This window comes from Myotis nattereri (genome assembly GCF_964212035.1).
Source record: "Myotis nattereri genome assembly, chromosome: 5".
NCBI classification, from domain to species: Eukaryota; Metazoa; Chordata; class Mammalia; order Chiroptera; family Vespertilionidae; genus Myotis; species Myotis nattereri.
The window spans coordinates 6,241,063-6,308,336 of NC_138080.1; the positions used below are offsets into that span (position 1 = coordinate 6,241,063).

Sequence of the window (67,274 nt, forward strand, 5' to 3'; positions counted from 1 at the left end):
CTGTTTTACAACTCAGGGATAATTCGCACTCGTTAATAGAAAGTACCCCCCCCCCCCGCCCCCGTCAAACAAGCCTCTTTTGAACTCCTCATAATTTTTGCTCTAAGCATGTTTTACAGGCTGGGGAAAAATACAGACAGGACACCTCCCTAGGACAGCTGCCAGACTGTCTCAGCCCCAAATCCCCCTCCCTTCCTTGTCACCTAGCAACAGCAGCCATTACTCTTTAAAAGAGTAGGCCTCTGTTTACTACCTGCCTCTGTATTGATTAGCAATACACTGGCCCTTTCTCTTCAGGGAAAGTAAAATAAACTTTCTCTCTGCATCTATCTCTTCTCTCAGCTGTGAATTTTTCCACAGCCTGCGTCACTGGCCAAAACCCTAACAATTAACTCACAGTCACTTCCTTTTCCTGCCTGGGGGCACGAAGCCTCCTTTCCCTGCAGACTTCGGGCGTGTCTTTTTCTGCTCCCTTTCCCCCCGGCCCCTCCCAGGTTTCCCCGTCCCATCACCTGGCTCATCTGGAAGCTCCATCCGGCAGCTCCCTCACATTTTTCAGGTCGAGCAGCTCAAGACCACAGATCTTCCCCTCCTGTGACTTGGGTGTTATTCTAGAAGGAGCCCCTGCATAGATAGCACGGGTGGGGCACTCCCATCCTGGAATGTGTCCCTGACCTCAAGAACATGGGTGCTCACTCCATCCTAGAAGCCCTTCAGACTGCCCAAAGCATGGACATCAGCCTGAGTAAACCTTTCTTCTCACTTGTGGACATATTTCCTAGCACACTGGGAACCACTGCCCAGCCCAGGGCTGCCCCCATGAGAGTGTTAAATAATCGTAACATTATTATGTCAAGAATATATTATTATAATCTACATTATTATATTATTACTATGTCAGCTAGCAGTTCCTGGGTGCTGCCTATCTACACTAATAAAAGAGAAAGATGCAAATTAACCATCACTCCATCACACCACCACATCCAAAAGCCACGCCCATCAGCCAATCAGGAGCGAGTATGCAAATTAACTCAACTAAGATGGCGGTGGCCACGGAGCTGTATCGAGCAGGAGGCTTGGGTTGCCCCCGGCGACGGAGAAAGCCAAGATTCCCGCCTACCCTGGCCGGCTCTGGGCTACGCTCAAGGCTACAAAATTTCAATTATAGAAGACAAATAAATCCCAGGGGAAAAAAAGAAAGAAAGAAAGGAGAGGCTGGGAGCTTGGGTCGCTGGGGGGCGTGGCCAGCTTGAAAACAGCCCTCAGCCCCTCACCCAGGCTAGCCAGGCACCCCAGCGGGACACTCCCATCCTGAAGGGGGTGTGGCCAGCCTGAAAACGGCCCTCAGCCCCTCACCCAGGCTGGCCAGGCACCCCAGTGGGACCCCCACCCTGATCTGGGACACCCTTCAGGGCAAACCAGCCAGCCGCCAGGCCTCTATCCTATATAATAAAAGGGTAATATGCAAATTGACCCTAACAGCAGAACAACTGGGAATGACTGGTCACTATGACACACACTGACCACCAGGGGGCAGACGCTCAATGCAGGAGCTTCCCCCTGGTGGTCAGGGTGCTCCCACAGGGAGAGCTCTGCTCAGCCACAAGCCAGGCTGACAGCTTCCAGTACAGCGGTGGTGGTGGGAGCCTCTCCCGCCTCCTCAGCAATGCTAAGGATGCCCGACTGCAGCTTAGGCCTGCTCCCTGCTGGCAAGTGGACATCCCCCGAGGGCTCCCAGGCTGCCAGAGGGATGTCTGATTGCCACCTTAGGCCCAATCCCCCGGGGAGTAGGTCTAAGCCAGCAGGTGGTCATCCCCCGAGGGGTCCCAGACTGCGAGAGGGCACAGGCCAGGCTGAGGGACACCCCCCCCCCTCCGAGTGCACAAATTTTTGTGCACCAGGCCTCTAGTATGCTTATAATGTGACCATTGGAGACCCTGAGATCTGCCTCACCTCAAGCCTCCCTGGTGAGCTCATGTGTCCAGTTGCCTCCTGGGGGTCTTGAATAGTAAGAACATAAATCATACAACTAGTGGGTTTCCATACAAACCCCCTAGTTGCTGAGAGGCAGTTCTTTTGAGAAGGACCTCAGTTCATTCCAGCAGAAGGAACGTAAGGTTGGAAATCATCTTCAAGAGATCATGGGTCCAGTGGCGAGAACTGATGGCTGCTAACATCCCCACGTAGAGAGCTGGTGGAGACCAAAGGTACCTCTTCATCGGTTGGGATGGGTGAATCCTAAGGAAGAAGCTATAGATCACAAGGAAGCAACCAGTCAAGTCCAGGAAGGGGACTGTTCCCCAGGATGGGCGGAGAACCGCAAAGAAGACGTGCCCCTGAGGAAGTAAAGCAGAGGCCTCTCAAAGGTGGTGACATTGGAACTAAGATGGGGAGGAGGGAGGGATTCGAAAATTTGGTGGAACAGCCTTGCAGGCAAGGAGACCAACAGGTGCAAAGGCCCTGTGGCAGGGACCCTCGTGCTGCTGGAGCAGCTGTGACTGACTGATCAAGTGGGAAATGGAGTTGGGGAGGGGACTTCACTGGACGCAGACAGAGGGAGGTTGGCATTTATTCTCATAGGAACGTTTTGAGGACTCTGGGTCATGGGTGTGGAGGGCCTGGCATGACACCTGGGACGCTGTCAGCCTGATACCGCTGGCGGCCGTGGCCCATAGAGGCTCAGGAATACTCGTATAATCAAAATACCCTGAGGTCGGAGACATACCTGGGTGTAAATAAAGGGCAAAGGTCAAGGCGGCTATGCAACAGAGTTTTGTTGCGGCTTAATTACTGAGCACACCTTGACCTTCTCACCGGGTGTTTCTAATGGGAGTCACCTAAGCTCCCGGCGCAGCCGCAAAGGGGCAAAGAAACCGGGAAGTTGAGGCGCAGCGCCCCCTGGTGTTCACAGCGCTTACCTACACCAGCGGCCGTGGAGGAAAACGGCCCCTTTCCAGGGAGGCGAGTTTAAATGTTTTTAAAAACGTCTCCCCGCAACCCCCGTCTCGCGCCAGTTAAATCGCTTCCGTGCCGAAGCCTCGCCAGGAGCCGTGCATCCACGGGAGCCGTCTCAGGGGTGGGTACGACCCACGTTCCCACGCACACGCACACGCACGCACACACACACACACACACACCCGCCACGCGACAACTTTGCACACCACCCTCCTGCCCTGGTTGGAGTCATAAACCCTAGAATTGCTGGGGCCGACTCAGGGCCTCCGCAGGCCCCACCTACGCACTGCGCGGGCGATTCTTCTAGAAAAGTGGCCTTAGGCCCCGAGTTCTGAAAAGCATCGTTGGCTCCAACATCAGCGCCAAGTCCTCAGCAGCGGGGAAGAACGGCCCTGGGTGCCCCGCCCGGTCCCAGCCCAGTGCGGGCTCCAGCCCAGGGCTGCCCCCGGGGTGGCCGAGTGAAATGAGCCGCGCTCCGGGGCGGGGAGGGGCAGCCACGCCCAGCTCACCCGCCACCCGCCAGGCCCTGGCCTCTGGACGCGTCCCTCCGGCTTCATGCCAGTCCCTCCGGCTTCATGCCAGTCCCTCCGGCTTCATGCCACTCTCCTGCGTTTGCCTCCGCGGTGCCCTCTCCTCCCCTCCCTGACTCCTCTTCGTTCTCCGCTCAAACCCACCTCCTCCAGGAAGCCTTCCCTGGCTGCCCGGCTGGCCTCCCACAGACCCCTCCGCCCGGCCTCTGCCTGGCTATGCATCTGCACCCCAGACGAGTGTCATCTGTCCTGTTAGTGCTGCTGCTCACATCTCACTTCAGCTGAGTGTTCTGGGCTGAACTGTGTCCCCCTAAAATCCGTATGTTGAAGCCCCAACCTTCAGTACCTCGGAATGTGACTATTTAAAGGGCCTTCAAAGAGACAAGTTAAAATGAAGTCATGAGGGTGGGACCTAGTCCGATATGGCTGGTGCCCTTTTAAGAGATGAGGGCGCACTTAGAAGGGGGACCTAGGGGGGGGGGCGCAGGGAGAAGACAGCTGTCCAGGAGTCCAGGAGAGAGGCCTCAGGAGAAGCCAACTCTGCCAACACCTTCATTTGTGCTTCCAGCCTGCTCAGCCGGGAGAAGGCAGCTTTGTGGTGGGAGTCGCCGGGACTGTGGGGCATGGTTATGGCCGTCCTGGGAGAGGCACACTCCGGCAAAGGCTCTGGGAAGTCTGTAGTTAGGAGCCCTTGGGCACACCCTGGGGTTAGGAGGAGGGTGAGCAGGGAGAGTTCTCACTTGCTGGGGTGGGAGTCAGGCATGACTTGCTGATCCTGGGAGCTGGAGGAGACCCAGCCTGTGGGGCTGCAGCCTCTCAGGACAGTTCCCAGGGGCGTGGGGGGGGCACTGTGTTTGCTCCCTTGGAGCCGTCAAGGTCACTCTGGTGACACTGGAGGAACAGCAACCATCACCCATCAGCTTTCTGCCACCATCTCTTATTTCCTCTGCAGAGCATGGCATCACCAGCCCCGTTTTGGGGAGGGGAACCCCGCAAATCGGCCAGGACCTAACAACTAGTCGGTCTGGGAGACACTATTCAAACCAGAGCCCAAGTCCTTCACCTCCACTCGGCCCCAGGCGCCCTCTGGCAGGACCGCAGGGTGTGGCGGGGCTAGAGGCACAGGCTGCGGAGGCCACCCGCCCGTTACCGCGCCCTCGGAAAGAAAGCAGATGGGTGCTGGCCCCAGACAGAAGAGAGGACTTTATTTTTCTGGAAAGGGAGGGGTGCAGGTCAGGGTGGGCCTGGACGGTCAAGGCAAGGAAATGTCCTCTAACTTCTGGTCCAGCATCTTGAGGTCGTCCAGGAAGCGGGTTGGAGTGAGGATGTGTGAGGAGCCTGGGCAGGAGGGGAGGGTTGGGGTCGATGCCTGGGTCCCTGACACCCCCAGCCAGGGAGGCTGTCACTGGGGGACCAGGCCTTGGCTCTGAGCACCCCGTGTACACACAGGGACCAGCCCCAGCCGACCCCTCCCGGGGAACCCAGGCCCCTTCCCTCGTCCGGGCTCTCAGGCGCTAGCTCTGCAGAGGTGGGCGCTAAGCACCCAGCTGTCAGGCCCACCTCCTAAAGGACCTGGGAGTCCAGCCCCAGCGCGAGGGACCCCAGTCCTGGCTACTCACCAATCAGCACCTCCCACTTGCCATCCGTGGCCCTGGTCACTTCGTAGGCGGCCCTCATTTCCGACATGGCCACGCCGCCCAGAATGTAGATGATGAGCCGGGGCCCCGCCCGGGCCTCCACACCAGCCTTGTTCTTGTGCCAGTGGCCGAAGCGGGCACTGTGTGGGTGGGGCGGGGAGGGCAGAGGTCAGTCTGGGCAGGAGACACCTCCACGCCCCTCAACTAACGGGCCTGGGCACCAGCAGGGGGCAACCCCAACACCTTCACCTGACTGCAGCCTGAGAGCTTGGCATGGGGGCGGGGTCAGACACGAAGGGCCACAGCTTCCGGTCCAGCCGGTCCTCCACAGCATCCTGGGGCCAGAAAGGGAGGCTTGGGAGAGAAGCTTCAGGCGATGGGGCCCAGGCCCTGGAATCCCTCACTAGGTGTTTCAGGAGCCAAGATCCGGGCAGACAGGAGCCACCATCTGCCTCTCCATCCCCTTGGGGACCTAGGAGTCTGGACCCTCTGTCCTTGTTGGACTCCAGTGCCCCTCAGAGACCCGGGCACCAGGCGCTCATGGTCCTTGGAGGAGTCAAGGTCACTGGCCCCGAGCATGTGGGAGTGCCAGGACTCCGCAGGGACAGCAGGCTGGGAGCCAGGAAGCGGGCCCTGACCTGGCCCTTTTTCTTTTTGCTGCTTTTAGTGCCGAGGATGGGCAGGGGGGAGGCACGGGGGGGGAGGGCAGGGGGCTTTCCCAGAGACAGGGGAAGAGACTGGGGGGTGGAGAGGGTCACAGGAGGCACCGGTGGGTGGACAGAAACTGAGCCCTCCCACAAGGGGCCCTTCTGCTGCCCCAATTCCTTGGGTGTGGGTTTGGGGTACCCCCTGGCAGAGCAGGCTAGATGCTGGGGATGCCTGTAACAAGGGATATTTCATGATGCCCCAAGGCTCTGAGCATGAGGGGGCTGAGCTGATGCCTGGATGGGGGCAGGAGAGGTGAGGCCTCAGCCCCTACCCTCCCAGGGCCCACCCCCACCCCCACCCGTGGTACCTCCATCACATCCTTGACGACTGGAGTCCAGCGGGACAGCTGATAGGTGGGCTCCAAGCGCTCCCTCCGCTCCAGCCGGCTGGAGACCCCAGGGCCCTGCAGGCGGTGGGGGATTGAGGGGGAGGCTGGGGGCTCCTGCTGCTTGGGCGGTTGCAGAAAGATGGGGATATGGACAGAACTAGAGAGAATGAGGGGGGGGGGGGAGAAATACAGAGACAGTGAGACAAAGAGGGAGCACAGAGAAAGAGGACAAAGAGAAATGAGGACAGAGATGGGAGGACACAGAGAAACGGGGGAACGGAGAGGCGGGAGGTGGAGCTGGGGGACCGGGAGACGGGAACTGAGGCGCACTGGGGTGTGGAGGATGTGTAGGGCCAGACAGGAGAGGCTGAGCAGAAGGCTGAGCAGAGGAAGCTGCTGGGTGTGCTGGGTGCACAGGAGTCCCGAGACGCCCAGGAGCCCAGGCCACTGTGTGTGCTCACCGCAGGGCTAGCGACGAGCTGCCGCCGTGGGGACTGCACCACATTCCCCAGGACCTGGGCTCTGCCCACACCTCACCACCCTGAATGGTGCCCGCGCTGGGGACAGACCAATCACTGCACAGCATTCTCTGCCCCCCACCCCCACCCCAAACCACACCATACCCTGTGGACCCCACCCCCCAGGGCTCCGCCCCCACTAAGCCTACATCTGCCTCCCACCCAGACTCTGCCGACACCCCCCCGCCCCCCCCCCCCCCCCCCCCGCATACCCCGGGGTTGGTGACAGTGGCCCCCAACTGCTCCAGATTCCGGATGAGGCTGCTGTGGGCCTGCACGTTGGCGTGCTGGATCAGCTTGGCCAGGTTCTCCTCACTGACACCTGGTGGAGGGGTGGGTGGGCTCTCATGGGTGGGATTCTCATGGGGTGGGCGCTGGGAGGGCAGGGGGACAGAAGGTGGCCATGCGACCTCCTGGGTTAGGGTGTGTGAGGTCCCAGGGCCTGCAGGGCCTGCCATCAGATTCTGGGTGGGGATGGAGCCTCGCAGGGCAAACGGGGGGGGGGGGGGGGCGGGCGGGGGGCGGGGGGGGGTGTCCTCTGGAATTAGTTGAGGGACCAAGTTGGAAGGAGTCACAGGTTCTTAGGGTCCTGCGTGCTAATGGCGCTCGCATGTCAATGGGGGTTCCCAGGTCACTGGAGGGGGTGTCCTGAGGAATCACAGAAGCCCAGACCCCACCCCCACCCACCGTTCCGCAGGAGAATGTAGAGCAACAGGACGCGGATCTTGTCGTAGGCGGGCACTGCTGCGTCCAGCAGCACGGGCACGATCAGCTTCATGGCGTCCTTGATCTTCTCCCCCTCCGCGTCCGAGCCCAGGGCCAGGTCCTGCGGGAGCGGAGGTCAGCGGCCATGCCCGCCGCCTGGGGGAGGGGCGTGGCAGGAACATGCCGGGGACCCCCTAGCCCTTTGGGGCCTGCTTCCTCCTCGTGCCTGGTCTCTGCAGGCTCAGCCCCGGCCACCAGCAAGCCCTCCCTCCACATGGGCCCCCCTGTCCCGCCGGCCCTCAGCTGCCCACCTGCTCCACACCGCACAGCTTCTCCACGGGGCCCTTGAAGCGCTTCATGCAGTCGTCAGCCAAGTGCAGGTGCGTGGAATACTGCGGGGTGGGGAGTGGGAGTCAGGGGGACAGGCTGAGGGGAGACGGGGGCAGGTGGGGGAGTCAGGGGGACAGACTGAGGGGAGACGGGGGCAGGTGGGGGAGTCAGGGGGACAGGCTGAGGGGAGACGGGGGCAGGTGGGGGAGTCAGGGGGACAGACTGAGGGGAGATGGGGGCAGGTGGGGGAGTCAGGGTGACAGGCTGAGGGGAGACGGGGGCAGGTGGGGGAGTCAGGGTGACAGACTGAGGGGAGACGGGGGCAGGTGGGGGAGTCAGGGGGACAGACTGAGGGGAGACGGGGGCAGCGTGGGGGAGTCAGGGGGACAGACTGAGGGGAGACGGGGGCAGGTGGGGGAGTCAGGGGGACAGACTGAGGGGAGACGGGGGCAGGTGGGGGAGTCAGGGGGACAGACTGAGGGGAGACGGGGGCAGGTGGGGGAGTCAGGGGGACAGACTGAGGGGAGATGGGGGCAGGTGGGGGAGTCAGGGGGACAGACTGAGGGGAGATGGGGGCAGGTGGGGGAGTCAGGGGGACAGACTGAGGGGAGATGGGGGCAGGTGGGGGAGTCAGGGGGACAGACTGAGGGGAGATGGGGGCAGGTGGGGGAGTCAGGGGGACAGACTGAGGGGAGACGGGGGCAGCGTGGGGGAGTCAGGGGGACAGACTGAGGGGAGACGGGGGCAGCGTGGGGGAGTCAGGGGGACAGACTGAGGGGAGACGGGGGCAGCGTGGGGGAGTCAGGGGGACAGACTGAGGGGAGACGGGGGCAGGTGGGGGAATCAGGGGTGACGGACACTGAGCCAAGGGGAGATGGGTGGCAGAGTGGGGGGCAGGTTCCTGCCTGTGCTCACCTTGTTCAGCTCCTTCTGGTATTGTGGCATCTTTTTCAGGATGTGGGACAGGTCTTTGATGTTGGCCTAGGGACGGAGTGGGGTGAGGTTCCCACTCCAGGCTTGGGATCCAGGCTGAGCCCCCCCCCCCCCCCAAGCTGCCCTTCCTCGTGCAGGCCGGCCCTACCTTGTCGGTGGTCATTCTCTTGCTCTCACAGAATGTCTTCAGGAGCTCCGTGACCTTCCTGGCAGTGAGGGTGGGTAGGGGTGAGGTTTGGGGCTGGTGCCAAGAATGTAGCTTGAGGGCAGTGTGGGGGTCACAGAGCTGGGGGGGAGGTCTGGGAGCCAGGGGACACATGTCCCTGCACCATGCCGGGTGCCAGCCCACACTGGGGACACTGGAGAGTTGGCTGAGGGGCGTGGCTTGTAGAGGGGAGCACTCACCAAGGGTGGAAGGCCTGTGCCAGGCCGCAGTGGGGGAGCAGTGGTGATGCTGGTGGGAGGGATACAGGCGGGGACCACGGTGCAGAAGGGCCCACCCCCAGCTGCCCTCCCCCACGCACGTACTTGGACACGTCCGCAATGTGCATGTGCCGCAGCTCTACCCACAGGTCATCGTCCTCATCCAGCAGCACCGCCTTCTCACAGGCCTCGCTCAGCCCGGTGGTCTCGTACCTGCAGGAGGGAGACACGAAGGTCAGGAGCACGAGCTGAGGACCAGGGACCCAGGGGCCCAGGGGCCCGGGTCAGTTGTGATGGGGGAAAGGGGTTTCCGGGAACCGCCCACCTGTACGTGTCCTGCTCAATGTCCAGCAAGTCATAGGCCATGGCCTGGAACGTGAGCTCATGCAGCAGTGGGGACACGGGGTCGGCCGCCCGGTCCATGATCAGCAGCTGCGAGCGGGTTTTCTCGGGGCCCTGGGGTGGGCAGGGATGAGGACATTAACCCTGACCCTGGCTGGGGCCTCGCCCCACCTCCCCAGCACATCCCCTTACCTCGCCCAGACTGGGAGTGTCTGCCTTGAAGGCATTCAGCTTGGCCAGGACTGCGTGGGCCAGCTGGGCCGTGTCCTCTGGTCCCCTGGGGGTGGGATGGGCAGATATGGGGCCAGAGGGAGTGGTGTTGGGGAGGGCTAGCACAGACTGGGGGTCAAGGATGGGGCCAGGGATAGGAGTCAGGTAACAGGGTGAGGACTGGGGCTAGGGTCCAAAAAGAGGGGAAAGGTGGGATGCAGGATGGGGCCGGGGTCAGAGGGCAGCATCAGGGTGGGGTACCCACTTGTGGTAGCGGATGGCTGGGTACTCCTGCAGGGTGGCGCAAAGCGTGGCAATCTGCTGGGCCAGCGCCTCAAGCTGCCGTGCCCGCTGCCCTGCCCGGAAGGGGCAGTAGAGGTTGTAGGTGCTGTGGGGGGCGTCCAGGGAGAAGACCTGCAAGGACACCAGTGCCAGCGCTGCCTGAGGCGGGCGCCCGCCTGGAGGAGGGGCCGGAGAAATGCCCCAGCACCCACCCCCCTAGGCGGGACAACTCAGGGGCTGCTCCATGCCCCTTGCAGCTGCCCAGTGGGACGCAGCTCCAGGTGCCCCAGTCATTCTGTGTTGGCCCCTGCCTCTGACTCGCTGTCCCCTTTACTTGTCTCTGAGCCTGTTTCTGAGGGAACCTGGGCTGCCGGGTAGCAGACCCCCACAACCTGCCCAGGGCCAGGCTGGGCTGTACCTGGGCCTCATAGGGGAGGAAGGCAAGGTGGATCTCCTTCAGCGTCTTCACTACCTTTGCCAGACGGGAGCGGCCCAGCTCAGTGAACAGAGGCTCAGGGCAGGCTAGGGTGGGCAAGAGGGGACATTAGACCAGGGCCGGCCCCACCCCAGCCTCACCCCCTTCTCCGGCGCTCTCCGCAGGTGATCCTCACTCACTGTCTGTGAAGAAGATGTGTGCCGCTTTGTAGGTGAAGGTCGGGGTCCCCCGGAAGTCTGCGATCAGGGCCTGCACCGACTGAGGGATGCAGATCAATCTCCAGGCCTGGCCCTGCACCCCCAGAGCCCCCTGTCCGCTACCCCAGCCCCTCAGCCTTGCCTGCGCTCCCACACACATGCAGACGGGGCGTGCACCACGCACTCACACACTCGCTCACATAGGCACCTTCTCCGTGGGGCTCAACAAGTAAATGGCCTCCAGGCTGGGGATGGGTTCCCGCCGCTTGCTGATGTCCTCCACAACTAGTCGGAACAGAGGAAGGGACCCATGAAGGCAGCACTGGGACCGGCGCACAGCCCGTGTCAGGGTCACACAGCCACACCCAGGGGCTATGCATTCTGGGGCCCCGCACGGAGTTCACCCTGAGGGTTCTACACAGGTACACACACAGGGGTTGCCCAGTTGGGGAGTCCTATGTGGGGGTTGCCCATCATGAGCTCCCACACTCAGGTCCCCTCTGGAGAGCATGGGGTGGGGTGTCACTCACTGGTGATGCCCTCAGCCAGGATGTCTGACATCTTGCAGCAGGATGACAAAATGCGCATGCTTGGGTGGTCCATGATGAGCACCTGTCCAGATGGATGGAGAGATGGACGATGGGCAGACAGGTGGGCAAGAGAGGCTGAAGCTGCCCCAGAGGTGGGGCTGGGGTGGTGAGCAGGACTGTCAGCTTCAAGAGCTGGATGGGAGGACCCAGGACCCCAACCCCACTCATCAGACCCACCCAGACCCCTCAGGGAGTTTGGGGGTGCCTCACATTCAGGGCACCCCACATTTGTTTGCACGAACCATTCTGGCTCACTCCTACCTTCCATTCGCCATCCTTTTTGACGCTCCGAATGACTCCACTCAAAATTTCTGTGGAGGAGGGTGGGCTTAGGATGCTGGGTCCTCTGCCCCCGACACACACCCTTAAGCCTTCTGGGTTCCAGGCTGGACTTCCATCTTCACTCCTGTTTACCCCTCCCCCATTCTGTGACGTAGCTCCTGGTGTCACCCCCCAACTTGTAAACAGGGAAGCGGAGGTTAAAAGAGGGCAAGTGACGAGACTAGGAACCCTGAATGGCCAAGTGGCTCAGAGCCTGTTATACAAGCAGCCGGATAAATACACTTTAGATGAGCAATAACTGCAAAGTCAGGGCTTGCGTACGGTCTTCCTGCCTCCAGAAATGGACTTGGCCTCACCATGGGCTACGTCAACCTCGCCTGGTGGGGAGGTTTTGACCAGAGTCCCCACTCCACCTCCATCAGTTTCCACTGGACGAGAATGCAGGAGCCCCTGGTCCCGGCTTTGAAATGTGCCTGGCTACGGTCATCCCATCACCCAACCTCCAGCCTCAGTTTCCTCATCTGTAAAATGGGATCAGTGGCCTTCCGGGCTCCCTTTAACCACTATGCAGGAGGTTCCTTCTTCATTTGGGGTGCTGGGGTTGACCGCACTCCGCCTGCCCAGCGGAAGGGGGACACGGGAAGGAATGGCCCGCCCTGCCCGAGTGTCACCACTGTTATCTGGGCAGCCAGGGCGGAAGGAGCAGCTGAGGCCGGAACTACCCGAGGTTCAGGACGGCGATCTTCACCCCTCCCCCAAGTCCAGCCTCGCACGGCCTGGACGCCTGGGTCCTCACGTCGCATGGGGCGCGGAGGAAGGCCCCCACCCCTGGACTAGAACCGGGGCCTGGACACACCCCCGGAGCACGCCCCCCAGCTGGGATCGCCGGTCAGAGCACCCAGCCCGGCCCCAACCTGCAGCATCGGGCCCCAGCACCCAGCCCCCAGCACGCTGCCCGCTCGGAGACCCGGGAGCCTGGACGCCCAGCTGTGCCCGGAGCCGGCCCTCGGGCTCCCGGGGCGCAGTCCCCCAGGTGCGCTCGACTCCGGCTCGGGGGAGCCGGGGGGCAGTGCAGCCAAGTGCCGCCCGCCCCCTCGAGGAGCAGGTGCGACGCCCGGCCCGGCACCCACCTGGCCGCCCCCGGGGCCCCAGAGTCCGTGCGCCCCCGGCCCCCGCCCCCCAGGGGACGCCAGAGCCCGGCCCGGGGCGACACTCACTTTCCCCCACCACCGCCTTCAGCCCCGAGGGCGCCATCTTCCCCAAGGGGCGCCGCCGCTTCCGGGTCTGTCAAAGGTGGGGGCGTGGCCTCGCGCACCACCCACGTGGGCCCCGCCCCGCCTGGCCCCGCCCCGCCCCGCCCGGCCGGGGAGGAAGGTGGAAGATGTGCCCCAACAGCGGCAGCGCTGCCGGCCCCCTCCGCGCTCGCGACGTGCTCCGCTCCCTCCCTCCCGTCAGCACAAACGTCCGCAGGTGAGGGCGGAACCAACCGGGGCGCCGTCCCCGAGGTGCTCCGCACAGCCTGGTGCGCTGGTTGCACACACCCGTCATGGGTGACGGTCACATTCCAGGCTGATAGACACGTGGGCGGGTGGCACGCTCACACACACCTCAGTTCACACTAGACTCGGAATTTCAGGCCGGCCCTGCTGTGTGAAAGGCTGGCCCTGGGCCAGCCCCGCATGGGTGGGGGCTCGGCTTTAAAGTGTGATGCCCGTGCGTGAAGGCAGAGCCCTGAACCGCTCCTCCATTTAGTGTTTATTGCCATTTGCATGGGGTAGGCACGGGGCAGACAACAAAAGGTCTGCCATGTGGGACTTGGCGTGGAGTTCCGGAGGGAGGGGAGAGAAAATAATCAATTCTGCCCCGAAGGAAACAGAGATATAGTAGCAATGCCGTGTGGGGGACGGGTTCTTTACCGGTCGTGGAACTGTTGCGCGTGGAAATGAGGTCCTTTCACTGAGTCGCAAACAGAGGAACCCTCTGAGGGGGTGGCCTTTAGACTTAACCGGGATGACACCAAGCAGCAGCCATGCAGGGATCCAGGCAGCGAAGAGCAGGAGATGGTGGGGAAGGCCGGCCAGGAGGTGAGCTGGAGGGGCTGCACAGGCCAGCTTTCCCGAGGGCAGAGTAGGCCTAAGCCAGCCCATCTGCCTGGGACTGAGAGGTTCCTGGGGTGCAGGACCCTGATAACCTGGAGCAGTTCCAGGCAAACCAGGGCTGGCCGCTCCAGACAGAGACTTGGGTTCTTTTTCCACCTTCTTTCTTTTCCTTCCTTTCCTTCCTTTTTTTCTATCTTTCCTTCCTCCCTTTCCCTGCCCTTCCCTCCTTTCCTCCCTCCCGCCCACGCTCTCCTTTCCTTTTCTTTAACAGTTCTGTTGAGCCCTAACCGGTTTGGCTCAGTGGATAGAGCGTCGGCCTGCGGACTCAAGGGTCCCAGGTTCCATTCCGGTCAAGGGCATGTACCTCAGTTGCAGGCACATCCTCAGTGGGGAGTGTGCAGGAGGCAGCTGATCCATGTTTCTCTCTCATGGATGTTTCTAACTCTCTATCCCTCTCCCTTCCTCTCTGTGGAAAATCAATAACATATATTTTAAAAAACAGTTCTGTTGAGTTATATCACATATTAGTACTGTTAAACGGCTTTCAGCATATTCAGCGTTGCGCAGCCATCATCAGTCCGTTCTAGAATACAGTATTTCCATGGCCCCCAAGGTGTTTGGGTTTTCTCCTGAGGACAGTGAGGCCTAAGGGAGAGTTCTGAGCAGGGGCAGGAGGGACCCCTGCAGCTTCTAAGGGGGGAGGACAATCTGCAGGGACCAAGGGGGGCGCTGGGAGACCACGAGGAAGCTGGGATCCCCTCTAGCGTCATAGCCTGTCCCCTAGGACAGGGGCCTGCCACCCACACTGCACTCTGTGAGGGTGACCAGGCTTTTCAGCTGTTACAGGCTGAATGGGCTCCTGTCCCCTTCATCCCTATAAAAGGTATGCTGAGCCCGGCCAATGTGGCTCAGAGGTTGAGTATCCACCTTTGAGCCAAGAGGTCGCCGGTTCAATTCCTGGTCAGGGCACATACCCGGATTGCAGGCTCAGTCCCTTGTGTGGGGCGTGCAGGAGGCAGCCAGTCAATGGTTCTCTCTCATCATTGATGTCTCTCTCTCTCCCTCTCCCTTCTTCTCTGAAATCAATAAAAAGAAAACAAGAAACCCTAACCCCCAGGACCTCAGAATATGACCCTATTTGGAAATAGGGTCATCGCAGGTGAGTTAAAATGAGGTTATGCTGCAGTCGGTGGGTCCCTAATGCAATGACTGGGGGCCAGGTGAAGACAAGGACACATGGAGCATCGTGTGATGAGAGGCTGCGAGTGTGGCACTGCGGCTACCATCCAGGGACCCCTGAGGCCTGCGGCAGCCATTAGGAGCAGGGCGAGGCGAGGAAGGGCCCCCCCACAAGCTTCAGGAGCGCGCCCTCCTACGTGGTTCCGACGCTGGCCTCCAGAACTGTGTGCCGTAATGTCTGTGTTCTAAGCCGCGGCGGAGCAGCACATCACGCTGGCATCCAGGATTGAGGCGTGGAGTGTGACCCTGAATAAGGGCAGGGCTGCCTGCGGAGGGGGACCAAGCTTGGCCCTCAGGCTGGGGTGGTGACAATGTGGCCATTTATTCCAGGAAGAAACTTTCACTAGTTTCTAGAAAGGCATCTTGAGGAGGGAGTGGGTGTGGACGGGAGCCTCCCATGGGCATCCCCTCCCAGGCCACTGAGAGGAAGCCAAAGCTGTGGGGTGGGAGGAGGTGGGCAGCAGGGGCAGGGCTTTGTCTCCCTCCCCAGGCAGGGCTGGAGGCACAAATCAGAGACAGGAGACCCCAAACCTCGCCTTGGGGGCCTATGGGAGGCAACCAGACCCAGGGACAGTGAGTAGGGGCAGCGGTCGCCAGGAGACAGAGCTAGGCTGGCAGCGAGTGCCTCAGGGGCCTTGAGGCCCGACTTACCCTACTGCCTGCAGATGGCAACTGCCTTCCGGCCGGTGAGACCGCCGTACTGCTTCCCGCTACTGGGCTGCAGACCCCCCGAGCAGCCCTGTTCTTTCCCAATGGGGCCCAGCCAGCCCCCACGACCCAATGTGGGGGCTCTGCTCTGGCCTGCTGTGTCCCACCTGAGAGTTCTGGAGGCACAGGGAGTCCTGCCAGGTTCCAACCCAGGGCACCCCGCATCCTACCCCACAGCAGCCCCAGCAGTGTGCAGCGAAAACCATTATCTGGATCATCTTTATGGGGCTTAAGCTTGGGTGGGAGCAGATGGGTGTGAGCTGGGGATTTGGGCTGGGTATCCACTGCCCCGTCTGCCTTTAAAAAAGCCTTTCCTGGCCTGGGGCTGGGCCAGAGGCCAGCAGAGAACGGACGGGGTCCAGGAAGCGGGAGCAAAGATGGACGGGGAAGAGGTGGATGGGGGTTCAGTGCCCTGTGCCAAGGTAAGCAGGTCCCCCCGCCCCCTCTCAATTCCTCAAGAGCAGTGAATGACAATAACTAGTTTGTAGGGCATCTAATTAGCGATTGAGTCTCTTGGGATCCCTGACCCAGTTTGCTGCCCAAGGACGTACTGGTGGGCATGAGGGTCCACGTGCCTACCACAGCCCCAGGGCAGGGCAGTGCTCAGCGGTGGCCCGGTGAGCTGGGGGGAGGGGGGTGCTGGGATTTTTGGGCCGCCCCCGGGATGTTTTCCTGGCTGGTGTCCATAGTTGGGCCCCAATCTAGAATGGAGAAGCTTCTCCCTTGAGGCAGCACCACGTGCAGAGGCACCGATGGCCAGACCCTGCGGGCTGGGATTGTGAAGGAGACTCTGGTCTCATTCACAGCAGCTCTGCAGAGCAGCGCATCAGCGGGGACCATGGTGAGAGTCACGGAGGGGAGGGCAGATGCCGGGGCCAAGGTGGGAGCTAGTGAGGGGTCCCCCAACTGAGGGGCCAGCTGGACCAGATGTGTCTGTCTCCCAGGCGGGCTCTCCAGACCAAGAAGGCTTCTTCAACCTGCTGACCCATGTGCAGGGCGACCGAATGGAGGAGCAGCGCTGCTCGCTGCAGGCAGAGCCAGGCACCACCTCCAAGAGCCGTGAGTGGGCAGTGGGTGGAGGGAGGGTGTGCTGCCTGGAGGAGTAAACGGGGTAGGGCGGTACAGGACAAGTTACCATCTAGGCAAGAGTCTGTCTGAGAGGGAGTGGGCAGCTGGGGACACAGATGCTTGTGGGTCTAGGGGCAAGGCTTGGCAGGGAAGAACCGGAGTGGGAGGGAGGGTGGGCTGAGGGTCCCGCTGGCCGTGTTCCCTGGCATCTGTGTATGTGTCCACCGTCACCTGCTTGTGCTCTCTGCAGAGAGTGGCCCCACGCCGGAGATGGACAGTCTCATAGACATGCTGGCCAGCACCCAGGGTCGCCGCATGGATGACCAGCGTGTGACAGTCAGCGCCCTGCCTGGTTTCCAGCCTGTGGGCCCCAAGGTAGGTGATATTCTGCTGGGGCTGAGGGAGACCAGCCATGCTGAGCACCCCAATCCTGCCTCTCACCCCCAGTTCAGAGTGAATGGGATCTCACCCCCACCGGTCTATCATATGCTCCTTGGAGATGAGTGCCTGGTAGGAGTGCCTGCCTGTGTCCTTGCCTGTCCCAAGGCCCTGGCCAATCCAATACCTGACTTTAGACAGGAGAACGAAGGCTCAGACAAGGCCCAGAGGGCCACAAGGTCACGCCGAGGGCACATTAAGCCAGAGCCATGGCTGAGGGTGTCAGGGAGGGTAGACAGAGCAAACCCCTCTCCTGGGAAGACAGCCTCAGGGAGGAGGGCACACGAGCTCATACACTCACGGGTGTCTGTCACGTGTAATCATGCACAGCTTGGGTTCTGATCAAGACCCCAGTGGGATCCCCAAGGTCCCCCACCTCACACCCAAACTGCACCCTAACTGTTGAGCAACGAAGGTACGTAGAAGCTCCAGGATGGTGGGGGCAGACGCCGGCGATGCAACAAGGTTCCCACCTGCACCTCCTTCCAATGCTTGCGTCGCCTGGGGCCAGTGCGGCCCTTGGCCTCTCCCTCTGGTTGACCCCTCTTCCTCCACAGGACGGAGCGCAGAAACGAGCTGGGACCCTGAGCCCCCAACCCCTCCTCACCCCTCTGGACCCCTCTGCTCTCAGCTTCCGTCGGAACAGCAGCCCCCAGCCCCAGACACAAGCCCCGTGAGGGCCTGAGCCATCTTGCGCCCCACTCGTGCCCCCCAAAAGCAGACAATAAAACACTTGCAGGAGAAAGAACTGAGTGTGTGTTGTTTCACGGGTGGCACGCGGGCACTTGGGGGTTTCAGGCGCTCTGCTGGGCAGCACGAAGGAGCTTCTCCTCCCGCTGCTTCCGTATCCTCGCTTTGAATTCTTCTAGTTCTTGGCGCTAATGGTGAGCAAGAGGTGGGACATATGACAGGTCAGCTCATGGGAGGCAGACATTGGTGCCCCCTGCCCTCCCGCACCGCCACCCCGCCCCTGCGCCCCGCCGTGGCTTTAGGCTTCAGTGTCCGCGCGGGAAGCCCTGGGCCAGTCACACGCAGGTCCAAGCGGGTCCGCTTCGCGGCGTGGGGAGAGGACGGCAAGGGAACCACGTGGTCCTCTGCTCCACTCGCTGCTCCCGACCCATCCCGGTCGCGGGGAGCCAGGCCCCCTGTCCCGCTGGGGGGAAGAGGGTGTCGCGTACCTGGTCCTCCTTCTCAGGCGGCCACAGCTCCCTCTGCGGGGGTAAAGCCACAGGTGAGCCAGGAGCCTCCCGAGCCCACACCTAGGGCAGGTGAGCTCCCGGCCGGCAGACACCGGCGCCCCTGCGCTCCCACCCCGGAAGCCCACGAGCACTCCCGGCGCCCACCTTCCGCTGTATGACGGAGCCCTCGAACCACTCGGCCTGGTTGGCAATCCAGAACATGGCCACCGGGAAGGTGAGGTAGAGCGTCATCTGCGAGGGGGCGGCGAGGCGCAGGCCGCTCAGAGCCTGCGGACCACCCTCTAGCACCGCCCAGCCGCCCTCCTCGGGGGCCCCGAGAACCCCAGGATTGCGGGGTCTGGCCGCCATCACCCAAGGCGCCTTACTTCTGAAAGCTCCCTCCCGGAGGCCACGCTCCCCCCGGCCCAGGAGCACAGAGCTCCCCGCTCGCGGCCCCGCCCCCAAGGCGGGTCCCGGGAGCTCCCCGAACCCCTCGTTCCTCGGCGTCTACTCCCTAGGGTAGGAGTCTCCCTACCGGACACACCCCCCCATCCTGAGCCCAAGAGCTCCCCGAGTCTGCAGCCTTCTTCCTTCCAGAGCCCCGGCTCTGACCACCCCGCTCGGCAGGCCCTCCTCACAGCAGCCCTCCCAGAGCCGCCCTCACCGGAGCCCCTCCTCTGGGCTTCCGACCCTAAAGGGCCTTCTCAGATCTCGGGGTCCCTCCCCAGAGCGCCCTGTCCTGGGATCCTCCTTCTCAGAGCTGCCTCCTCAGGTCGAGGAAGACGCCCCGCCCGCCCCGCCCTCCCGCTCCGGTGCCCACCCGCCCCGGCGCCCACGGACCCGAAACACCTCCAACTTCACTCCCATGTCGCTCCCCTGAGGCCACAAAGTCGCTCCGGTCCAAAGCCAACCCTCCAGAGACACAGCGTCGCTCGACCGCAGAAGCTGATTGGCCGAGGAGCTCTTGCGTTTAATGACCTCATCTCCGGCTCTCACTCTACTTCCGGTCGCTGAGGAAGACTGAGGGGAAAGTCGCGACCCGACTGCACGCTCCGAACGCGGTCAGCCAATAGAAAACGGATCTGGCTCGGGGAGGGCGGGTCTTCGGATAGAGACGTCATTACAACGCGACTGTTGGCTGTAGGTGGAGCGCTGGCAAAATGGTGGTCATGGCGCGACTTTCGCGGCAGGAGCGGCCGGACCTTGTCTTTGTGAGTCCGCAGGCACTGGAGACGGAGCCTGGATGCCTCAGGCGGTCGGGGCCTGACCCCCCGGGGATCTGGGCCAAAGCTATGTCGGCCCAAGGGCGGGAGGAAGCTCACGGGCTAGAGGTGCCGTCCGGACCGGGCTGGCCGGGAGTAGACGTCTGGTGCCGGAGCCCGGCGCCTGAGTGAAGCACTGCTGTGGAGGTGAAGGGCCTGGCGCGCAAAGGGGAGCGCGCGGAGCGGGAGAGGAGAGAAACTCGAATGGCTGACTCTTGAGAGGCCTGGTGTTGGAAGGAAAGGCACCAAACCCGGTGGCCGGGCCAGGACTCTGGTGTCCGGGTAACGGTCCTGAGCGACACCGTTTCTGGGAGAAAGGCGTGGTGTCTGGCTTCGGAGCACCCTGCCGTCGGAAGTAAAGACCTGCCGGTGCGGACATGTCAGGCGATGGCCGGCGGGACCCAGAGAGCCCGAAAGTGACAGCTCAGAGAACAGTTACCTGTCAGATGCCAGATGGTCTGGATGGTGGGCTCCGGGGAGTGTGGCGTGTGGCCGCCGGCAGGTCCGGTCATGGCAGGGGGTCAGGGCAATGAGGCTTCAGGGGGTAGGACAGGGGCGGCGGGGCCCGGTGTGTGTCCAGGTGTTGATACTCAGGGAGCAGGTGACAGCCAGGCAATGGCTCCGGAAAGGTCAAAAGGTCAAGCCCCCAGAACAGTTACAAGAAGAATAGAGTGTTTCCTCATGGCTCAGCCTACCTGATTTTAGTAATTTAGCAGCTTGATTATAGTGACTCCAACTTTATTTACTTTTCTTCTTGTTTGGGGATATTTCTTTTCTTTCTTTTTTATCAATCCCCCTACCTCTCTGCTTTGGCAACTATCAGCTTGTTCCTTTTTTTTTTTTTTATCAGCTTGTTCTTTATATGTATGGTTTATATTCTGTTTTGTTTATTCTTTTTTTTTTAAATTCCACACATAATACAGTATTTATCTTTCTCTGACTCCTTTCACTTTTCGCATATGGTGGGAGAAAGTGGTCCAGTCTCACCTGGCCAGGGTGGCCCATGCGCTGAGAGGTCCCCGGGGGTCGATTCTTGGTCAGGGCACATGTCCGGGTTGCAGGCTTGATCCCCAGGAGGCGGTGTGCAGGAGGCGGCCAATGGATGGGTTTTTGTCTCTCGTTGATGTTTCTATTTTCCCCTCTCCCTTCCTCTCTCTCTAAAATCAACAAAAACATATTTAAGAAAAGAAAGTGGTCCGGTTTCAATTTATTGCATTTATCTGTCCAGTTTTCCAAGCACCAGTTATTGAAGGGATTTGTCTCAAGGTTGTTGATTTCCTCTTTGATCCATTCATTGTTTAGTTGCATGCTATTTAGTCTTTACATATTTATGTGCTTTCCAATGTTGTTCCTGTAGTTGATTTCTAGTTTCATGAAGTTGTAGTCTGAAAAGACACTTGATATGATTTCAGTCTTTTTTCAGTTATTGAGGCTTGTATTGTCACCTAAGGTGTAATTTATTTCACTGTTTCTTCACTTTCTTCCTCAGTGTCTAGGGCTAAAAGCTTTGTGTCTGGTGCATATCTGTCTTCTGAGTAAAGGTCTAGCTTCCAAGTTCTGGGGCACAGCCGAACTAAACTCTGGCTGGTGTTAGCCTGAAGAAGTGCCAAAGATCTGGTGTCTAGGAAAAGGCATGTTGTGAGGAGATGAAGCTTACTGTCCAGGGCAGAGGGCTGGTGTTGGACAGGACAGCCTAAGGCAGCCGTGGGCAAACTACGGCCCGCGGGCCGGATCCGGCTCGTTTGAAATGAATAAAACTAAAAAAAAAAAAAAAAGACCGTACCTTTTATGTAATGATGTTTACTTTGAATTTATATTAGTTCACACAAACACTCCATCCATGCTTTTGTTCCGGCCCTCCGGTCCAGTTTAAGAACCCATTGTGGCCCTCGAGTCAAAAAGTTTGCCCACCCCTGGCCTAAGGAGTCTGGTATCCCGGCCAGGGAGCGGGTAACTTGATTTGGAAGACCAAAAACGTGAAGTCTGGGTGACAGTCTATATCTGGCCTGGAATCCTATGACTGAGAGTCTGATGGTCTGGGTTATATTGTGGGCAGTAGAATTCTGAAGGCTAAGTCTGGACCGGAGTCCTCTTTGGGCATCTGGTGACCTGGCTCTGAGGGTGGGCACCAAGATCTGGGTAAGGGTCTGCAGTTGGAGTAGGTGGTGCCATGCCGAGGCTCTGAGGGCAGTTCTCCCTTCTCCCATTGGCAGGATGAAGAAGACCTCCCCTATGAGGAGGAAATTATGCGGAACCAGTTTTCTGTCAAATGCTGGCTCCGCTACATTGAGTTCAAGCAGGGGGCCCCGCAGCCCAGGCTCAATCAGTTGTACGAGCGCGCGCTGAAGCTGCTGCCCTGCAGGTGAGACGGCTTCGGCGGCCCCACCCGCCCCGGCCCCGCCCAGCCCCCCTGTCCAGTTACAGCAGAGCTGGCCAGTAGGTCCCAAGTGGTTGCTATGGTTCGTCCCTGAGTATATGTCCTCTGATGGGTCAGCACACCCTCCTGTATATCCCAGCCCATCCCCCATTGCTGATACTTGTCACTCTCCCAGGTTCCTGCTCCCAGCAGTGGCCTTATGGGGCAGGGTGAAGGATTCTGGTGCTCCATGAAGCTGACCAACCAATGTCTGCCTCCTCCAGCTACAAACTCTGGTACCGCTACCTGAAGGCACGCAGGGCCCAGGTGAAGCATCGCTGTGTGACTGATCCTGCCTATGAAGATGTCAACAACTGCCACGAGAGGGCCTTCGTTTTCATGCACAAGGTTGGAGGTGGGGGGACTGGGCCAGGGGATGAGTCGGGAGGTGGATGAAGCAGGAGGGTTGGAGTCCTGTTGCCTTTGTGCACTTGAGGTTGAGCTAGACTTAGTCCCGGAGGGATCGCCTTCTGGGTCCTGCTGCATTTTGGCTTGGCCATGGGACATCTGGTGTTTTTGTAGCCATGCTATAGTGCCAGCAACTCAGACCCTGCCTCTCCTCATGCTTCTAGATGCCACGTCTGTGGCTAGATTATTGTCAGTTCTTGGTGGACCAGGGCCGGATCACTCACACACGCCGCACTTTCGACCGTGCCCTCCGGGCGCTGCCTATCACACAGCACTCTCGTATTTGGCCTCTGTACTTGCGCTTTCTGCGCTCACACCCGCTCCCTGAGACAGCCGTGCGGGGCTACCGGCGCTTCCTCAAGGTAAGCCCATGGAGGGTGAGGTGGGGTCGCCTCAGGCAGATGGGCCAGTTCCCCAGGTCAAAGTTTCCCACTGGCTCACTGGGACACTAGTCCCATGCAGATGTCACTTAACAGATGTAAATGAGAAAAAGGCTCCTTGAGACAGGCAGGTTTTTGTTTGTAGTTTATTTGTTTATTCTTTAAATAGTTTAGTGTAGTGTGACTAAGACAGTCCCTGCCTGTAGGGAGCTGTTAGTCTCACTGGGTAGACAGATTCACATGAGCTGACCATATTGAAAACCAGAGTAAAACTGCAGCTGTGGGGGACACAGCTACGGAAATGTATAACAGGCAGTGTGGAGGTCAAGGTGCAAACCGTGGGGCTGAGGCTAGACCACTAGAGCCTAGTGTGGACAGGTGTGGCCAGGACAGTGGTAGTAGGCTCACAGGTGGCTCAGAGCCATTGAGTGGGAAGGTAGGCACAGCAGTGTGGCTCTGTGGCCCCACTGACTGCTGACATGGTGTGTGGGTGCTCAGCTGAGCCCTGAGAGCGCAGAGGAATACATCGAGTACCTCAAGTCAAGTGACCGGCTGGACGAGGCTGCACAGCGCCTGGCCACCGTGGTGAATGATGAGCGCTTCGTCTCCAAGGCTGGCAAGTCCAACTACCAGGTGGGCCTATGGGGAGACGGGGGCCAGGTTGGAGGGATTACCCGCTCAGGGACTAAGGCTGAAATTCCTTCCTGGACCCTGCAGCTGTGGCACGAGCTCTGTGACCTCATCTCCCAGAACCCGGACAAGGTGCAGTCGCTCAACGTGGACGCCATCATCCGAGGGGGCCTTACCCGCTTCACAGACCAGCTGGGCAAGCTCTGGTGTTCACTGGCCGACTACTACATCCGCAGTGGCCATTTTGAGAAGGTGCGTGGGTACACTGGGTGCAGGGCAGAGTCTCCCACCAAAGCACAGTACTCAGGCCACATGTGGACACGTGCTTGAGCAAGAAACACCTGCAGGTGTGGGTGTGCCAGTGTGCACACGTGTGCACCTCATGCATCTATTTATCTTGCCGAAGGCCTGCTGGCAAGTGCATCGCTTTTGAGTCAGCTGTGTGGCCCTGGATCCCCTAAGCCTCAATTTGAAAAATTGATTGAGTAGCAGTCATATCCTCACCTGTGGGGAATCAGGTGCCAAGCAGGTGCCTGACTTGCTGACCACTCCCCACTCCCGAGATGTTGGTGTTGTTAACTTAAAGATAAAAGGCAAAAGTGAGAGGCAGCAAGCATTTGTTTGAGATCCAAAATAATAGCTATTCGGGAAGCACTGATTGAGGCAAAAATCCAAACAGTATTTTTTTTTCTTTTCTTTTTCTTTTTTTTTAAATATATTTTATTGATTTTTTACAGAGAGGAAGGGAGAGGGATAGAGAGTCAGAAACATTGATGAGAGAGACACATCAACCAGCTGCCTCCTGCACACCCCCCACTGGGGATGTGCCTGCAACCAAGTTACATGCCCTTGACCGGAATCGAACCTGGGACCTTTCAGTCCGCAGGCCGACGCTCTATCCACTGAGCCAAACCGGTTACGGCCCAAACAGTATTTTTACTAGGAGTGAAGGCAAGGTATTTTTGAGAAAAGGAAGCGGAACAACTATTTCAGTAGACAAGAGGAATATCTGTAGGGGCAAATAAGCTAACAATGGTGCTAATTCTAAAGAATGTTTTTAATTTTCAGTCTGGTAGTCATCATATCTTCTCTCTTATCTTTGCAAACAGTTGTTTGTTTAGGAAGTAAGTTGCTTTAGGCCCAGTCCATAGGTTATTTTGCCCTGTTTTGACCTTCCAAAGGTTTGAGGAATAAGACATGCATGGCAGTTCCAACTCCATTTTAAATGGGCTCAGTTTATGCTTTTTACATTTTCTTCCTTTAGGTTGAGATCTTTCTTTGAAAGCATCACTGATCAATTGCTGGAAAACAGTACCGATCACTTATTAAAAGCACCGTCGGTCCCTCATTGCTGAGAAGGCTAGTTTTTAGTATGACATGCCATTGTCAATCCCTCATCACTAGGAAGGCTCTTGTTGGTATGTTGGTATGCCATATGCCACGTAGGTGGGAAATCGTTTTTTGTTTTTTTTAGGAGCCTTAGGGCAGGCACATTTGAGGAACAGAGGAAAGCTTTATCGTCATATTCCTCCACAGGCAAACTCTTTTGTAGTTTCTTGAAACTTCTCATATGAAGTCTCACAAACCTTAGTGCTCATTTCAAAATGCTGAGCAACTAGTATCTGAGTGGTATTTTTAAAACATTGAGCTATACAAAATAAACGTTTATAACAGCAAAAATTTCTATAATAAATAAAAGGCTAAGTTCAAATTGAAGAATAGATCTGAACCAGGAGGAATGCTTGAGGGAAGTTAGCCAAGGTATTAGAGAACCAGGAGGTGTCAGTGGTTAATCATTTGACTTGTGCCCAGATTTTATCTAGTTCCATCTGTTTTACCGAAGGTGTTTTATCCAAGTGTAACAGAAGTATTAACACAGCAAACCTCACCTTGCTCAGCTAGAATAGTATAGTCAAGCACAATTTTATCATCTAGTATAATTTGTGCAAAGGAACTTAAAAAGTTTTCCTGGTTGGCTGTTGCTTTGGCGCTAGCTCCAGCAACTTTCTCTAAGGTTTGTGATAAGTTTCTAATCATGTACTTGTTAATTGCAGTACCTGCCCAGGAAAAAGTACTCTTCCAAATTGGGTACCTTCATTGGAATTGACATTCCCGGGCATTGAAATCCTTACCATGTGTGCCACCAGGTGCACATTTTGGCCTGTGAAGTAGGTTGAGTTATCTTCCCAGGTAGAAATTAAGGGAAACAACAGCTATTTATACTCAGTGCTTGGCCTTGCATATTGCTTACGACGTATTAAGGGAACTAGAAAGGAACTAAAGGGAAAAAGGAAAAATGAAGCTGTGGCTTATTCTCAGTTCTGCTTACCAAAGGTATAATTTACTCAATTGTTGTAGGTCACAGGTAGCGTCGGAGAAAAGTAATTTTATATCTGGAAAACAAAGATTTAAAAAGCCCAGTAATATTTCATATAAAAAACATAAAATGTTCATCCTCACTAGTTCATTCAGCCTCATGCTATTAATTCCTGTTGATCTTTTTTTAAAATATATTTTTAAATTAATTTCAGAGAGAAAGGGAGAGGGAGAGAGAGAGAAAAACATCAGTGATGGGAGAGAATCATCAATCGGCTGCCTCGTGCACACTCCCTGCTGGAGTGTGGCACAATCCAGGCACATGCCCTTGACCAGAATCTAACCTGGGACCCTTCAGTCCACAGGCTGACGCTCTGTCCATTGAACCAAACCAAACCGGGCAGAGCAATTCGTATTGATCTTTTTGTCAGCAGTTTTATGAATTCAGTTTTTCTTAGTGTTCTGCAAATTCGCAACCAGTTTAATGGTGTGATCTGGAAGTTTATCCGAAACCTGTATTTTATTTTATTTATTTATATATTTTTTTGTTTAAAATGTTACGTATGTCTCCTTTTTCTCCATTGACACCCCGCCCCACTCCCCCGCCTGCCACTCTCACCCCTGAGGGCAAAACCCCACCACCCCAGTATCCGTGTCCATTGGTTATGCTAATATGCATGCATACAAGTCCTTTGGTTGATTTCTAGCCGCCCCCCCTCCCCACCCCTCATCTTCTCTCTGAGGTTGGACAGTCTGTTCAGTGCTACCTTGTCTCTGGATCTATTTTTGTTCATCAGTTTATGTTGATCATTATATTCCACGTATGAGTGAGATCATGTGATATTTATCTTTCTCTGACTGGCTTATTTCGCTTAGCATAATGCTCTCCAGTTCCATCCATGCTGTTGTAAATGGTAAAAGTTCCTTCTTTTTTATGGCACTCTATTCGTTAGCCAAACCAGCTAGGGCCCAAGTTGTTTTTACTAATAAATTTGTAATAAGCCTAGAAATAAAAGTATTATATTTAATGTTGATAACTCTAAAAACATGTCTGTTTCAACAAACCACACTCAGATCAGCTTTAATAATTAAATTCTTGCCAAAACCGGTTTGGCTCAGTGGATAGAGCATCGGCCTGCAGACTGAAGGGTCCCGGGTTTGATTCTGGTCAAGGGCACATGCCGGGGTTGTGGGCTTAATCCCCAGGAGGGGGCATGCAGGAGGCAGCCCATCAGTGATTCTCTCTCATCTATGTTTCTATCTCTCTCCCCCTCTCCCTTCCTCTCCGAAATCAATGAAAATATATATATTTTTTAAAATAATTTTTAAAAAGAAGACTGAAAAAGAGTTTATTGCCTATGTTTTCTTCTAGGAGTTTTATAGTTTCATATCTTACATTTAAGGGTGTAATCTGTGTTGCGTTTATTTTTGTATATGGTGTGAGAAAGTGGTCCAGTTTTACCGGTTTGCATGTATCTGTCCAGTTTTCCCAGCACCAGTTGTTGAAGGGCTTTGTCTCAAGGTTGTTGATTTCCTCTTTTTAAAAAAATGTTTTTACTGAGTTTTAGAGAGAAAAGAAGGGAGAGAGAGAGAACATCAATGTGAGAGAGAAACATTGAGCTGTTGCCTCCCACATGCACCCCTACCCAGGATTCTACAATATGAGCATGTGCCCTGACTGGAATTAAACCCATGACCTTTCGATGCACAGAATGAGGCTCAGAGAGCTGAGTCATACCAGCCAGGGCTTGCTTTCCTCTTTGATCCATTTGTTGTTTAGTAGCATGTTGTTTTTTCTCCACATATTTGTGTGCTTTCCAATGTTCTTCCTGTAGTTGATTTCTAGTGTCTTGAAATTATGGTCTGAAAAGACATTTGGTATGATTACAATATTTTTTAAGGTATTGAGACTGGGTTTGTGGCTTAATGTATGATGTATTTCACTTTACCCATTGTATATCCTTGCCTCCTTTCCCATAAATTAATGATCATATAAGTGATGATTTACTTCTGGGCTCTCTATTTTATTCCATTGATCTACTAGTATATATCTGCCTTTATACCATTACCATACTGTTTTGATTATTGTAGCTTTGTTTCAAATCAGGGAGTATATACCTCCCACTTTGTTCTTTCTCAAGGTTTCTTTGGCTATTTCGTGTCTTTTGTAGTTCCATATAAATTTTAGGATTAGTTCTAGTTTTTAGAAGAATATCATTGATATTTTAACAGCTATTGCTTTTGAATCTGTATATTGCTTTAGGTAGTAAGGACATTTTAACAATATTAATCCTTCCAGTCTATCCTTCTATTTATTTGTGTCTTCTTCAGTTTCTTTCTTCAGTGTCCTATAGTTTTCAGAGTACACCTCTTTGTTAAATTTATTCCTAGGTGTTTTATTATTTTTGATGCAACTGTAACTGGGATTGTTTTCTTAATTCTTTTTGGTGAAGTCTTTTTTTTTTAATATATTTTATTGATTTTTTACAGAGAGGAAGGGAGAGAGATAGAGAGTTAGAAACATCGATGGGAGAGAAACATCGATCAGCTGCCTCCTGCACATCTCCTACTGGGGATGTGCCCGCAACCCAGGTACATGCCCTTGACCGGAATCGAACCTGGGACCTTTCAGTCCGCAGGCCGACGCTCTATCCACTGAGCCAAACCGGTTTCGGCTGGTGGAGTCTTTTTTATGTATAGTATCATCAATGGCAAATAGTGAGAGCTTTACTTTTTTTCCTATCTGATGCCTTTTCTTTCCTTTTTTTTTTGGTCTGATTGCTGTGTCTAGGACTTTCAATACCATGTTTAATAGACGGGTGATAGTGGGCATCTTTGTCTTGTTCCTGACCTTAGAGGAAAAGCTTCCAGCTTTTCACCATTGAATATAATATTAGCTGTGTGGGTTTGTCACGTATGCCCTTTGTTATGTTGAGGTATGTTCCTTTTATACCCACTTATAGAGAGTTTTTATCATAAAGGAATGTTGAATTTTATCAAATGCTTTTTCTGTGCCTATTGAGATGATTATGTGATATTTATCCTTTATTTTGTTAATATGATGTATCACATTGATTGATTTACAGATTTTAAACCATCTTTTCATCCCTGGGATAAATGCTTCTTGGTCTTGGTGTATAATGCTTTTAATGTATTTTTCAATCTGGTTTGCTAATACTTTGTTGAGAATTTTTGCATCTGTGTTCATCAAGGTTATTTGCCTATAATTTTCTTTTGTTGTAATATTTCTGTCTGGTTTAGGTATCAGAGCAATGCTGGCTGTGTAGAATGAGTTTGCAAGTGTTCCTCCCTCTTTAATTTTGTGAAATAGTTTAAGAAGGATAGGTATTAATTCTTGTTTAATGTTTGATAGAATTCACCTGTAAAGCCATCTGATTCTGCACTTCATTTGTTGGGAGTTTTTTATTATTGCTTCAATTTCATTGCTAGTAATCGGTCTGTTTAGATTTTCTATCTCTTCCTGGATCAGTCTTGGAAGATTATATGCTTCTAAAATTTATCCATTTCTTCTAGATTGTTGAATTTGTTTACATTGTAATACTCTGTAACGGTTCTTTGTATTTATGTTGTAACTTCTCTTTCATTTATGATTTTATTTGGGCTCTTTTTTTGAAGAGTTTAGCTAAGGGATTTTCAATTTTGTTTATCTTTTTAAAGAATCAGCTCTTAGTTTAATTTATCTTTCCTATTGTTTGTTTAAAATCTCTATTTTGTTTATTTCTGCTCTGATCTTAATTATTTCTTTACTCCTGCTTTGAGTGTGTGTGTGTATACTCACTCATATGTATGTATATATATTTTATTGATTTCAGAGAGGAAGGGAGAGGGAGAGAGATAGAAATATCGATGATGAGAGAATCATTGATTGGCTGTCTCCTGCATGCCCCCCACTGGGGCTCTCACCCAAAACCCGGGCATGTGCCCTTGACTGGAATTGAACCTGGGACCCTTCAGTCCACAGGCCGACACTCCATCCACTGAGCCAAACCAGCTAGGGCAAGTTTTGTTCTTCTTTTTCTAGTCATTTTAGGTGTAAAGTTAGAGATTGTTTATTTGGGATTTTTCTTGTTTCTTGATGTAGGCTTGTACAGCTATGAACTTCCCTGTTATAACTGCTTTTGCCTCATCCCATAAACTTTGAAAAGTTATGTTTTTATTTTGATTTATCTCAAGGTTATTGATTTCCTCTTTGATCCATTTGTTGTTTAGTAGCATGCTGTTTTTTTCCACACATTTGTGTGCTTGGTAGTTGATTCCTAGTTTCACAAAGTTGTGGTTGAAACAGAGGCTTGATGTGATTTCAGACACATCATAATTAAAATGCCAAAAATTAAAGACAAAGAGAGAATCTTAAAGGCAGCAAGAAAAAAGAAAACTGTTACCTACAAAGGAGTTCTCATAAGGCTGACACCTGATTTTTCATCAGAAACTCTACAGGCCAGAAGGGAATGGCATGAAGTACTCAAGGTAATGGAAAGCAAAGATCTGAGACCAAGATTATTATATTCAGCAAGACTATCATTCAAAATAGATGGTCAAATAAAGAGCTTCCCAGACAAAAAAAGGCCAAAGGAGTTCATCACCACCAAGCTGGCATTACAAGAAATGCTAAAGGGATTGCTGGAAAGAAGAAACAGAGAGAGAAACCTAGCCATACAGAATTAAAATGGCTGTAAGTACCTCTCAATAATAACTCTCAATGTAAATGGATTAAATGCTCCAAAAAAGTTTCCCAGACAGGCATCCCGGTCAGCCGAGCAGCGCTCCCACTGTGGTAGTGCACTGACCACCAGGGGGCAGCTTCTGCATTGAGCATCTGCCTCCTGGTGGTCAGTGTGCATGATAGCGACTGGTCGACCCGTCATTCCGCCGTTCGGTTGCTGGGCTTTTATTATATAGGATGACAAAAAAGAAATGAGAAACGATCATTTGCATTTAAACAATAGTAGCCTTCACTACTTACATGTGCTCATTGTATAATACATACACAATGAACATAATTACATTTGTGCACAAACTAGTAATGGATTTGAAAACCTGCTTATTGCTGTACACATCTATTCCAATGAAGTATAAGCCTAGTACTTCAAAATATCTATGTTTTAAATTGCTTTTCAAGAAAACATAATGACATTTGTGTTTAAGCTGACAAGAACGAGGCAGTAACTGCTGACATTGCAATCTGACTGAGAAATAATTATAGCAGGAAATGGAACATACTTCACTTTGAGAAATTCTTTAACCTTCAATTCTGAATGGTAACTTTGCCAGGTAAATTATTCTAGGTTGTAGGTTTCTTTCAGCCTGTGCAACTGGCCTGTTACTCCTTTCTGACTTGTAAAATTGCTCCTGAAAAATCAGCCAAAAGCCTTTTGGCATTTCCTTCTTACATAATTTATTGTTTCCTTCTTGCTTTCTTCAAGATTCTCTATCTTTAACTTCCCATTTTAATAACAAGATGTCTTGGTGTTGGTCTCTTTGGATTCATCTTGTTTGGATCTCTTTCTCTGCTTCCTGGACTTGGATGTCTATTTCCTTCCCAGGTTAGGAAAGTTTTCAGCCATTATTCAAATAAAGGTTCTGTTCCTTTCTCTCTTTCTTCTGGAAACCTTCTAATGCGTACGTTTGGGTGCTTGATGTTGTTCCAAAGGGTCCTTAAACTATCCTCATTTTTAAAAATTCTTTTTGCTCTTCTGATAGGTTTATTTCCACTTGCCTGTCTTCCAGGTCACTGATCTAGTCTGTATTGGCTAATCTGCTTTTGATTTCTTCTAGTGTATTTTTCGTGTAAGTTATAGTATTCTTCAGCTCTACCTGGTTCTTTTTTTTAAATTTTTCCCTTTATTGATTAAGATGTTACAAATGTGTCCTTATCCCCCCAATACCTGGTTCTTTATTATACTTCCTAACTCTTCGTTGAATTTCTCTCTAAGTTCCTTTATTTCACTCTCAAGTTTGGTGAGCGTCCTCATAACTGTTTATTTGAATTCTTTTTTTTTTTAAGTTTTTATTTTGTTTTTGTTTTTTTAAAATACAGATTTCAGAGAGGAAGGGAGAGGGAGAGAGAAATAGAGACATCAGTGATGAGAGAATCATTGACTGGCTTCCTCCTGCACGCCCCCTGCTGGGGATCGAGACCGCAACCCAGGCATGTGCCCCTGACTGGGATCGAACCCGGGTCACTTTGGTCGGCAGGCCAATGAACCAAACTGGCTAGGGCTCTTTGAATTCTTTATTGGGCAAATTACTTATCTCCATTTTATTAGGATTTTTTTTTCTCTTATTTGAAAGATATTCTATTCTGGCATCTTCTCATTGCTTGATTTTCTATGTTCATTTATATTAATTAGACATAATAGCCATCTCTCCCAGTCTTGAAAATATGACCGTGTGTAGAAGCAACCTCTGTGGCAGGCTGTCTGTGCCGGGTGCCTCCTGCAAGCCAGTTGGAGGTGAGCAGGTGCCTGGAGCGTCCAGAGTGCTGGCGCAGCTTCACGCAGCGAGGCTGGGTGTGGTGATGCCCTGTTGATTCTGCTTACTCCTTTGTTCAGAGCCAAAATGGGCTCTGGGCGGTGTGGCAGGGAATGTGCTGCAGCCGTCTTAGAAGTAGGCCAGAGCGCCTGACGAGCTCCTGCCCTCCCTGCTGAGGTGGAGTGGGACATGACAGTGGTACTCACCTGCACCTCTGATTCTAGAGTTCCTGCCGAAGCCAGAGAACTGGTTTCCAGCCTCCCTATTTGGTCTCTTTCATTTGTTGTTGAGAAGCTGTTTAATCAGCCCTCACTTGTCTCTCGGGAGTAATTGCTCTGTATGTAGGTGTGTATTGCAGTGTGCTGGTGGAAGAACGTGAATTGCCCGTCTTCCTACACAATGCCATTTTGGACCCTGTTTTGTCCTTTAGAAGCTTCTGTATATCAGCTAAAGAGTGTATCCTCTTGTTCCCAAGAGGTTTGGAATCTTTTATTTTAAGAGGAGAGAAGGTTGAGATAGAGTTGAAAAACAAGGTTTTCCTGAATGGCTGTTAGAATTTCAAATTATTTTGGCTAATTTGGCCTATTTTATTTAAAAGGCACAAGACGAAGGACCAAAATGTTTCTCTATATATTTAGCTAGAACTTCAAGGAAGGTACTTTTTGAGGACTTGGGAAGGTGAAGATCCAATGGGAGAGGCAAAGTCTCCTGAAAGTAGCCATGGCAGAACGTAAAGACAAGTGATGTTAACTGAAAGCCCGGTTGTTTGTTGAAGTAGATGCCGGTCTGGGGAGGTCTGCAAACTCATCATTTTGGGGGGGCTGGCCTGGACAAGGATTTATAGGATTCATGTGTCTTTCCCTATGTAACCTTTCTTATGACAACATAATAAACAAAAGGAATGGAAACAAATGAGTGAGCAACAAAATGAGTGCTTACCCATCAAGGGAAGGATCCTGCAGGCTGCTCACCTTCCAGGCACTTCCCACAAGCATCAGGGCCGTGAAAAGTCCTTCCAGAGGAAAAAATATTCTTTCTCGTGTGGTAGCAGGCTCCACGTTGTAGCCCTCATGCAGTAGCAAATTCCTGCTGGCATTAGGACTGTCGTCCCTGGGGCAGAAACCCCTCCTGATCTCAGTCGTTTACCTCAATCAGAGGAGGGATTTTCACACCAAAGAGGCTCTCATGGTTGGAGAGGCAGCCTCCATGGGAGCCGTGTGCGCAAACTAGGCCCCGTAGGTACCCGGTTCTTCCAGGGAACGCCAGTCCAATTTTCAGTCTGGTAGTCATCACATCTGCTTTCTTGTTATTTTTGCAAAGTTATTTGGTATATAATTGTGCTGTAGGCCCAATCCAAACATTATTTTGCCCAATTTTAACATTTCCAAAGGTTTGAGGAGTGAGATGTGCTAGGCAATTCATCTGAGATGGCAGCTCCATCTCCATTTTTATTTTTAATTTAATTTTTATTGATTTCAGAGAGGACGTGAGAGGGAAAGAAAGAGAGAAACATCAGTGATGAGAGAATTATTGATCGGCTGCCTCCTGCATGCCCCACACTGGGGATTGAGCCCGCAACCTGGGCATGTGCCCTGACTGGGAATTGAACCGTGATCTCCCGGTTCATTGTCAATACTTGACCACTGAGCCATGCTGGCCAGGCTCCATTTTAAAGTGGTTCCATTCATTCATGCATGCACTTTTTTTTTTAATCTTCACCCGAGGATTTTTTTTTTAAATATATTTTATTGATTTTTTTTACAGAGAAGAAGGGAGAGGGATAAGGAGTTAGAAACATCAGTGAGAGAGAAACATCGATCAGCTGCCTCCTGCACACCCCTACTGGGGATGCGCCCGCAACCAAGGTACATGGCCTTGACCCGAATCAAACCTGGAACCCTTGAGTCCGCAGGCCGACGCTCTATCCACTGAGCCAAACCGGTTAGGGCCCGAGGATATTTTTTCAGTTGATTTTTAGAGATAGTGGAAGAAAGAGGGAAAGACAGAAATATCGATATGAGAGAAACACATCGATTGGTTGCCTTCTGCACCCGCTCAAACCAGGGCCTGGGCCAGGGAGGAGCTTGCAACGGAGATCAGTGCCCTTGATGAGAGTTGAACCCAGGACCCTTAGGTCCGCAGGCCAGCGCTCTATCCACTGAGCCAAACTGGCTAGGGCCATTTATTTTTTACAGTGTCCATCTTATCTTGCCCTCATCCTTGGGGAGAGACGTAGGGCTTTGAGAGATCCCCGGAGGAGCTGGCATGGGGTTTTGGAGCTTTGGGGAAAGGGAGTAGACGGGAGCTGGGCTGAGTGGAGAAAGTGGGCGGTGAAGTGCTAGGGAATGGTGAGAAGGGCTTTGCAGGCTGAGGAGAGACTGGCTGTGTCCCACTCGGAGCCTCCAGCCAGTCTTGAGGCATGACCAGGTATCCACTGTACAACGACCATTTAGGCTGCCACTTCCAGTAGAATGCACTGGCCAGGGTTAGCAGCAAGCCAGCAGCCTGGTGGAGGCAGGGGGCAGGACCGTCAGGAGCAGGGGTGGAGAGATGGGGCCTGAGCTTGGGGGTGCCAAGGTTCTGGGAGAATTTGAGCTGGAGAAGGGGGGTCAGGTGGGCATAACGCAGTGATGGCGAACCTTTTGAGCTCAGCGTGTCAGCATTTTGAAAAACCCTAACTTAACTCTGGTGCCGTGTCACATATAGAAATTTTTTGATATTTGCAACCATAGTAAAACAAAGATTTATATTTTTGATATTTATATTATAAATTTAAATGCCATTTAACAAAGAAAAATCAACCAAAAAAATGAGTTCGCGTGCCACTCAGACACACGTGTCATAGGTTCGCCATCACTGGCATAACGGGTGCTAGTAGCAACCATTGAGCCTTCTGTGGCTGAGCTGAGTTTAGAGTCCCTGCAGTGTGGACCCGGGTGCCAGGTTGTTGACACATGTCTTCCTTGCACCTCACAGTGACTGCATGAGGGGCTGTCACTCTCAGTTTTCTGAGGAGGAGCCAAGGTCCCCAGGCCACTCTGTCAGGGAAGGGGACGGCTCCAACCTGGCTCTGCTGAGCGTCACTGCTCAGAGCCTGATGGAGCTGAGCAGGCCCAAGGGAAGGCCCTCCAGGGTCCCAGCTTGGGACTGGTGCCAGGGGCAGCGCTGCTGGATTCCCTGTCTATTGGGGGGGGGGCATGCCTCTTCCATGCCAGCGCTTCACCCCTCCCGATACCCACCCACAGGCTCGGGACGTGTACGAGGAGGCCATCCGGACCGTGATGACCGTGCGGGACTTCACCCAGGTGTTTGACAGCTATGCCCAGTTCGAGGAGAGCATGATTGCAGCGAAGATGGAGACCACCTCGGAGCTGGGGCGGGAAGAAGAGGGTGAGCTGCTGGGACAGTCCTGGGCCGGTAGGGAGAGTGGACTGGGATAGCCTGCAGGTACTGGGGGAGATCCAAGGGGCTGGGGCAGTGGAGAGGTGTGTCTTGGGGTCAGTCGGGCCAGCAAGGAGGGAGGAAGTGTGGGCAGTGCAGGGCGGTTTGGGGAGTAACCCCAACTGAGGATACATCTCAAGCTTGGGCTGGACATAGGCTGGGTGGAGCGGGAGGGCTGGAGGATGGCAGAGGGCAGCAGGGCAGGAGGGCTAGGGGGAATGACAAGGGCTAGGAGAGAGTCTGGGGTCGGGATGGCCTTGTGGCAGCTCAGGGAAGGAGTGCAGAGTGGACAGTGGGACAACTGGAAGGTCAGAGCACTGGGCCACGGGCTGGAGGGAGAGAGGGCTGGGTGATGGAAGTGAGTATGTGCCGAGGCCCTCAACCCCACTCCCCTGGCCCTCCCCATGGGTCCCAGATGACGTGGACTTGGAACTGCGCCTGGCCCGCTTTGAGCAGCTGATCAGTCGGCGGCCCCTGCTCCTCAACAGCGTCTTGCTGCGCCAGAACCCGCACCATGTCCATGAGTGGCACAAGCGTGTGGCCCTGCACCAGGGCCGCCCCCGGGAGGTGCGTGATGGCCCTGCCCCTCAAAGCCCCACCCCATCCTCGCCTGCTACGGCTCCAGTTGTCCAGCCTGACCCCTGCCCCTCCTCCACAGATCATCAACACGTACACGGAGGCTGTGCAGACAGTGGACCCCTTCAAGGCCACGGGCAAACCCCATACGCTGTGGGTTGCATTTGCCAAGTTTTATGAGGACAACGGGCAGCTGGATGATGTGAGTCCATTTGCATTGTGTGTGTGTGTAGAGGCATCCTTGTTCAGGGGACTCGGGCAGGTGGGTGGGCAGGGTCTCAGCCGGACCTCTGCCTGCCCCAGGCCCGCATCATCCTGGAGAAGGCCACCAAGGTGAGCTTCAAGCAGGTGGATGACCTGGCCAGCGTGTGGTGCGAGTGTGGGGAGCTGGAGCTCCGGCATGAGAACTACGACCAGGCCTTGCGGCTGCTGCGGGTAAATGTCCCCGGGGTTTTGGAGAGGGGAGTGTGCAGGTGTGTGACCCAGCCTGGACCCACCCTCCCAGCACCCCCTCCGGTGTGTTTCTAGAAGGCAACAGCACTGCCCGCCCGCCGGGCTGAGTATTTTGATGGCTCGGAGCCTGTGCAGAACCGTGTGTACAAATCGTTAAAGGTGTGGTCCATGCTTGCTGACTTGGAGGAAAGCCTTGGCACCTTTCAGGTGAGCTGCCAGGGCCCAATGCATCATGGGAGAGTGGTGGGGTTGCCAACTCAGCCCCAGGATGTGCTCTGACCTGCTCCTGCCCCTGCAGTCTACCAAGGCTGTGTATGACCGTATTCTGGACCTGCGCATCGCTACCCCCCAGATCGTCATCAACTACGCCATGTTCCTGGAGGAGCACAAGTACTTCGAGGAGAGCTTCAAGGTGAGGAGAGCCCATCCGGAGATCCCAGACAGCAGTGTTCCTACCCTCATACAGTGTTGGCCCCTGTATTCGTTTGCTCAGGCTACTGTAACGGAGTGCCATGGGCTTACGCACAGCAATTTATTATCGCGTGGTTCTGGAGGCTGCACGTCTGAGGTCAAGGGTTCGTTCCTTCTGAGGCCTCTCTTTGGCCTGTAGATGACCATCTTTGTTCTTGTGCTCACCTGTTCATCGTGTCTGTGCGTGTTTCTGGTGTCCCTCCATGTGTCCAGGTTTCCTCTTATAAGGACACCCATCATATTAAAATAGGGGGCACCCTAATGACTTCATTTTAACTTACTTTTTTAAATACCTTATCTCCAAATACAGTCACATTCTAAGATACTGGAGTTAGGCTTCCACATGAATGTCAGGGGTCATAGCCCGCCTCTGTGTGTGTGAGGGGAGGGAGGGTGCTGGTGTGGGTATGTGGGCTGTCCTTGCCCTGAGGACTCACACATGACTCCCCATCTCTGGGCAGGCGTATGAGCGTGGCATCTCGCTGTTCAAGTGGCCCAATGTGTCTGACATCTGGAGCACCTATCTGACCAAATTCATCGCCCGCTATGGGGGCCGCAAGCTGGAGCGGGCTCGGGACCTCTTTGAGCAGGCGCTGGATGGTTGCCCCCCCAAATATGCAAAGAGTGAGGAGCGCCAGTTGGCTCAGTGGAGGGTGGTAGGGTGGGGGTCCAGGCCACAGACTTCTGACCTGCTCTTGTCCTGCCACAGCCCTGTACCTGCTGTACGCACAGCTGGAGGAGGAGTGGGGCCTGGCCCGGCACGCAATGGCCGTGTACGAGCGCGCCACCCAGGCCGTGGAGCCCGCCCAGCAGTACGAGATGTTCAACATCTACATCAAGCGGGCAGCGGAGATCTATGGAGTCACCCACACCCGTGGCATCTATCAGAAGGCCATTGAGGTGCCCACTGCAGGGGCATGGGGCAGGGGGCTGCAGGTCCCTTAGAACAGCAGTCGCCAACCGGTGAGGTCCGAAAGGTTGGCGGCCGCTGCCTTAGAAGATGGGAGGGGTCCTGCAGGCTGCACATCTGAGCATGCCTGGACCTGGGCTGGCAGAGAGCATTCTGGAAGCTCAGGGACCAGCCTGCTGTTTGGGATCTCCTGTGGCAGCTCTCCTCCCACCTCATGCTGTTCTTGGTGATTGGCATTACCCAGGTGTTGTCGGACGAACACGCCCGGGAGATGTGCCTGCGGTTTGCGGACATGGAGTGCAAGCTTGGAGAGATTGACCGCGCCCGGGCCATCTACAGCTTCTGCTCCCAGATCTGTGACCCTCGGGTAGGCATGAGCCCAGGGCAGGTGGGTGAGCAGGGGGAGGCAGCAGCTGAGCTAGCCAGCTCCTACACAGGCACCCCCACCCTCCACAGACAACTGGGGCCTTCTGGCAAACATGGAAGGACTTCGAGGTACGGCATGGCAACGAGGACACCATCCGGGAGATGCTGCGTATCCGCCGAAGCGTGCAGGCCACTTACAACACACAGGTCAACTTCATGGCCTCGCAGATGCTCAAGGTGTCGGGCAGTGCTACAGGCACTGGTGAGCAGCTGCAGCCACCCTTCACCCTGGTTGGGTCCACCCTGGGGCAACACACTCCCCTGTCTCAGGGCCTGTGGGTCCTGCCTCTGCCCTCTACCCAGCCTTGACCTCCTAGAACTGGGAGCAGCAGGTTCAACTCTGTACCTCCCTGCTTGGACTGGGAACCCCTTGAGGGCTGGAGCCTCGGGGACAGGTGGGGGTCCTTCAGCACATGGCGTGGCTGTGGAGAGAGCCCTCCACCGTGTCTGACGCCCCTTCCTACTTTCCCAGTGTCCGACCTTGCCCCCGGGCAGAGTGGCATGGATGACATGAAGCTACTAGAGCAGCGGGCAGAGCAGCTGGCAGCCGAGGCCGAGCACGACCAGCCCCCACGGGCCCAGAGCAAGATCCTGTTCGTGAGGTGAGGATGGGGGGCCGGGGGTGGGGGGTGGGAGCAAGCCAGTTCTTCCTCAGGAGGGAGGTTCCTGGGGAGCCCAGAGAAGTGGCCAGACCCACTGAACAGTGTGACTCCCACCCGCCCCAGGAGCGATGCGTCCCGGGAGGAACTGGCAGAGCTAGCGCAACAGGCCAACCCGGAGGAGATCGAGCTGGGCGAGGACGAGGACGAGGACGAGATGGACCTGGAGCCCAATGGTGAGGGGCCAGCCAGCCCAGCAGGGTGGTGAGGGGAGGCAGGAGCTGGACCCCCTTTTGGAGGGTTGCCAAGTGACCATGTCCTCTCCACCTTCCAGAGGTGCGGCTGGAGCAGCAGAGTGTGCCGGCTGCTGTGTTTGGGAGCCTGAAGGAGGACTGATGGCGCACTGCCCGCCCCCACCCCCACCCCCGCCCCGCCCCCACCCCCCACCCCCCCCTCACAATGAAGCCTGTTTGTATGACTTGGTCTGAGCCTCCTTCCTGCCTGCCCCTCCTGCCACCCAGGTGCCTGCAGGGACTGCCAGCTCATTCTCACTCTGGCCCTGGGCCCAGCCCCCTCCACCCCGAGATTGGCTGGTGTAGGAGGTGGTGCAACTGGGCTTTGGGCCAGGGCACATGCCCATCCTCACCCTGCAGAGCCAGTTCTGGACTTGGGCCGCCTGAGGCCTCTTTGATCCCTGAGCCTTGGGAGAGGTGGGGCCTTGCCCCCATCTGCCCAGGTCTCACCAGCCCCTGCTCCTGAGGTCTATCTTGCCACCCCAGTCAGCAGGTAGAGATCCCCAGCTTCTCCCTGGGAGGACTGGTCAGCTAGCTTGAGAGGTAGACAGTCCCTGGGACTTAGCAAGGCATCTCTATCCTGGACAGAGGCCAGGAGCCGGAACTCAGCCATGGGCCACGCCATGGTGTGCCCTTAAGTTAAGCTTTGGGAAACCATTAGCAGTCTCTAAGCTATTAAGGGATTTTAAGCATTTAGGGATGTAATCAGATTTGTGTCCTGAATAGGCCATGCAGGCTGCTGTGGGGGGTTGGCTTGTGATAGGAGGTGGCTGGGGAGGCCCAGGCTGTTGACTTGGACTAGGGGTGGTCACGGGGACAGAGAGGCGATAAAGCACAGAAGAGGCTTTAGGGGGTGAAGTGTGCGGTATTGGATGGCACTGGGAAGCTGGTCCCTCCCTGGCATGTCAGAGCTACAGGGAGACAGAGCCCAGCCTGGCTCAAGCTTATGGTGTAGGGCCTGTTGGGCGTCGGGCCATGCCAGGAGCTCTGAAGCGACAACATGGGAATCCCTGGTTCAGGGGCGGTAACCAGCCTAGAAATGTAGGCAGGCGGCTGGAAGAGACGATCGAGTTTAGCAGTTGGCCACAGACCAAGTGCCAGGCGAGGCAAATAACAACAGGCACGCTGGCGAGGAAAACGGTGAGCAGGGATGGGAAGGCCGTGGGGAGAGGAGGGCTGGTCAGAAGCCGCCTGTGTCCAAGAGGTCAGTAAAGGAGCTGAGAAGTGGCGATGGGGATGGGGTGGGGGTGCTGGCAGGGAAGACGTGGCCTTGGCCAGAGCTGTGTCAGGGCCAGCAAGGGAGCTGAGGAGACTGGGCAGGTTCAAGAGTGACTAGGAGACAGGAAACAGTGTGGAAAACCCTCCTAGGCAGAGATCACCAGGTGCCCCAGCCAGCCTCCGAGATGCCAGCACTCCAGGTCACTTTAAATTATTTTATTCAAGAAGGTAGGGAGGACAGACAGGGGGCTAAGCTGAGCCCTGAGTCCCTGAACCTCCCAGCTCAGCCCCCACAGCAGGATGAGACGAAAATTAGAGGGTGGGGACTCCAGCCCCACCCAGACAAGGTTAGGGACAGACAGGACCCAGGAGTCCCCACTGAATGTCCTCCGAGAGGGTGGTGGCCAAGCACCACCCGGGCAGGGCTATTTGGGGGTACTGCTACCCTTCTTGGGGGTGGTGGGCTTCTTGCTCTGCCAGAGGTGCCCCTGGATGGTGAAGGCGTCTACGCTCATGGACATGGTCTTGGCGGGGATCTGGGTGAAGCGCTTGCGGTCTGAGTTGTACTTGTAGATGCCTTCGACCATGGCGGGCGTGATGGTGCGGGGGCCGTAGCCTGCCAGCCGGGACAGTTCCTCTGTCTCCCCTGACAGAGTGTACAGGGCCCGGAACTGGCAGCTTGAGTCCCGGAAGAGGATCAGGAAGTGGTTGGCCTTGCTCTTCTCAATTTCCTGGTGGGCAGGGGAGGCAGTCAGCCAGCACAGCCAGGCCCCCACCCCTCCCGCTGAATCCCACCCCTGGGCACAGACCTCAAGAATGCGGTTCTTCTGCGGCTCGTTCACCTTGCCTGCCAGGCAGCAGTGCGACAGGGCGTTGTGGATGATGAACTTGTTGGACTTGGCGCTGGGCTCCTTGTACAGCCGGGGACCTAGAGGGCAGGGTAGTCAGCAGTGATGACCAGGGAAAAGGAGGGCCCAGCACCCGCCACCTGGAGTCCCACTCACCTGTGTATTCAGGCACTGATGCCGGCGAAGAGGCATTGCTGCCGTTCTCCCAGTCACGGCCACCAGGAAGGCGGCTTGGGGACATGAGGCCTGATGGGGATGGAGCCCTACACGGAAAGGGGTGGGATGGAGACGCAGTCAGTGGGGGAGGGGAAGCGAAGCTGCCAGCCTGCAGTGGGACTAGAGATGGAACAGCCTGCAACCTCTGCAGAGGGGAGACGTGCGTGTACGCTGTACACTCCCAAGTCCATGCAGTGCCCTCGCTCTCCTGCCTCAGGCACATCCGTAGGTCCTGCCCCTCAATACAGACACTCGCCCTTGGCCTTGTAGGTGCCCTTGCAGCCTTTAGTGGCAGATACACACACCCATGCCATGTCACGCTCCGAAGCTCACACGTGCACATACAGACTTGGAGAGGCCACCTGCCCCGGCCACGCTCACCGAGATGTGGACCTCTTCACGCCAAGGTTATTGGGGGCCTCGTTGGCCACTGTGGACAGGGACAGGGTAGACTGGGAGTAGACCTTGCTGAGCCGGGAACCTAGGGAGAGTGCATTGGATCAGACCCCACTCAAAGCCCCCTTACCTCCCGAAGTGCCCAGTGGGGCCTTGCCTGGCAGACTGGGGAGGGAATGCGAGGTCATCCCTGTCCCCAAACCCTCACCCTATGTAGCCCCGAGCAGAAATCTCGCACCCCCAAACGTACCCAAGGAGCTTCAACTATTAAGCCAGCTCTGCTCAACTGCCCTTACCCTACTGCAACCCCCACATCCCCAGAAGTCTTCACCTAGCAGGCAGGACAGTCCTACCTGAGACCTTCATCGCCCACATATGGCCCCTGCAGCATATCCACCCCCTCCCCACCGGGTCCTCACCCAGCAAGCCACGGGCTGGGCTTCGCGCCAGGGCAGAATCATCACAGCAACCAGAGCGTGGCCGCGGGGCCCTCCGTCCACCCCGGCCTGGCCCGCCTGAGGCCCGCGGCCGCAGCACCTTGTCCAGGTCATCCATTAGCTTCAGCTGGGCCCGGCGCTCGTACTCAAGCCGTGTGAACTCCCCACGTCGGGGGCCCGCCTCTTCTTCAGCTGGGGCCCTGGCAGTGGGGGCTGGGGGGCCAGCGGCCACCTCCTCTTGGGCCAGCCTACAGGTGGAGGGAGGAAGCAGTCAGACAGGTGACGGGGTCTCTGGTGGCAGGGTCCCTGGCCTGTGCCCAGCCTCACCGTGCAGCCTCCTCCCTCTGCTGCTCTTTCTTGGCCTCCTGCCACTGTTTCCGGCGCTGCACCTCCTCCGCCCGCCGCTGCTGCCGCTCCAGCAGGCTGGCTCGCTTTTGGGCCATCTCGTCCTCGGGCTTGTCTTCATCCTGGGAGCAGGCACTGAGTCCAGCTGGTGTCTCTCCCCTGGCACAGCTACAGTCTGACCAGTCAGCCCAGCCCGCCAGCCACTCACCTGTACTTGCGGTTTTGTAATTGTTCTAAAGGTATTTAGTTGGCGCCCACGTTATGCAGAGCCCCATGTGCTGGGTACTGACACACGGGCAGGGCAGACCTGGGTGCTGCTCCCATAAAGCACTAGCCCAGTGGGGAAGGCAATGTGAGACCACAGCGACCGGCAGCTGCCAGTCTACACGTAGAGAGGCACCAAGCAAGGCTTCCTGAAGGCAGCAACCCAGAGGAGGAGGGTGGAGAGCAGAGGGAACATGTACAAAGGCCCTGAGGCCAGCACAAGCCTCGCAAGCATGTGGGGCGGCAGGAGGCTGGTCGGGGACGCGGAGCTGGGAGAATGGCATTGCACAGGGTCAGGCTGGGCCTAAGGACTGGCTTTAATTGTAAGGGCAAAGGGTTTTAACAGGACAGCGGCAAGGACCAATCTGCACTTTTTGAAAATCTCTGGCTGCTCAGTTGGAAATGGCCAGGTACTTGGGAGAGGAGGTCAGTGTATACCAGTCAAAATATAACTGCAGCCCGGCCGGCGTGGCTCAGTGGTTGAGCATCAACCTATGAACCAGGAGGTCACAGTTCAATTCCCAGTCAGGGTACATGCCCGGGTTGTGGGCTCCATCCCCAGTGTGGGGGCATGCAGGAGGCAGCCGATCAATGATTCTCATCATTGATGTTTCTCCCTCTCCCTTCCTCTCTGAAATCAATAAAAAAAAAAATCTGTTTTTAAAATGTGACGGCAGGTGTCCAGGTGAGAGGTGGTGGCCCAGGCTGGGGTACCATGAGGATGAAGAGTAACGGGATATAGGACAGGGACAGGAAGGGGAACTGGCAAGGCCACTGGGAAGGAAACAGCAGGAGGGGAAGGAGATGTCATTGAAGACCCTTGCCCTATGTGTCCGTTTTGTCCATCACCCACCCATCTATCCACCTGCACACCCCATCTGTCTGTCTACCCATCTACCCTGTGTGTCCACACACCCCACCTATCTGTCCATCTGGCCGCACACACTTGCCCACTCCCATGTGGCTACCTAGCCCCCATCCACCCACCTTCTATCCATCCACTAACTCCATCTATTTGTCCACCCACCGGTCCAGCAACCCACCCCCGCACCTCCCCACGCCCTGACCATCCATCCATGCATCCCTGGCCCTACCCGCTAAGGTGGCTCACCTTATAGAAGAAGCCCAGCCCAGAGCGGGGAACTCCCTCTGAAGAACCGTCTTCCTCTAAGGAATCATCAGCATCAGGGGGGCTCCCATCCCCCTCATTCTCGGCCGAGGGCTCTTCCAAACTGCCCAGTGGGATCTCGATGAGGCCCGGCCTGGCCATGGGCTCCTCTGGAGGTGGCCCTTCTGCCAGGAGGATGGAGGAGCGCGTCTGCATGGGCACCTGGCTCGGCGAGAACTTACGCAGGTGGGGGAGGCTGTCTACATCATGGGGGGGTGTGAGCACCCTTGTCAGGGGCGCCAGTCGTAGCTCCGCTGGCCGCGCATGCTTCGGGCTGCGGGGTGTTGGGCTGGGACCAGGCCCGGGGCTGCGCCGGACAGCGGGGGCTCGCCGCGTAGGGCTGGCAGATGCAGCTTTGGGACTCATCGTGGGGGCAGGGATGACCCACGAAGCAGGAGGTGGGGTGGGTCCGGGGGCTTCGGGCGGGGCCAGGAGCCGCTGCTGCTGGTCTGTGAGCCTCTGCATATCCCGCTGCAATGAGCTCAGTGCAGCGCTCAGCTTGCTGACTGCCCGGTTATAGTCCCCCAGGCCCTCGGGGGGCACTGGGCCCAGTTCTGGTGAGAATGTCACTGCCTTGGGCCGTGGGGACGGCTCACCCTGGCCCTCCCCCGCTGGCCGCTCCCCACCAGGGGCAGGGCCTGCCTCGGCCTCCACCTCGGCCTCGGCCTCGGCCTCCCCTCCGGCCTCCCGTGGCTGCACCTGCAGGAAGGCGCTCTTGCCCAGTCGCTGGCGGTGCTTGGCAAAGATAGCTTCTATTCGTCGTTTCTGAGCCTCGATGGCCCGCCGCTTCTCCTCCAGCCGGGCTCCAAGCTCACTCATCTCTGAGCTCAGGGCCGCTGGTTCCGCTGGGGTGGACACCGGGGAGCCCGCTCCGGCCTCGGCCTCGGCCTTCACCAGCTGTTTCTTGCGTTCAGCAAAGCTGGTCATCTTCACTTCAGAGTTGCTGGCAGCTGAGGCTGAAGGCCCCACCTTCGGGGAGCCTTCGGACAGGGCCGGTGGATTCAGTACCTCCCCTGCCAGGCAGGGAGACAGTTTTGAGGGGCCCTCGAGGTGGGGAAAGTAGGCAGGTGCTTTGTCGGGTGGGTAGGGGGAGACCAGCGGGGGTTTGGAGGGCCCCTCAGGTGAGTGGAGGTAGAAGCTGCCATCAGCAGCCCCGTCTGGGAGTAGGCGGGGCTCGGCGCTGTGGATGATCTGCAGGGCCTCCTCGATGGTAGGCAGGTCTCCAGGCTCCGGGGGTGGGTGGGCAGGGGCCAGGGCCGGCACAGGGCGCGGGGGGCCCAGGCTGTCTGAGCTGACAGAGCGGAGTAGGACCGGGTCTCCCATGACGACATCCACGTCGCTGTCCAGGCCAAAGGGGGTGCTGAATGACACAGCCTGGGAAAGGGGGCGGCTGGGCGGCCAGAGGGAGGGGTCAGCCCCTGGGTCAAGCCCCGGCCCCACCCCAGCCCCAACCTGGCCCAGCCCTCTCCACTGCCCAGGCCCTTGAGATGCACTCACCTGAGCTGCCGGTTCCAGGCCTTGCCCAGGGCCTCCATATGGGACATGGATGGGGAGGACTTCAGTGAGCCTGGGGAGGGTTGGGGAGGGGTCACTTGGTGGTCACTATGGGGGGGCGGGGTCACTCACTGGTCACTAGGGGGCGGGGTCACTGGGGACCATGGGTGGGGTTGGCCAGGGGGTCTCACTGGGTGAGCCACCCATGGGTCATTATGTGGATGGATAGCTGGGGGCCATTTAATGTTATTAGGAAGTCCTGTTGAGCCATTGGGTCAGTGTGGGGGCCAGTGCGTGTTACCATGTGCCAAAGAGACCCAATGGAGGGGTCACAAGGTGACAACATGAATCAGCTGGGCAGTCTTTTGGGCGGGGGTTTCCCGGGACATCCCTGTGCCCTCACCTGTGGATCCTCGGAGTGGGGACTGGGGGCCACCAGGTGACAGGAGTGAATGGCGGAAGTTGAAGACAGGAGAACTGCCAAGAGATGCACGTCAGCCATGGGACCCCTCCCTCACCTCTCCCGGGATAGAGCAGAGCATCCCTGAGGCCTGTCCCAGTGACCAGCGGGAGGAGGCGCCCGTCACGGCTGTGGACTCTCACCCAATGGGAAAAGCGTACCTACTGCCACTGCTGTTCTGAGGGGTGGAGGCCTCTGTGGCCTGGGGGGAGGCGGCTGCAGTAGAGAGAGGCGGGTCAGTCAGAGCGTGGCCCCCACCCCCCACCTGGACCCCGGGCTGGGCCTCACCGTGACCGTCAGGCAGGTCCTTGGCCTGCACGAAGTCAGGTTTCAGCACCTCAAAGCACATGAACATCTCAGCCAACAGCACCACCAGGTTGATCTGGAAGCGGAAGGCAGGGTCAGCCCAGGGGACATCATGGTCCTGGATGCCCACATGCCCACATGCCCGAAATGGCCTTACCTTGAGGGGTGGTGGCACATAAAGCAGGTCCTCCAGGGACAGGGGGCAACCACGAGGAAGGCGGGAGGCGCAGAAATCTTGCACCAGCTGGAGGTTGTACAGACTGTCCGCCACCGACATGGGGTCCTTGAGGCACACCTCTGTGGGGGCAGAATGCCGGTCTGAGAAGGAGAAGGGGCACCGGGAAAAGGAGGCCTCTGTTGGGTCTAGTGCCAGGCGCCGTCACCAGGCGGGTACTGGGACAGGCTGTTCCTCAGGTCTCTCACGGCTACTTCCAAAACCTAGGGCACTAGTCCCCCAAGGACTCAACTCAAAACGCTTTCCCTGCCTGGCTGGTGTGGCTCAGTGGCTGGGTGTCCTCCATGCACCGAAAGGCTGCCATGGTTCCATTCTGGTCAGGGCACATGCCCAGGTTGTGGGCTCAATCCCCAGTAGGAGGTGTGCAGGAGTCTCACTCTGGCATCGATGTTTCTCTCCCTCTCCCTTCCTTTCTCTCTAAAAATCTTAAAAAAAACACCAAGCTTTTCCTGATTACCCAGCACCCTCTGGGCACCTGACATCAGGAATGTTCTTCCAGATGAACTTGCTGTCTTTCTCTCCAAACTAGAATGTGAGCCACTGGATCCTGGCCTCTAAAATGAAGTCTGGCACACAGTTCACGCTAGGAATATTTGCTGCAGGAGTGAGTCATATGAAGCTCAGAAAAGTTTAGACACTTATGTGAAGTCACACAGCAAATTAGGGGAAGAGGTTAAACCCAGGTCTGCCGATTCTGGAAGCTGCACTCACAGTGGCTGCACCACTCTGGGAACCGACGCCTGGACGATGGGCTCCGGGGAGGGCATCTGGCCCAGGCCCATTCACTCACCCTCAAGCCTCAACAGCTGGGGACAATAGCAGTGGATTGTGGCGGCCAGTGCGGCCCCACTGGCCAGGTCCTGGAGGCCAGTCACGGTGGGAAAGCAGGGGGCACATCGGGCCACAGTGCGGTCCTTGCGATACCGGATCTGCGGGTGGGAGTCAGGTCAGGTCAGAGGTCAGGCTGGCCCTCAGGTTAGTGGTCATGCAGGCGGGGCAGGGAAGACTGGGGTTTCCGCCATGAGGGGGGTCCCAGAGCCAGAGTGAGGGCCAGCCTGGAGCGGGGGAAGGGCAGCAGCAAGGCAGAGGAGGTGTCTTCGAGCAGCCAGGCCAGCAGTGGGGGCTGGGGCAGGGGCTCCTGGGACCTGGGGTGGGGGATACATTACCATGGGGGGTTTGCTCCCCGACTCCTTCAAACAGAAGGCAATTGCGTGCTGGGGGGAGAGGAGCAGCCGTCAGCGGGGCAGGAGGGGTGCTGACTTGCTGGGCACCCAAGCACACCTCCGGGAGCAGGGGGAGGAAAGCCCGGAGCCCAGTCCTGAGCCCTTGGCCGTCCAGCTCCCCAACTGCACTCTGGCCAACTTTGGGGACCCCAGCTCCTCCCAGCCTGAAGGGACCCCACAGAGCAGCCTCCATGCAGGGAATCCTCCCCCCACAAAAGACCCAGGCCCAGCTCAGGGAAAGGAAGCAGGTAAGCAAAAGGAGAGGAACCCCCAACCTAGGCCCAAGGCTGGGGAAAGAGGCCCTGGAGTGAGAGAAGGCAGGGACCCCAGCCAGCCCAAGGCCTCCCCCACACTCAGCGGTCACTTTCCCCTTGTGCTTCAGGGATGGGCACCTCCCACCCCTAAAGGTGAGATGAATCCCCAGGAAGCTGGAGTCTCAGGAAGAATCTGCCACCTTCTGGGTGTGGGCCTTCCTCTTGGCCAGAAGGGGTCTCCACCATGCGCCTGCCCCACTGGGTCAGGACCATGTGTCTGATGGGCTGGGCCCTCCTTCAGAGACAGGAGGACTCCCTGCCTCAGCTCATTTCCCAGCTAACAGGGAGTTCTACCCTGTGACTGATGGGAGGGGAGGGGGCTGCCCGCTCAGTGAACAGCAGAGTTCCCTCTTCTCTTGGTTCACAGAGGGGTTCCCTGTCCCCCAGGGCTGGGGTCACACCTCCTTTGCTCACAGCCAGGGGAGGTAGGAGGAGGAGGAGACAGGCAGACAGACACAGAGTGACAAGCAGGCAGGCAGACGGGGCAGAGAGGGCCCCACTTACAGGAACCAGCTTCCAGTACCAGCGTGTGGGGCACTGACGCCAGAGGCAGAGATGAGAGGAGCAGGCACAGGGAGGGGAGGGGAGGAGGGAAAGGGAGGAAGACAGAGTCACCTCTAACACCCTCAGTGCAGGAACCCCGCTCTGCCCACCCGGCCCGTGACTGTCTGTCCTTCCGTCCACCTACTGCCCAGCCTCACCGAGGGCTGCGCGGGGGCCGCCCCCTCTGCGGGCGCTGCGGGCGCTGCTCTCCGGGCGGCCTCCTGCTCCGTCTTCTCCTGCAGCCGCCGGATTGTCTGGGGGGCCAGGAGGGGTCAGTGTTCTGGTCACAGCAATCCTGCCCCCCCCCCACCATCCTGGCCTGGCCCCACCTACCGTGTCCACCCAGAAAAGGAGCTTGTGCTCCAAGCTGGCCAGGGCCAAGGGACTGGGCAGCGTCTTTGTCCACTCCAAGGCGAAGGCAACCATGAGGGCGTCGATGACGGCGAGGTGGGCTCCCTGTGGGGACAAGGCCTGTGGGTGAACGGGAGCAGCTGGAAGCGGGAGGGGCTGGCGGGGCAGGGGTCCTGGAAGAGCCCCTCCGGTGGGCTGGGCTTTGGGGTCGGATGCCAGGCCTTAGGCTCTGGGGGGGCATGTAGGCAAGTCCTCCAGGGCCATAGGCGTGTCTTTTGGACCCACACCGGGTGGGAGGAGTATTGATGGGAGGAACCTGGCCGGGGAGGAGCCTTTGGGGGAGGAGCCTGGCCTGGTGGGTGGAGCCCCCGAGTCTGGTGGGCGGGGCCTACCATGAGGACAGGCTGGTGTCTCAGGTCGGCCTCCTGCACCGGGCGCTCGGGCAGTGCGGGCACCGTGCCCCTCCGCGCCAGCACGGCCAGCAGAGCGGAGGGGCCGGGGGGCGCCTCCAGCTGCGGCAGCGCCTGGCGCCAGGCCCGGCAGTACAGCTCGGCCGACAGCAGCAGCCGCGTCACCGGCGGCTTCACGTGCTCCTGCGCGTACTGGTCCGTGTAGAAGGGCTCCCACAGCTCCGCGGGCACGTGCTCTGCGGGCGGGAGGGCGAGGGCAGGTCAGGGCCACGAGCCCCCCCCCCCCCCCCCCCACACACACACACACAGGATGGCACTGAGAAGGGAGAGTCGGGACCTGGCTGAGACAGGAGAGCAAGTGGAGGAGTTTGCAGAGGAGGCGATGGTGTCCAGGCAGGAGGGCGGCCATGCAAGCACAGGTCAGGGCGGAAGACAGCAGTGCCTGGGGGAGGGCAGCCTGGGGGAGGTCTTTGGGGGGTTTGGGGGGAGGACAGTAACAATACAACATGCCTAACCGCCTCCCTGCAGGCTCCTTCACACCTGCAGCCCTGGGACCAGCAGCCGGGGAGCAAGTGGGAACTCCAAAACCCAGGCACCGTGAACAGCAACCTGCCTAGGGCAGGCCACGCAGCTGGGCAGTGAAGGGCCTGGCTCTCAAGTCCAGGCCTTCAGCGGACACCCTCAGCTGGGAGGCTGGGGGGCTGAGCTGGCAGGGCACCAAACAGGTGAGGTGGACAGACTGCAGACACCCTGGGGGGGGGGGGGCGCGGCCGAGTCAGGGGTCTGACTTTGGTGACTGAAGGGAGGAGGGAGAGGAGAAGGGGGAAGACGGCCCCATCGGCCTGAGAGGAAGACGGGGAAGAGAGGGTGGTGACAGGCGGAGGTGCGGGAGGCTCAGTGTGAGGGGCTGGGGCTTTGAACAGGGAGATGAGGCCCCAGAAGAGCCACGCAGACCTGAGTGAGGCAGCAGAGTCGGGAGAGGCTTAAGGGAGCCCGAGGGTAGAGGGTAGAGAGGGTAGAGGGTAGAGAGACCCCAAGAAGGCTGGGGAGAGGGGCCTGAGGCCAACGGGGACCTGCCTCGCGGGCTCTTCCAGGAGGCCCACGCTTATCCAACCAGAGATGCTCTGTGTGTGTCTGAATGAACAGGGCAGGATTCTAGTGCTTAGAACACTCGAACCTGGCCAGGCCTTCCTCTGGTTCCCATCACAGGCCGCGAGCATCCTGCCTCCAGCCCCTCCCCGGCGGGCGTCCCCACCCCCTAAAATCACACCGGACCTTCCCACTCCCGCCCCACCTCTGTGGAGAGCTGTGCCTGTTCTCTGCCCCTCAGCTCAGCTCCTTGAAAGACAAGTTCTCCAGGCTTCACTCCTTCCAGCCCACCCCCACCCAACCTCCCAGATCTGGCTCCTCCCCTGCCAGCTCCCAGCCTCCTCAAGGCCGGGGCCATCCAACACGCACCGTGGGCTCGTATCTCGCCTGGGCTCTCTGCCCGGGGCCTCCTCTGGAAGCTTCCTCCCCCACACCTCCCGGTTTCCCACCCCTGACAGCCCCTCCACACCTGCCCCTTCACGGCAGAGCTCCTGGCGGCTCTGTCTCAGCAGCCTCATAAACGGACATGCCCCCCACCCCCCACCCCTACACTACGATGGCCTCCATTACCATCTGAGCACCTGCTGTAACCTTGGCATCTCCCAGAATCCTCAGCATCTTGCTTCCAACCTGTTCCTTCTCTCTGTTCCCATTGCAGTGAGCAGTCACCATCCCTCCTTCATTCAATCAGTTCTGACCTCCTGGCACCTTTCAAAGCCAAACCCTGCTCCCTGTCTCTCCAGCTCCTACTCGTTTCCTGCTCCCATCCACAAAAATTAAACAAGTTTCTTTTCTGCGGGACTTGTCAGGGCCTTCAAAATGAAACCATGAGGAGAGACACTGCCACAGATAGCTAATGTTTAACAAGCACTTCCTCTGTGCCAGTGTGCCTCCACCTCTCTCTATTGGCATTTGGGGCGGATAATTCTTCGTGTTCAGCAAGGGGTGGGGTGAGCTGTCCTGTGTTGTAAGATGGTCTCTGATACCAGATGCCAGCAGCACCTTCCTCCCAAGTAGCGACATGTGTCCTTCCTCCCAAAACGTCTCCAGACAGTGCCAAATGTCCCGAGAGCCGAAGCCAGCCCCCACCCCCCTCTGGCCGAGGGCCACCACGCTATGCTCTAAAATGTTTGTTAAGCATTTGCTGCAGAACAGTGCTGTCCCACAGAAATGTAGTGCAAGTCATGTATGTAGTTTTAAATTTCCTAATAGCCATATTTAAAAAGTAGAAACAAGCAACATTAATTTAGCAATACATTTAACCTAATATACAGTTTATCCTTGAACAACATGGGTTTGAACTGGATGGGTCCATGTATACATGGATTTTTTTTCAATAAATACTATAAATGCATCTTCTCTTCCCTATGATTTCTTTTTTTTTAAAAAAAATATATTTCTTTATTGGTTTCAGAGAGGAAGGGAGAAGGAGAGAGAGATAGAAACATCAATGATGAGAGAGAATCATTGATCGGCTGCCTCCTGCACGCCCCCACTGGGGATTGAGCTCGCAACCCGGGCATGTGCCCTTGGCCAGAATCGAACCTGGGACCCTTCAGTCCGCAGGCCGATGCTCTATCCACTGTGCCAAGCCGGCTAGGGCCCCTATGATTTCTGAATAACATTTTCTTTTCTCTCGCTCACTGTATTATAAGAATACAACATATAATACATAGAACATACAAAATACATGCTACTCGATTGTTTATGTTATCAGTAAGGCTTCCAGTCAACAGTAGGCTAATGTAGTTAAATTTCTGGGGAGTCCGAAGTTATCCACAGCCCTAGGCAACCAAGCGATGTGCCTTTCCCACATCGTTGTTTCTCTTCCTCTCCCCTCCTCCCCCTCTCCCTTCTGGTGTCTCTAAAAATCAATGGAAAGAATATCCCTGGGTGGGTGAGGATTAACAACAACACAACAAGTTACCACAGAGTCCCAACTGTGCCCCTGGCCCGTGCTGTTCAGGGGTCCCCTGTACCTTCAAAACATTGTCATTTCAACACGGAGTCGACATAAAAACACCGTCATGAGATACAGCATGGGGGGTGGCACCACGTCTTCGGAAGCCACGGTGTATGTTACATTTACAGCGCACCGTGGTCCAGTCCAGCAGGCTTCGCAGCTGCCACAGGGGACAGTGACTCCAAGCGCCACTAGCATGTATTTACGCCACGACGACCTTCATCCATTTGGTCATTGGTTCTTACAGGACTTACATCCTTACGCCCACTGCGCAGGTGAGAACGCGTAGCGCGACGGCTGACGGAACCTGCCAAAGCTCACACGGCTAGTAACCCGCAGAGCTGACCGAAGCCCAGCTCCCTGTGCAGCACACTGATACCAGGCACGCGGGACTGCATGTGCTGTTTCCAAACTTGCTTAAAGATGGCACCCTTTCTGTCTTCTCTCTGAGCTCCAGTTCTGCTGGGTCCTGCCGGACTGCTGCAGCCTCCTCACACCTGTGCCTTGGGGTCACCAGACTCCCCCTTCCCCAGCCACGACTCCCCCTGGGCACTGGCACTTCTGATCTCATCCTGTCAGTCCCCAAACATGGTCTACACTCCCCAGGGCCCTCAGATCCCACCCAGGGCCCGAGAGCCCTCCTGTCTCACCTGCCTCCCCATCCTCAGCCTCCCTCGGTGACCACCAGGACCCCCATGTTCTGGGAGAACTCCTCCTTGGTCCCTACCCCATGCCTCAGCACGTGGGACTCCCCCTCGCCCCCCGCACATTCCTATGCATACTTCAAGGTTCAAGCCCTCCTTCTGAGGAGGGCTCCCTGCTCCTCCCCTCCCTGGAAGATTTCAGGGATCTCCCCGCTCCCTGGGCTCTGCTGCACCCCCTCTACTCACCACTCACGGCAGCAACGATATGGTTTTATGTGCCATACCCCACTCTCCCACATCCAAGCCCCAATCCATCCTGAACACCCAGCACTGGCCTGGCACCCAGAGCTCATGAACCCAGCAGAGTTCTGTTCCCACTTTCCCGTCGGGGCCTGGTGCCCCCCCTTCCTCAGGCCTCTGCTTAGAGGCGGTGGGTGGGGAAGACCTCGGGGAGGGTGTCACAGCGCAGGGAGCTGGGTCATGCGTCTCCTCAGGGACCTCACTTTCCTTTCTGTGAAATGGGATAGTAATTTCTGCTGTCCGCTGGCCAGGGGACAATGAATACCATAATATTATTAAATAAAAACATCATACCGACGCCGACAGCAGTAAGAGCGAGCACCCATGTAGCGGCATGTGTGCCAGGCACAGAGCGGGGATTCTGTAGCCGGGCTCTCTGCCTCCCAGCATCCCTGAGAAGGCCCTGACTGGGATTCCACTCATTCTTGCACTGTCCTGGTGCAGTGGGTCCCACAGACACTTGCGAAACAGGTCAGTGAGGAATGCCTTCTTTTACAGAAGGGAAATGGGAGCTTAGAGGCTGGGAGAATCAGTCCACAGTGTCCTGGTGGAGCCAGGAGTCAACCCTACTCTGATCCCCAAAGGTGAGCCCTCTATGGCCTCATCACCTGGGATGTGAGGGGCTGGGGCCGCCTGAGTCTGTCTCCACCAACCACCTTTCTTCCTCAAGCAGGTCCCTGGGGCAAGCAGGCCCCGGAGCGGGCGGGCCCTCATGCCAGGGTGCAGGGAGCGGAGAGGAGGCAGGCTTGAGCGGAACCAGGAGAGGGGCAGCGATCACGGGACCCACACCCAGAACAGGTTGATCTGGGAAGGCCACTGAGGGAGGAGGGGCTGTGCCCAACTGCTGCCAAGACCAGTGGGCAGGGCAAGTGGGTGGGCAGGGCGTCCCCACAGGAAGGCCCGGTCCTTAATTAACCCCTTCTTCCCCATGGGCAGGCCCTCGCTCCCAGCTCTAGCAAGTGGCCCTGCCGGAGCCCGCCCAGGGCCGCCAATGCTGGGGACCTACCCACATCCCCCCTCCACCCGACTTCTTCCCACCTGGGCCCTGCCACAGGCGATCTTGGACAAGCCATTTCCCTTCCACTGGGCTCCCGGCCTCCTCGGCGAAATGGGGCAATAAGTCACAGCTGCCAGCCCGGGCCTGGCCGGGGCGGTGGGGGCGAAAGAAGGGGTTCCCGGAGCTCCCCGCGCCGCCCGCAGAGCCGGCGGGGCGTCGGCGGCTGTGTGTCCGGGCCTCCGGGAGTGTGTCCGGGTGTGAATTGGGGGTCCTCGCGCGCAGGATGCGAGTGTATAAAGGGGAGGAGGGCGTGTAAGACAAGGCCCGCACTGGAACCCCCGGCGGCGCGCAGACACCGCCCCGCTCACCTGGGACCCCGACATCGGGGTCTGGGCGCGGAGCCCGGCCGCCGGCCCCACCCCCACCGCGCTCCCGCCGCGGGGCGACCAAAGTCCACGGCCCGGGCCGAGCAGCCAGCGGAGGCCCGGGGACCCCGGCGGCCCGGCTATTGTTCCCACGTCCCCGACCTCCCAGGCCCGCCCTCCGCACCTGCCGCCCGCCAGCGGGTACCTGCGCCCCCGAACGCGGCCCGCAGCACCCACGCCAGGCTGGCCGCTGCCTTGGCCCGCGAGAAATCGTACTGGTCCAGCGACTTGATCTCGGGGACCAGGAAGGTCCTCCGCAGCGGCCCGGGCCCGGGGGGCGCCGCCTCCACCATGGCGCTGCCGGGGCTGCGGCGCCCGCTCCGCGCCGGTCGGCTGCGCTGCGCTGCGCTCCACCCGGGTCGCCGCCGCCGCCGCCGCAGCCTCCAGCCAGGTGCGGCCGCCGGCGTCCGCGACGCTGCGTCGGCCCCGCCCCGGGGCGGAGCCCAGGTGCGCCCCGCCCCCGCCCGGTGCCCGCGCCGCGCCCGGTCCCCGCCGCAGGGTGGGGCGGAGGCTGCGGAGCAGCGTGCGCGCGCGCTCGGGGGCGCGCATGTGTGCGTGCTTGTGAGCGCACCGGAGAGGATGGGGGGCCCTGTGCTGTGAATGTGTGTGCTGGCCCGAGTGTGTGTCCTTAGATGCGAGCGTGAGCATTGGTGCGGGCTCGTCCTCCCGTGGGTGCACCTGTCCCTGACTGTTACGCGCATACAGAAATGCGTGCACTTACCTGTGTGTGTCCCTGAATGTACTTAGGTGCTGACGGGTGTATTTGAGGATGTCTGCGGGTGCGCATAGGTGTGTGGGGGTGTCCGTGTTTTTCTTGTGTGTTGTGTGTATGAGGATCCGTACTGTGTAGGTCTGTGTCCTGAGGATATAGGAGTGGTGAGTGTGTGTGTGTGTCTGTGTCGGTGGCTTTGTGAGTGTGTGTATTTGTGAACACCTAAATGTACTTGTGTTTTGTACAAAGGTTTGATTAAGGCCCATGAAGGAATATCGGAGGGACAACGAGAGTGTGTGTACTTGTGACTACTTGTATCAATGAGTGTATTTGAATGGCTGCTACTGGGTACAATTGCAAATATCTGCATGTGCATTTGTGGTATCAACAGACTTTGTTGAGGCTCCAATTGTGTGTAGATGGGGATGTATTTGTGTCCAAGTGTATTTGTATATGAGCATTTGAGTGTGGTGTGTGCACACATGTGTGTATGTGGGACTGTATTTTTATGCAACATGTATTACATGAGTGTGTTTGTGGGTGACGGCACTTGCATAATGGTGTCAGTCTCGAGTGACAGGATATGTAAACTGTGGAAGTGGGTATAATTGTGTAAGAATGTCCATATCTGGATGCATTTATTAGTGTGCATATTTATTTAGGAATTGCGTATTGTGTGAGTAAATATATTTGTGTGCTATGAGTCTGATTGTATGTCAGCATGGAGGTGTGTGTGAATATAGTTGTGTACATAGTGCAATTGTGTGCGTGTTACTGGGTATATTTCTACTAGTAAATGTCTGGGTATATTCCTGTTTGTGGATATTTGTTTAATATTTGCTTGTGAGTTCCATTGTGTGTTTGCATCAAAACATCTGCTGTGTGCCTCTTAGCTGTGTGTGACAGTGAGTGCACAGTGTTTGTGTGCCAGGTCTTTGTGGGCCTGTATGTCTAGGTGTGTTTTTCTGGGTGTAATTGTGTATGTATAAGTATACGTATGTGTTAGGGCTTGTCTGTTATTTGTTTATATGAGTTTGACATGTATCACTTTCTGAGCGTATTTGTGGATATGAAGCTGGTGCTTACATCTGTGAATTTGTGGATGTTTCATGTGTGTGTGAGTGTGACAAGGTGCACATGTATGGGTACCTGTTTTCTGAATGCAAATCGAGTATCTGAACACATCTCTTTACACATGAGTGCATTGTGGGGCCTGGGTGTGCCTGGTTGTGAATATACAGCTGTCGTGTGTGTAGGTATGCCTGTACCAGTAGTTGTGTTGGAATGTTTGTGGGTGTATATGGGTATTTTTGTGTGTCTGGATGCATTTGTACATCACATATAAGTGAGGCGGGGGGGGGGGGGTGAACTCCACATAAGGGATGTCAGTGTGAGTCGGTGTATCTACAACTACAGAGGGGTTCCCATCAACACAGAGCAATCAGTGTTTTCCTGACTAGATGACATTCTAGGAGATGGAAACCTATGACGGCCAGCCAATTCCTGAGCTCCTGCCCTACCCGAGCCCAGACGGGGGTCCTTGAGCGCTGCCCTTTGTAGGACGCCCCACGTCTCTGTGACACACATCGCACACGTGTGCGTGAGGTCCGGAGTGTGTGACCAGGCACGGTGGGTGCGCCGGGAGGGGAGCTGGGCGTGGGCCCTCATGCCTGGATGTGCCCGCGCAGGAGAGGGTGTGGGCGCACAAAGAGGCCAGTGTGTTTATTGAGCACACGTGAGGGTGTGTGATCCATGTGCCCCAGCCCTTGTCCCTGAGAGGCCTGGGCAAATCCTTTCCCCCTCTGTGGCACCACTGGGGGACCCAGGGCTCCCGGCATGGGGAGGCATCCAGGCACTGACCGTGTGCCTGCTGTCGTGCCTTCCTCCTCCTGTGAGCATGGCGTGTCCAGCCAGCTCATGCGTGTTTGCTTTTCCTGGGAAGGTTCTCATGACCTTTGTGGGCCCAAAACCCAAACACAGGTGAAGGCGGTGCCCCTGCTCACGGGCATACACCCCCAGGGGGACGCAGGGTAAACACTCAGGCTCCAGCCCGGGAGAGTGTCCACAGGCCCTCGCCTCTCCTGGGCCGGAAGGGCCTGGGGGCATTAGGGCAGGAGCTGGGCGTACCCTCTCTGCCAGGGCCGGCGCCAGCGTCAAGGGCCTCCTGGGGCCCAGCCCCCACACCGGGCCGACTGGAACGTCGGGCTGGGCTAGGTCTTCCCACCCACACGGGGCTGCTGGGATCGGGTCCCACCTGCCCCTGGGGGGCTGTTCTTTGGGCCTCGGCAGGTGCAGACATACCAGCTCTCCTGAGTGCACAAGGCAGCACCCCCCACCCCCCGCCCCAAACTCCCTTGTGCCCTTTCCAATTCCTTGCCTCCTGCCTCCTCTCTGCCTGGGGCTTCCTTCAGCTGCCATGCCTCCTAACTCAGGGGATCAAGCTGGGGGTGGGATGTGGGGATAATTCAGAGTGTTTGTAGGTCAAGTGCTCAGGAATAGATTTGGGGGAGTGTATGAACACCTCCAAAGTCATCTGCGTGTGTGTGTACTTCTGGAATCATACTAATAGGCAACAGTTTTTGAGGGGCTCTATGTCCAGCCAATCTCATTTAACCCTCACACCATCCCTAGCCAAGGAGAATGCTAGGGGGCTCTGAGCCCCTGCACCCCTCTGCTGCCCTCCGTCCTGCGGCTGTGCCTTCTCTCCACATCCTGAGCTCCCCGCCGGGGCTGGGGCAGCCTGTGGTTGTGGGGATCTCAAAGCAGAGGAGGTTGGGGTCCCCTCTCCATACCTGCAGCCCGCAGTGAGCTGTGGTGATGGGACCCAGGTGCGGCCACTGCTTTTGCCCTCCCTGCCCACCAGTATCCCGTGGGGGCCTCGCTGACACTTGTCCAAAGTAGAAGAAGTTTACCCTCAGACCCCAGGGGTCTCTGGGAGACATTTCTGAAATATTTCAAAATAATTAGACGAACAAGCATATGTCGCGCATGCTAAGGGTTGGCTGACCCTGTCCTTATGACACTTGCCTTTAGAAGCGATAAACAGATATGTCAGCAGAGGCCATTTCAGGGAGGAACAGCACGGGAATGATGCGGAGGAAACGGAGCAGGGCTGGGCGGGCGGGCGGGCGGGCTGTGGGGTCTGGGAGGAGGCGGCCTTTCTGAGGAGGGAGGTGAGCAGAGACAGGAATGATGAAAGGGAGCATTGAAGGAACACATTCCAGCAGAGGGACCTGCAAGAGCAAAGGCCCTGGGGCAGGTATGAGCTTGCCCTGGGAAGGTCACTGCAGCTGGAGTACCGTGAGGCACCTGGAGGAAGATGCCGGGAGGTTCTGGAGTGCTCCTCAAATTCTCTCCAGTGAAGGGACCCCCCGCCCCGCCCCAGTCCATGAAGTGCCATGAACATGAATTTCTAGGAGCATTAAAGTGAAGGAGACAGGCACAGCGCCAGGCAGCGCGGAGCCCCGGCCAGCACAGGCGCGGCGAAGGTCAGGGGGCTCCCAGGGCCGCCGGAGCAGCGTGAGCATCCGCGTCCGGAGAGCTGGCGCATCGCCCCGCGAACAGAGAGCTCGCCGTGAGTCCCGGCGGGTGTGCACACGACCAAATCCATCGCAGGTGAAGGGCAGGAGGCAAACCTGAAGGGCAGGGAATTCCAAAGGGCAGGGAATTCCAAATATTTTGTGTAAACACTCCACCCTCGAGGAGGGGTGGAGCTTCGTTTAGTGATTTCCTTCCAAGAGAGAGTTCGAAAAGAGGGGGAAAGAGTAACTTTCCGGTGAGAAACCTGACAAAAACGCTGTCACCTGGCAGGTGATGGTCACCAGCAAGTCATCATTAGGTGATAAGATATACTCTTTTCAAAAAATTTTTTTATTGATTTCAGAGAGGGAGAGAGAGAGAGAAACATCAATGGTGGGAGAGAATCATTGATCGGCTGCCTCCTGCACGCCCCCCAGCAACTCGGCCATGTGCCCTGACTGGGAATGGAACTGTGACCTCCTAGTTCATAGGTCAACGCCCAACCACTGAGCCACACCGGCCGGGCGGTAATATAGACTCCTGATGTGTGATGGAAGTGGCACTTCGCCTCTCTGACCTTCTCCCCCCAAACCCGTTACCCTAATCGAAGCGTGAGGGAACCATCAGAAACATCCGCCCAGGGAGGCCTCCTCCGTCGTACCTGACAATGTGCCTCCCGACTGCCCAGGTCATCACAGACCAGGAAGCTCAAGAAGCTGCCAGCCAGGAGCCTCAGAGACAGGGCACCTGAAGGTCACGTGGACTCCTGAGCCAGAAAAAAGACACTGGGGGAGACCGAAGAAATCGGAATAAAGCCACAGGCACTAGTTAATAGTAACGTATCCATATTGGTTCATAAATTGTAGCAAATGTCTCGTATTAGCATAAGATGTTACAAGTAGGGGGAACTCGTGTGTGTGTGTGTGTGTGTGTGTGTGTGTGTGTGTGTGTGTGTGTTTGAGGAGGGAGTATATGGAAACTGCCCGTAAATTAAAACTGTTCTAAAAATCTATGAATAAAAAAGAATTTTTTAAAATGCAAAGCATGAGCCCAATAGTGATTAAATGACTATATTAAGAGACTATAAAGTTTCTTGCCCTGGCCGATGTTGCTCAGTGGATAGAGCATCGGCCTGCAGAGCGAAGGGCCCCGGGTTCGATTCCAGTCAAGGGCCTGTACCTCGGCTGCAGGCTCTTCCCTGGCCTGGCCCCTGGTCAGAGCACGTGCAGGAGGCACCAGTCGATGTGTTTCTCTCCCATCCATGTTTCTCTGTCTTTCTCCCTCTCTTCCACTCTCTAAAACAGTGGTTCTCAGCCTTCCTAACGCCGCGACCCTTTAATACAGCTCCTCATGTTGTGGTGACCCCCAATGTCATTGTCACAAATTGAACATAATTAAAGCATAGTGATTAATCACAAAAGCAATATGTAATTATATATGTGTTTTCCGACGGTCTTAGGCGACCCCCTGTGAAAGGGTCGTTCGACCCCCAAAGGGGTCGTGACCCACAGGCTGAGAACTGCTGATCTAAAAGATCAATGGAAAAATATCCTGGGGTGAAGATTAACAACAACAAAAAAAGATACTATAGTTTCTCAACACTGTTTCCTGTCTCATATGGACAGGTAATCCGTGGGCGGGGACCCACCTGTGTGTGGACCCCGTCGGGTAGTTCTAGAACGGGCTTCTCCCTCTCGGCTCTCCTGACATCAGGGCAGGTCATTCTTTGTTGTGGGGGCTGCTGAGCGGCATCGCTGACCTCCGTCCACTAGATGCCAGTAGCACTCCCCTTCCTGTGACAAACACAAATGTCCCCCGGCATCGCCAGCTGTCCTGGCATCGCTGGCTTGCTTCCCCTGGCATCGCCTGCTGTCCCAGCATCGCCGCCTGTCCTGGCATCGCTGGCTTGCTTTCCTGGCATCGCCGCCTGTCCTGGCATCGCTGGCTTCCCTGGCATCGCCCACTTCCCTGGCATCGCCCGCTTCCCTGGCAGGCTGGATCACTCCCCTGCTGGACACCATGGCACGTGCAGGGGACAAATTCAAAGCTGTGAGTCGTCTGGAAAGAGCCATGCGCATCTGTGAGCTTCGGCTGCCGTCAGGGCCTGGTATTTCCAAGACAACCCACCTGGTGCCCGGGCCCTGAGCGCCCGCAGGAGGCCACCCCGGGCATGGCTCTGGGGATGGAGAGAGCACAGAACCCGGGAGGCGGCTGGGAAAGAGAATTGCCCGGATTCGCTGATTGTCGGGGCAGGAGGCAAGGGCGGGGGGGGGGGGGGGGGATGCCAGGTCGTCACCTTTCACCCTGGGGTAAGTGGTGGTTCATGTGCTGAGGTGGCACAGGTGGGTGAGGGAGGGAGGAGGATGCATTTCACCTTGAACAGGTTGAGTTTCAGGTCCCAGAGGGGCCAGGAGGAGAGCAGTTCACAGCCTTTCACATGTTGTGATGAGAGGTGCCTGTGGCACCCACCGATGGACAGCAGCCCGAAGGGCAGCCGGCCCTCCGCTCCCACACAGCCACCCGGAGCCTCCAGCAGGTGGATGGACACATGGGCCGAGCACACAGACAATGGGGTAGTGTTCCGCTCTGAAAGGAAGCGCGCCGTCAGCCACAGAAAGGCCGGCGGAGCGAAGTGTGAGTGACTGCGCGAAGGAAGCCGGTCTGCCAGGCTACAACCCGACTCCAGGGCTGCGGCAGCGGAAAAGGTGGAGCTAGGGAGACAGGGCCTGGCGGGGCGGGGGTGGGGGGATGGATAGGCTGGGCACAGAGGACTTCTATTTTACTTTTAAAATGTTTTTATTGAGCTTTAGAGAGAGAGGAAACAAGGATAGAGAGAAACATCAATGAGAGAGAAACATCATTCATCGGCTGCCTCCTGCACGCCCCCCACTGGGGATCGAGCTGCAACACAGGCATGTGCCCTGACTGGGAACGGAACCGGGACCTCTGGGTTCCTGGGCCTGTGCTCAACCCCTGCGCTCAGCAGCTGGGCCACACAGAGGACCTAGCGCCGGGAAAACCCTCTGCAGGTACTGCGATGATGAGTACATGTCATGGTGCATTTGTCCGAACCACAGAATGTGCAGACCAGGAGGGACCCTCGTGTCCACTCTGGGCCCAGGTGATGATAATGCGTCAGTATAGCTCATGTTATTGACACATGCACCGTCTGGTGGGAGGCCATGCCTGTGTGTGGGCAGGAGCTCATGGGGATCTCTGTATTTTCTGCTTATTTTTGTTGTGAATCTAAATCTGCTCTAAATACACACGCACTCACTCATGCACGTGCTCTGCATTGATGTCGGTCAAGGGAGAAATTTTCTCAAGTCGCCTCTCTCCTTTGCGTGTCCTTGATGGGAAGAAATGTTCTGTCCACTTCATCCCTTTCTTCCCTGTCCTCCCTCTGGTGGAAGGCCTTTGGACAGACACAAGTGAGGCAGTGACTTCACAAGTGTGAAAAATGAAGACAGGCCTGGCCAGTGGCTCAGGGGTTGAGCACTGACCTTTGAACCAGGTCACAGTCAGATTCCCGGTCAGGGCACAGGCCCTGGTTGCGGGCTTGATCCCCAGTGTGGGACGTGCAGGAGGCAGCCGATCAATGATTCTCTCATCACTGATGCTTCTAGCGCTCTCTCCCTCTCCCTTCCTCTCTGAAATCAATAAAAACAAAACAAAAATGAAGACCACCCTGGCCCGTGTGGTTCAGTTGGTTGAACACTGTCCTGCACACTGAAAGGTCCCTGGTTTGATTCCTGGTTGGGACACATGCCCAGGTTGGAGGCGCGATCCTCAGTCAGGGTACATGCAGGAGGCAGCCGATCGATGCTTCTCTCTCTCCCTCTTCCCTCTCCCTTCCTCTCTTTCTAAAACAATAAAAACGTATTTAAAAATGAAAAACAAACCAGCGAAGACCAAAGTGGTTGTAGGGGAAGGAGGGTGGGGAAAGCAGTGTAGAGAGAAGGGGGTTCTGGCTGCTCCTGTGATGGTGGTGAAGCCAGTGGGGACTCGACACCGAAGGTTCCTGAATCATCCTCTGAACTCATCGCGGTGCCTGCTGGCCCTTGTCAATCCTGAGGCTACAGGGGAGGGTTCGAGGGGAACATAAACGCACATACAAGCTGTGGGGTCTCGCGATGTTTTGGTCTGACAAGGCTGCGTGGTTCTGGAGCCCTGGGCCCTGCAGATCTGAAGTTGGAGCCGTAGTCAGGGCTGCAGATGGCCGGGGAGTCAGGGAACTGAGGCCCTTGGACAAGGAGGACAGAGCCCTGGGGAGGCTTCTGCAAAGTGGCCGTGATCTCCAGGGCTCAGGACTGGCCTGGAGGGCTCGTAAGATACTAAACAAACACTCAGAGAAGATACAGGGACAGAGTGTTCAACAGGGACCTTGGCGAAGGCAGTTGAACAGTGTGTGTCGGGGGGGGGGGGCATGAAGAAACGGGGCAGATGAGGAAGCAAGTAAGATGAGAGGGAGTGGAAACATCGCCTACTGGTTAAACCTCCCCTGGAAGCCTCCTGCCTCTCCCGCCCTCCATGCTCTCCTCCTGCTGCTCCTCGGAGCTTTTCTCCCCCCAGGCCAGTCTTCCCGCCTCCTGGGGGCAGATCCCTTTGTTCCCTTTCTACTTCTTACTGTGCCTCATAGCTCGGTCCCTGCTGGGGAGCTGGGGGTGGTCAGAGATGGAAGGGACAGCACACAGGTTAGTCCAGACCTTGCCCCAGAGCTCACACAAGCCCCTTCCGTCTCCTCCTGTCCAGCCCATCCTCGATTCTTTCCATGAAGAGGGGGCACACGACTGAGAGAAGCAGCCCTTCCTAGACTGATGGACACGCTGGTTCTTTCAGCAGAATCCTGCATATCGTAGGTGCTCAAGTCATGTTCGTGGAATCTGTTTCACTGCCACCCTCCGCATTTCTCAACTTTTCATGCGAGTGTGTATCCTAGACATGAAGGTAGTGGCCGGGTGTAGCAACGTAAGGTTTCATTTAGAACACACTGGTTAACAGAGCATCTACTGTGTGCTGGGGGTTAGGGATACAGCCCGGACAAAGACAGAGTCTCTGAACCCTCGTGCCCTGCTGGTGGGGATGCAGACTGGTGCAGCCACTGTGGAGGACAGTATGGAGTTTCCTCAGAAAGTTAAAAATGGAAATCCCATTTGACCCCGTGATCCCACTGCTAGGAATATATCCCAAGAAACCAGAAACACCAATCAGAAAGGATATATGCACCCCTATGTTCATAGCAGCACAATTCACCATAGCTAAGGTTTGGAAACAGCCTAAGTGCCCATCTGTAGATGAATGGATTAGAAAACTGTGGTACATCTACACAATGGAATACTATGCTGCTATAAAAAAGAAGGAACCTTTACCATTTGCAACAGCATGGATGGAACTGGAGAGCATTATGCTAAGTGAAATAAGCCAGTGGGAGAAAGATAAATACCACACAATCTCACTCATTTGTGGGATATAATGATCAACATAATTTGATGAACAAGAATAGATCCAGAGCAAATGGCAGGGGAGAGGGGGGAGGGGTAGAGAGCAACCAAAGGACTTGTAGCATGCATATCAGCATAACCCATGGACACAGACACTGGGGCGGGGGGGGCTTGCCCGGGGTTGGAATGGCTGTGGGGGGCGGGGGGGGGCGGTCAATCGGGGAAGAAGGAGACACATGTAAAACTTTAGACAATAAAAAAGACAGAGTCTCTGTCCGCATAGAGCTTCTGTTCTAATGGGGATACAGACATTGAACAGCTAAAGACACAATTATTTAATTGCAGTTGTGGTGAGTGCACTGGGAGGCACAGGTGTAGGGTGAAGTGCAGACAGGTAAACCATACAACAATGCAATCTTTTTAAAAAAATATTTTTATTAATTTCAGAGAAGAGAGGGAGAGAGAGATAGAAACATAAATGATGAGAGAGAATCATTGACTGGCTGCCTCCTGCATGACCCCTATTGGAGATCGAGCCCGCAACCTGGGTATATGCCCTTGACCGGAATTGAACCCGGGACCCTTCAGTCCGCAGGCCGGTCCTCTATCCACTGAGCCAAACCAGTTAGGGCAGTTGCTCTTCTTTTTTTAAATTCTCACCCCAGGCTATTTTTTCCATTGATCTTTAAAGAGAAAGTGGAAGTGAGAGAGGAGGGGGGAGGAGAGAGAGAGAGAGAGAGAGAGTCATCTCTGACAACCTACAACTGAGGTACATGCCCTTGACTGGGAATCGAACCTGCGAACCTGAGACCCTTTTGTCCATAGGCTGATGCTCCAAACACTGAGCCAAGTTAGCCACTGAGCAATCAGCTGCTCTTGATAAAGGTGTCAAAGTAACTCAACGAGAAAAGGTTAGTATTTTTATTTTTTATTTTTGTTAATCCTCACCTGAGGATATGTTTAGAGAGAGGGAGAGAGAGAGAGGAGAGAGAGAGAGAGAGAGAGAGAGAGAGAGAGAGAGAGAGAAAGAGAGAGAGAGAGAGAGGAGAGAGGGAGAGAGAGAGAGAGAGAGAGAAACATTGATGTGAGAGAAACATCTTCCCTTAAGGCCCCATCCAGGGGTCAAACCAGCAACCTTTTGGTGTACAGAATGATGCTCCAACTGAGTCACCTAGCTAGGGCAAAAAAAGGATAGTTTTTTGTTTATTTGTTTGTTTGTTTTGCAAATAGTATAAAAACAATTATGTATCTATATGCAAAAAAAAGAACTTTGACCCTTACCTTCCACCATGTATAAAAAAATAACTCAAAATAGATCATAGACATAAACCTAGAAAACGTGTAGATGAGAACATAAGAGAAAATCTCCATGTTGTAGTTTAGCTAATATTTCTTATGTAGGACACAAAAAAAATAGATCATTCAAAATGACAAATTGAACTTAATCAAAATATAAAACCTTTGGCCTCTCAATGTTACTGTTAGAAAAATGGAAATATAAGCCAGAGATTGGAAAATTTTTCTCAAAGTACAGGAATTGTATCCAGAATATATTAAAAACTCTTATAAATCAACAATGACAAACAACCCATTTCCCCTATGGGTAAAAGATTTAAATAAGCACTTTACCAAACAAATTATATAAATGGCAAATAAGTATATGGGGAAAAAAGTTCAGCATAATTAGTCATCAGAGAAATTCAAATTAAAACTACAAGACATCACTACAGGCCCATTAGAACAGGGGAAGAAAACATAAAATAGGACAATACCAAAAGCTGGCAAGTATGTGGAGCAATTACTCATACATTGCTGCTGGGAATGTGCAATGGTGTGGCCGCTTTTGAAAAATGTTTGGCAGCTTCTTACAGAGTTAAACATACACTTATCATCTTACACAACAATTTCACTTCCCCACAGGAATGTAAGGGCAGGGACTATTTTTTTTTTAATTTCTCATCATTTGAATCATACCACAGATTCCAACATGATAGTTGCACTTAATTGGTGCAAACATGTGTTGAATGAATCAGGAGAGCCTAATTAAGCTCCAGTTTTATACGCTTACTGGTCCACAGACCCTCTCTCTAAAATCAATAAAACATATCCTCAGGTGAAGATTAAATAATAATAATAATAAACATTATCTGTAGTGTCCAGTTGTTTCTACGAGTGCTAGCCAATGCAATAAGGCAGGAATCAGAAATTAGATACTATTATTGGGGAACGGAGATGATTCATCATTGACATGATTGTCTACTTAGAAAACCAACTGAAAATTATTAGAACTAGTAAGTGCGGTCAGCTACAAAATAAAAATAGAACATTCAATAGTTTTTCTAAATGCCAGTGATAATTGATTAGTTTATATAGGCTCATTCACAATAGTAAGAAAAATTAATATAAAATTAAGAAATGGGTAAGACATGATATCATGAGAGACATAAATGAAGGCTTCAATTCAATAGAGAACTAAAGCATTACTGGATGGGTGACTTTATATTACAGTGGGGCCTTGACTTACGAGTGTCCCTACTAACGAGTTTTCTAGATACGAGCTGTCTCTCGGCCGATTTTTTGCTTTGAGTTGTGAGCTAAAATTTGAGTTACGAGCCAGCTTCAGATATCCCACCGCTAGTTGGCGCAGCGAACGTCACAGTGAACGCCACAACATCAGCCCAGCATCACATGTCTCACTTGTTCACTTTTTGATTTGACATACGAGTAATTTGAGTTACGAGCTCCAT

At 55.7% G+C, this 67,274-nt stretch overlaps 5 protein-coding genes across 8 annotated transcripts; 2 read left to right on the forward strand and 3 right to left on the reverse strand.

Moving 5' to 3' along the window:
• Positions 1–4,663: 4,663 nt before the first annotated feature.
• Positions 4,664–12,686, reverse strand: STXBP2 (syntaxin binding protein 2). Of its 2 annotated transcripts, none has more exons than XR_013996082.1 (19): positions 12,624–12,686; positions 11,386–11,435; positions 11,065–11,146; positions 10,743–10,819; positions 10,517–10,595; positions 10,320–10,423; positions 9,885–10,033; positions 9,602–9,686; positions 9,393–9,523; positions 9,173–9,280; positions 8,793–8,850; positions 8,627–8,692; positions 7,693–7,773; positions 7,364–7,502; positions 6,889–6,998; positions 6,138–6,315; positions 5,372–5,457; positions 5,105–5,262; positions 4,664–4,823 (listed from the first exon to the last, which is right to left on the reverse strand). XR_013996082.1 is itself a non-coding variant. In XM_081092848.1 (19 exons), the coding sequence occupies exons 1-19, from the start codon at positions 12,658–12,660 to the stop codon at positions 4,738–4,740; spliced, it is 1,782 nt and encodes a 593-aa protein (XP_080948974.1). In that variant the 5' UTR covers positions 12,661–12,686; the 3' UTR covers positions 4,664–4,737. The 2 variants fall into 2 exon arrangements, 1 of the variants encoding a protein (XP_080948974.1); XM_081092848.1 differs by having other exon boundaries at positions 6,138–6,233.
• Positions 12,687–12,757: 71 nt separating this feature from the next.
• On the forward strand, positions 12,758–17,700 carry PCP2 (Purkinje cell protein 2). Of its 3 annotated transcripts, XM_081092850.1 has the most exons (6): positions 12,769–12,876; positions 14,599–14,664; positions 15,761–15,874; positions 16,397–16,511; positions 16,771–16,895; positions 17,516–17,700. In XM_081092850.1, the coding sequence occupies exons 3-6, from the start codon at positions 15,830–15,832 to the stop codon at positions 17,633–17,635; spliced, it is 405 nt and encodes a 134-aa protein (XP_080948976.1). In that variant the 5' UTR covers positions 12,769–12,876; positions 14,599–14,664; positions 15,761–15,829; the 3' UTR covers positions 17,636–17,700. The 3 variants fall into 3 exon arrangements, with proteins under 3 accessions (XP_080948977.1, XP_080948976.1, XP_080948975.1); XM_081092851.1 differs by lacking the exon at positions 15,761–15,874 and having other exon boundaries at positions 12,758–12,876; XM_081092849.1 differs by lacking the exons at positions 12,769–12,876; positions 14,599–14,664; positions 15,761–15,874 and having other exon boundaries at positions 16,267–16,511.
• On the reverse strand, positions 17,697–19,081 carry PET100 (PET100 cytochrome c oxidase chaperone). Its single transcript, XM_081092852.1, has 4 exons — positions 18,977–19,081; positions 18,302–18,388; positions 18,137–18,169; positions 17,697–17,836 (listed from the first exon to the last, which is right to left on the reverse strand). Exons 1-4 carry the CDS (start codon positions 19,001–19,003, stop codon positions 17,753–17,755), a joined length of 231 nt encoding a protein of 76 aa, XP_080948978.1. The 5' UTR covers positions 19,004–19,081; the 3' UTR covers positions 17,697–17,752.
• A 72-nt stretch (positions 19,082–19,153) lies between these two features.
• Positions 19,154–39,398, forward strand: XAB2 (XPA binding protein 2). The gene is made up of 19 exons (XM_081091946.1): positions 19,154–19,347; positions 21,612–21,760; positions 22,039–22,162; positions 22,387–22,584; positions 23,101–23,235; positions 23,320–23,484; positions 35,286–35,430; positions 35,897–36,048; positions 36,140–36,259; positions 36,361–36,492; positions 36,586–36,717; positions 36,809–36,922; positions 37,443–37,605; positions 37,691–37,881; positions 38,136–38,258; positions 38,348–38,519; positions 38,790–38,919; positions 39,043–39,152; positions 39,251–39,398. The coding sequence occupies exons 1-19, from the start codon at positions 19,297–19,299 to the stop codon at positions 39,310–39,312; spliced, it is 2,568 nt and encodes an 855-aa protein (XP_080948072.1). The 5' UTR covers positions 19,154–19,296; the 3' UTR covers positions 39,313–39,398.
• Positions 39,399–40,628: 1,230 nt separating this feature from the next.
• On the reverse strand, positions 40,629–55,148 carry CAMSAP3 (calmodulin regulated spectrin associated protein family member 3; the record flags this gene model as incomplete). The annotated part of the gene is made up of 19 exons (XM_081092309.1): positions 40,629–41,158; positions 41,237–41,355; positions 41,432–41,538; positions 41,873–41,972; positions 42,307–42,572; positions 42,652–42,791; positions 44,045–45,491; positions 45,599–45,668; positions 45,999–46,072; positions 46,217–46,271; positions 46,344–46,437; positions 46,519–46,658; positions 47,387–47,525; positions 47,763–47,810; positions 48,638–48,670; positions 48,835–48,930; positions 49,010–49,132; positions 49,420–49,673; positions 55,001–55,148. 19 exons carry the CDS (start codon positions 55,146–55,148, stop codon positions 40,853–40,855), a joined length of 3,759 nt encoding a protein of 1,252 aa, XP_080948435.1. The 3' UTR covers positions 40,629–40,852.
• Between the last annotated feature and the right edge of the window lie 12,126 nt (positions 55,149–67,274).

Bases quoted from the DNA above. Each gene is read 5' to 3' on its own strand.
- STXBP2 (XM_081092848.1), bottom strand. From the start codon at position 12,660: ATGGCGCCCTCGGGGCTGAAGGCGGTGGTGGGGGAAA. The intron at 10,820-11,064 runs GTGAGTGACACC...TGTTCCGACTAG, and splicing joins CCTGGCTGAGGGCATCACCA to TTGTGGAGGACATCAGCAAG. The intron at 6,999-7,363 runs GTGGGTGGGGGT...CCCCTCCACCAG, and splicing joins CTACATTCTCCTGCGGAACG to GTGTCAGTGAGGAGAACCTG.
- PCP2 (XM_081092849.1), top strand. From the start codon at position 16,319: ATGCCGGGGCCAAGGTGGGAGCTAGTGAGGGGTCCCCCAACTGAGGGG. The intron at 16,512-16,770 runs GTGAGTGGGCAG...TGCTCTCTGCAG, and splicing joins AGGCACCACCTCCAAGAGCC to AGAGTGGCCCCACGCCGGAG. The intron at 16,896-17,515 runs GTAGGTGATATT...CTTCCTCCACAG, and splicing joins TCCAGCCTGTGGGCCCCAAG to GACGGAGCGCAGAAACGAGC.
- PET100 (XM_081092852.1), bottom strand. From the start codon at position 19,003: ATGGGAGTGAAGTTGGAGGTGTTTCGG. The intron at 18,170-18,301 runs GTGGGCGCCGGG...TTACCCCCGCAG, and splicing joins GCTCCGTCATACAGCGGAAG to AGGGAGCTGTGGCCGCCTGA. The intron at 17,837-18,136 runs GTACGCGACACC...GCTCACCATTAG, and splicing joins CGCCTGAGAAGGAGGACCAG to CGCCAAGAACTAGAAGAATT.
- XAB2 (XM_081091946.1), top strand. From the start codon at position 19,297: ATGGTGGTCATGGCGCGACTTTCGCGGCAGGAGCGGCCGGACCTTGTC. The intron at 21,761-22,038 runs GTGAGACGGCTT...TGCCTCCTCCAG, and splicing joins CTGAAGCTGCTGCCCTGCAG to CTACAAACTCTGGTACCGCT. The intron at 37,606-37,690 runs GTGAGGAGCGCC...GTCCTGCCACAG, and splicing joins CCCCCCCAAATATGCAAAGA to CCCTGTACCTGCTGTACGCA.